The sequence below is a fragment of the Apium graveolens genome, chromosome 2, assembly GCF_009905375.1.
Source record: "Apium graveolens cultivar Ventura chromosome 2, ASM990537v1, whole genome shotgun sequence".
In the NCBI taxonomy this organism is placed as follows: domain Eukaryota; kingdom Viridiplantae; phylum Streptophyta; class Magnoliopsida; order Apiales; family Apiaceae; genus Apium; species Apium graveolens.
Window position 1 is genome coordinate 10850013 of NC_133648.1, and position 72089 is coordinate 10922101.

At 33.3% G+C, this 72089-nt stretch overlaps 4 protein-coding genes and 1 long non-coding RNA gene across 10 annotated transcripts; 1 reads left to right on the forward strand and 4 right to left on the reverse strand.

Annotated features, from left to right (window-relative positions):
* Positions 1 to 4376: 4376 nt before the first annotated feature.
* LOC141706931 (sugar transport protein 7-like) lies at positions 4377 to 7456 on the reverse strand. The gene is made up of 4 exons (XM_074509826.1): positions 6772 to 7456; positions 6170 to 6489; positions 5155 to 5781; positions 4377 to 5037 (listed from the first exon to the last, which is right to left on the reverse strand). Exons 1-4 carry the CDS (start codon positions 6914 to 6916, stop codon positions 4582 to 4584), a joined length of 1548 nt encoding a protein of 515 aa, XP_074365927.1. The 5' UTR covers positions 6917 to 7456; the 3' UTR covers positions 4377 to 4581.
* A 2059-nt stretch (positions 7457 to 9515) lies between these two features.
* Positions 9516 to 18159, reverse strand: LOC141706932 (adenylate kinase 5, chloroplastic). Of its 3 annotated transcripts, XM_074509827.1 has the most exons (19): positions 17829 to 18151; positions 17542 to 17646; positions 17283 to 17411; positions 17073 to 17207; positions 16664 to 16810; positions 14667 to 14741; positions 14495 to 14588; positions 13130 to 13173; positions 12890 to 13018; positions 12357 to 12392; positions 12204 to 12284; positions 11982 to 12120; positions 11548 to 11627; positions 11381 to 11446; positions 10915 to 10944; positions 10723 to 10832; positions 10152 to 10295; positions 10012 to 10041; positions 9516 to 9935 (listed from the first exon to the last, which is right to left on the reverse strand). In XM_074509827.1, exons 1-19 carry the CDS (start codon positions 18021 to 18023, stop codon positions 9908 to 9910), a joined length of 1797 nt encoding a protein of 598 aa, XP_074365928.1. In that variant the 5' UTR covers positions 18024 to 18151; the 3' UTR covers positions 9516 to 9907. The 3 variants fall into 3 exon arrangements, 2 of the variants coding, with proteins under 2 accessions (XP_074365928.1, XP_074365929.1); XM_074509828.1 differs by lacking the exon at positions 9516 to 9935 and having other exon boundaries at positions 10008 to 10041; positions 17829 to 18154; XR_012568933.1 differs by lacking the exons at positions 9516 to 9935; positions 10012 to 10041; positions 10152 to 10295 and having other exon boundaries at positions 10725 to 10832; positions 11381 to 11462; positions 17829 to 18159.
* Positions 18160 to 19115: 956 nt separating this feature from the next.
* Positions 19116 to 21016, forward strand: LOC141706934 (uncharacterized). The gene is made up of 2 exons (XR_012568934.1): positions 19116 to 19242; positions 20442 to 21016. It is a non-coding gene; the product is annotated as an uncharacterized LOC141706934 (long non-coding RNA).
* On the reverse strand, positions 20071 to 21150 carry LOC141706933 (protein SOB FIVE-LIKE 5-like). 3 transcript variants are annotated; one of them, XM_074509832.1, is made up of 4 exons: positions 20788 to 21150; positions 20601 to 20672; positions 20409 to 20484; positions 20071 to 20322 (listed from the first exon to the last, which is right to left on the reverse strand). In XM_074509832.1, exons 1-3 carry the CDS (start codon positions 21148 to 21150, stop codon positions 20416 to 20418), a joined length of 504 nt encoding a protein of 167 aa, XP_074365933.1. In that variant the 3' UTR covers positions 20071 to 20322; positions 20409 to 20415. The 3 variants fall into 3 exon arrangements, with proteins under 3 accessions (XP_074365933.1, XP_074365932.1, XP_074365931.1); XM_074509831.1 differs by having other exon boundaries at positions 20071 to 20311; positions 20601 to 20675; XM_074509830.1 differs by having other exon boundaries at positions 20601 to 20675.
* Positions 21151 to 21950: 800 nt separating this feature from the next.
* LOC141706935 (heptahelical transmembrane protein 4-like) lies at positions 21951 to 25771 on the reverse strand. Of its 2 annotated transcripts, none has more exons than XM_074509833.1 (4): positions 25613 to 25771; positions 24314 to 24589; positions 23609 to 23924; positions 21951 to 22836 (listed from the first exon to the last, which is right to left on the reverse strand). In XM_074509833.1, exons 2-4 carry the CDS (start codon positions 24583 to 24585, stop codon positions 22174 to 22176), a joined length of 1251 nt encoding a protein of 416 aa, XP_074365934.1. In that variant the 5' UTR covers positions 24586 to 24589; positions 25613 to 25771; the 3' UTR covers positions 21951 to 22173. The 2 variants fall into 2 exon arrangements, with proteins under 2 accessions (XP_074365934.1, XP_074365935.1); XM_074509834.1 differs by having other exon boundaries at positions 24314 to 24585; positions 25613 to 25760.
* Positions 25772 to 72089: the final 46318 nt, after the last annotated feature.

Genomic DNA, 72089 nt, shown 5'->3' on the forward strand with positions numbered 1-72089 from the left:
GTCAAGCATACCTAGACGCCTAACGTAGGGCGTTTCGGCTCTGTAGGTTCTAGTTGAAGGACTCCAGAAGTGATATCGAACTAAGGATAATCTAGTGGATAGTCGACCAGCTCAGTAGGGTTTCAACCGAAGAACCTGAGTGTTGAAGTCGAATCTAAGGTGATCTAGTGGTTAGATGATAAAGCCTGAGCGTCCATGTCGGCTCAAGGTCAATCGATAATATTTGTAAAGCTCTGCAAGGCAAGTACCCCTGACCATTCTTTTATGGTTCAGTACATATGAATAGCTAAATATTTTATTCTCGTAATGGAACAGAAACGTTTTAAGTTACGTATCCCCTGTATTTGAAAATGTTGTTTAAAATTATATTTTGGGGAAAAGTAACTTCTGAAAACACCTATTTCTAAATGTGATTAAAATGAAAAGAGGATTTGAATAGTGTGCTGTGACAGAATTGATTTTGAAAAGAGATAGGTAAAAGTGATTTTGAGAACTGGATAAAACGATCAGATATGGGATACGTTGGGGCCAGAGTAGGCCTATTGAGGTGGCGTAAGAGGCTAATTCGGTTGCACACAATATAAAACCGATTAGTCCAGTAGGTCAGAGACCTAGCTAGTCTCTGAGTTCCAGAACAGGTATATAGGATGGCAGTGGGAGCTGTCCGGTGTTGATAGCCTGATCAACTATCTTCACATATCCGTAAGTATCTGATTTGGCTTTGTGATTCTCGTAACAGAAAAAGTGAGTTTATACAGTGGATTTGGAAATGAAAATGGCATGCTAGAATTAAACTCTGGTATTTGTACACAGCACACTACTACGTTTGTTTTATTGAAAGCATGCTAGTTTTGATATCCAGTTTATACCTGTTTTACATGTTTCCGGCAAGTTATGAATTCTGTTCCTATAACTGCTTTACTTTAAAATATTTTACTTGTTATTCATATAGTGGTACTGCTGAGCAATTGATTGCTCACCCTTGCGGAATATTTTACATATGTATTGCAGATGCCTAGGAGATTCTTGCGCGGTAGTCAGGGCAGAGTTCCAGCTTTTTCGTGTCAGGCTCCTCTGAGGTAGTTGTGCTGGACCAATGATGGTCTGTTGAGTTGATGTGTTAAGTTAGCTGCGTCAGAAAGATTGTTGTAAGTTGGTTTGTATTAGTTGCAACCTAAATCATACTTAAACCTGGAAAATGTCTTGGTAAAGAGGGGTCATAAATATGTATTATTATTGATTTGGATTGAATTTTGATGGTTACTATTGTTATTGATGACGTCAACTCCTGACCCCGGGGTTGAGGCCGTCACACAGACTGTAGTATTTTTCCTAAAACAGTATCAAGTCTAAGGATTCTATCCGGAAGAAGATCAAGAAGATCATGCCTCAGAAGAATTTTGAAGAAGCTTGGAGTTGAATAAATCTGTTTGGAGAAAAATATTATAAGTCAAGATCTCTACAAGTCACAGATTTAATGTTATAGAGAAGTCATTCGAGAACTCCAGAGAGTACCCGACGGATAAGCAATATCTACTCGATGGATGAACATTATCTACTCGATGGATGAACAATATCTACTCGACGGATGAGCTATATATCTACTCGACGGATGAGCTATATATCTACTCGACGGATGAGCAATATCCACCGGGAGTGGAGAAGTCAGGAAAGTTACTCGAGAACTCAAGAAGATATCGACAAGCCAATTTAAAGAACTGAAGATTGGAGATATCGACAAGTCATTCCTTCACTAGAGAACTCTGAGTTTTCGATAAGTCATAGTGAAGATGTGAACTCTAGAGATCTCGACAAGCTGAAGACCTCTACAAGTCAAACCCTATATGGAATGCTAGTGATCTCGATAAGTCTATGTACTTAATGAGATGTCAAGTGTTCTATTAATTCAAACTGGAGATCTCAAAGTACAGTCTCAAAGTACAGAATTGCAGATCAGTTCAATATCCAAGATAAACAATCAACAAACAATCCAACAGCTGGATTGACAAGTCTACAAAAAACAGCTTGAAGAGTGTGCAAAATCAATGGCAAAGATTAACTGACAGAGGAAGATTAAAGTAATCACGGGATGCTAAAGATATGCTAAGCCAGAAATGGAAGATTTACTTTTCTATAAATAGAAATGACAAGTGACAGTTTAGAAAAGCTAATAGCATGTTTATTATCCACTGTGTAAACCAGCAGTTAACTGAGTTATAAAGTTTAACACTGATCCTCTAGTTAGATGTAACAATTTAGATCAAATCTCTTGTATCACTCTCAAGAAGAAGTTGAGCTCTTTAACATCAAAGAGCTTAGAAATTTTGTAGGAAAACAGTCTTAATTTTTAATATAAAAATTAAGTGAGTTTTGAAGATTTGTGTTCCTTATTTTATGCAAGTTTAAATTCTGCATGAACACTTTTATATACAAGATTTAATTTACTTTGTTCAACCATTAACTTTCAAGAAAAGCCTAAAATCAGAAAAACACATTCACCCCTGTGTGTGATTCATTACCTAACACATTATGCATTAATTTAATATTTTAAATCAATAATTAAAATAATAAGATACTATTAAATGATTTAAAATGCCTAAATGAAGTATTGTTGGTGTAAGAATCATTGATCTAATAGGAATATATATATATATATATATATATATATTATTTGTAAAAAATAGTACATTATATTATATAAAACTCAAAAATATATAATAATATCAAATCAAAAAATTAAAATAATACTGTATTATTAAAAATATTCTATAAGTTTGTAACCTTTTTTATTAACGTTTATTATATGTATGAAAACTCAAAATTATGATGATATCACTGAAATAAAAAGTATTTTGTGATAGTTAATTAAAAATTGAATTATATAATGATATTATTACAAATATCTATCTATCTTTTTTCACCCAGTATTTGGAAATATTTTTTCAACTTTAACAATAGCCCCAACAAAATCGGTCCATCATCAAAATTAACAAACCTCAATTACCCAAAAGACTCCATTATATTAATAGATAAACTAAAATCTAATAGATCGGAATTAAAATTGAATAAATTTTAGTATTTTAAAAATATTTAATATATCATTCTTAGATAAAAAAATGTAATTTTATAATTTTTTATTAAAAAATAATTTATGGTGATAATTCAGATTTTAAAAAGAGGTTTTGGAAAAGATATTTTTTTAAAATATTTTATTTTGCAAAAATATGATTTTTTAAGTTTTAATTTGTAAAAATACGATATTTCAATTTTTTTTACAAAAATACAATGTTGCAATGTGACATAACCTCAAAGGCAACCCGATTGCAAACTTAAATGTAAATAAAAAAAATCCTTCATTTTTCTGAAAACGTAAAAAATGTTACATATGTGTTACTTTTGGATGAAAATAGTATTTTTGTAATTATTTTCAAAAAATAATAAATTAAAAATAAATTTTAAATAATATATCTTTGATAATTTCTCTTTTAAAAATCTAACCGGTCAACTATTTTTAAAAATAAATTGGACACTATTTTCAGGACTCTAGTCGTAGCTATAAAGACTTTTTACTACAAAGATGATGCTATAAAACTTTACAAAGATGGTGTCCCAAATATGCTTTGAAAAAATAGATGATGTGCCAAAATATAAATAATTATCACGGGGAGGACAATTTTCTAGTCACCTTAATTTTTCTTTAAAAATAATATAACAAATCAACTCTTATATTTAGGAGTTAAAATTTCATTTATCTTCCAACAATTTTCTTCAACTTCACTCTCTACTCATTCTTTATTACTTTATAATGTACACATGAATAATGTAATGTTTGTTTAATACCTTGAAAGTAGAGAAATTAGTATAAAAATGAGTTGGGAGGGAGCATATCCTCCTCATTATTGAGGAAGCAAACAGGATTTTAGAGCAACTCCAAGAGGCACCCTACATATACTGTTTAATTAAAATTTGAGGAGATTGAAGCAAAAATATCTCAAACACACTACTTGTGCCTCCTCAAATGGTAAGGAGTTTAAAACCACTCCTCAATAGTGAGGAGCATCTTTGCTCTCCTCTCTAGTTTTATATTAATATAAACTTTGATGCTCATCTAGTACACATAAAAGTGAGAATAATATTTTAATTGCATGTAATAAAAAAAATAGATGAAAAAGAGAATAGAGGTAAAAATTGAGGAGTCTTGTTGGAATGAAATCACAAATTTCAATTTTAGATAACTAAGAGTATATATTAATAAATAATTTATAAGGAGCATAGAAATTAACTCTTGGGGTTACTATAAGTGTTTGAAGAGGGATCACAGTTTGTTGGAGGGCACTTCAGTTATAATTTCTTCAAAAATTGACTAAGGAGCCAGTTTGAAAATGTTGTTGGAGTTGCTCTAAAAGTTATATTTTAAAGCATATATAATCTTTACAAAAGCATGTATGATATTACAAGATTTATTGTCCTCACTCCTAACCAATCTCTGCTTAAAAATACAAATCAAGTATACATACTTCCACAATGCTTTCAAATTTTGTGCAGCTGCTAACAGAGTTGGTGTACATTGTTACTGCTGGTCTAAGCCCCTAACGAATTCTCAGGCTTCACAACACTTTCATCAGAATGTTCAGACACAATCTTTTTCCAGAACCAATGCTTCTGCCACATTAGGATCATTTCTTCGATAGGAACTCCTTTAGTCTCCGGAAGGAAAATGTACACAAAAATTGTCATGATTGTCACACAGCCAGCAAAGAATAGGAAAAATCCGAACTTTAGAGCACATAGGAGGGAAAGGAAAGACTGCGCTATGACGAATGTGAAGAAAAGGTTTACTGCCACTGTGATGCTTTGTCCTGCTGAGCGAGTTTCTAATGGAAATATTTCACTTGGCACTGTCCAACCAAGCGGACCCCATGACCATCCGAATGCTGCAACAAACAGGCAGATGACGGTCACTACCACGATTGAGTAGCCTTTTGTGAGCTCTTGGTCATTGCCAAACTTGAGCCCCAAAATTGTTGCAACAATTATCTGTTTCATGTCCAAAAAAATGACAAGAAAAATGTTAACATCCTTGGTCTGTGTCTGTTTATGCGTGGCGTATGAGCTGATGAGCATATGTACACTTTATAGCATATAAAATTTTACCTGGCAGACAATCATTTGGATACCTCCTACTATCAGTAAAGGCCTTCGACCCCATTTGTCCACCAAGGCTATTGATACACCTGTGGAGGAACAAAGAACTGCTCCGGTTAAGGCTGATGAAATGAGAGAAGCATTTCCTTTGAACCCCATACTCTGAAACAGAACTGGTGCGTAAAAGAGAATAGAATTGATTCCTGTGAGGATCTGGAACATTGGCATGAAGATTGCCATGATCAATTGTGGTCTATTTCTCCTCTTTAGGATGTTTCTAAAGGGATGTTTGATTGAGTTTGCTAGTTCACTTGCATCTACCATGTCCTCAAACTCTGCATCCACATTCTTTGTTCCTCTAATTCTTTCAAGAACTTGTCTTCCCTTTTCTCTCCTACCTTGTTCAATTAAGCTGTTTGGCGTCTCTGGAAGTAGTAATCCCCCAACGGTCATTAAGAGAGCTGGTGCTGCAGCCAGTCCAAGTGAGAGTCTCCATCCCCACGGATGAAGTTTAGATGTACCGTAGTTGACCATATTTGCTGTGAATATACCCATTGTAGTTGCTAACTGAAACATCATGTTTAAGCCTCCTCTGAGATGAGTCGGTGCCATTTCTGACAGATAGAGCGGAACAGCCTGCAGATAGCAGAGATAACTGTAATTAATTGGATTCATTACCTCCAAATGTAGTGATTCGCTGTATTTATTCATATCACACTAAGGCCAACAACACATTGACATTCAAATGCTCTTATTACTATTTTGTGCACTTTTAAGCTGGGAATCGCGGAAAACAGCCTCTCCACTCTTTTAGAATAGAAGTAAGGTATGCGTACATGTTATCTTCTCTACAAGAAGGATGCACTGAGTATGTTTGAGTTGGTTTGGTTTTGAGGCGAAAGTAACATATTTACTAAAGATCATGTGTTTTGCAGTCATTTATCGCAAAAAGCATTTAACTTGCTAAGATTTTCCATTTTCAGTTACTGAAAATTATGAACAACGATGGAGAAGGAGAGGATACCTGATTTCCAAACCCAATGCCAACACCCAGCATGATACGGCCCAGAAGAAGCATCCCTAAGTCGACTGCAGATGCATTAAGAGCAGCTCCAATGAGAAAGCTGAGTCCACCAATAATTATACTTATTCGACGTCCATACCTCCTAGTGATTGGGGATGCAATCAAAGTTGCAACCAAACCAGACAGATATAAAGATGAAGTAAATGCTGCAAGCCCTTGATTGTTGTACTTGCAGTAGTTACTTTCATGGGCATGTTGCTTCTTTTTGTATACTGTTTTAAAGAATTTCTCAAGAAATTCATCCATTGATGTAACTCCACCTGTTGAATGATCATCAAGTTGTCTGTTAGACTGATTATTTTTCTGGTTGAGCAGAACCACAACAGAAGTGACACCATTTCTTCCATAAACAAACAGTGATTAAATTCACTTTTAACTTCACAAGTAGAAATTAGAAAAATATTCAAAAATTTAAATATCTATCATTTCAAGATTTGTTTTTTAGAGACAAGTCAACACACTGTAACCTTGCGTAAGATAATGCCAAAAAAATCTATAGATATGATTGATTTGATAAAAAAGTGAGAATGAAAGGGTAGTACCTGAAATACCAATGTCATAGCCGAAAATTGAACCACCAACAGCAGCGACAATGCAAGAAATGATAACATATGCTGTGACTCTCCCTTGGTACTGATCAGCTCTTTCTTTCGCCACTCCTGCCGGACCAAATGACCCTCCTGCCATCCTCTCTCTCTCTCTCTCTCTGACTCTCTCTCTCTCTCTAAATCTCCCTCCCTCTCTCAGATACAAGAAATCTCCCTCCCTCTCTCTAACTCTCTCTCTCTCTCTCAGATACAAGAAATCTCACTCCCTCCCTCTCTCTGACTCTCTTTGTGTCTCTGTCTTAAAGTCTTATATAGGAGTTGAGTTGAGTAGCTCGTGGTTAACTTAGCTCATTATTGGATTTTGTAATTAAAAGTCAGTTGACTTTGGAGTAACAAATTCGCATGAATGAATCTTGCTGCTTCCAAATACCAAAGCTCTTATTGCAATATCAACAAGAATCTCTCATCCCACAAATAATTTCTCAAATTTTTAAGAAACCGAAACAAAGGGCAAGATGCATGCCTGCCCTTCTCATTCTTTTGTCTTCCCCCATATGTACCTTCAAACTCACTGTATACAAAATTATTGCAACATCATTACGTGTGATATATAGTTCTCCTCCAAAACTAAGCACAAAAATATGGATAATACATCCACGTGCATATCAACTATTTTAGATATCAATAACACTCATTTTTCATAAATCAAAATAAAAATCAATTTTTCTCCAACTAGGCACTCACGTTTTAGATATTCCTAACTCTCTGGACTCCGAAAATTAAAATTAAATTTTCTTGAATTAGATATTGACGTAAATGTCTAAATTTGTTGTAATCAATTTTTTTTATTGAAATTAAGTTAGGATAAGGACAAATCTTGGCTAGGAAGGAAACGTTAGAGATGAAAGTAGAGTAAGAAAGAGAATTTCTTCTTAAAGTTTGTTTTCTTTATTTGGGAGTATTTTGGGAGGGGTATTAAATTGTTGGATATCGACATTTCTATCAATTTTTTTTTTGTCTTAGAGTCGGCGGCTGTTTTGTGAAAAATGGTATAGTTTGTGATGTCCACTCTTTTTTTGTATCACAAATTATTGTTTTACGTTTCTCCAGCCACAAGATCATCAACCAATTTGCAAGTCCAACCGTTTGTTTTGTTTATATCTTTTTATGAATACATATAGCTTCGGTCTAATTACTATTTGTTTATTTCTATATTTTTTTGATATGCCGTTTAATTCTATATATTTCGAAAGTTATCAAAAATAATAAAATTTTAATAATATAAAAAATAACTATATCCACTACTTTTTTCTATACATTCACTTTATATATTAAATATTAATTGACCCTATTATGTTACTCAATTTTTATATTTTTTTCTTGATAAATTATACTTTTTATTTTTCTTTATCCCACTATCTTATCAAAAATAATATACTTTTTTAATATATTTTTTGCTTTCCGTGTTCAAATTATCTGTATATAAATGACAGGACGGAGGGGTGAGTATTAGGGGTGTACGCGGTTCGGATCAGATCGGTTTTGGGATAAAAGTCGAACCGAACCGCAAAGGACGGTTTTAGTAAATTGTCATCCGCAATCGCATTTGTGGTTGCGGTTAACCGCGTCAATTGCGGTTGTGAATTTGCGGTTATTGCGAATCAGTTTGCGGTTCAACCACTTATTTTAAAATAATTAATAATTTGCAAAAAAAAAAATTCAGAATATTAATAAATTCAAGTTTAAGTTACGTGATAAATTTACATTCAAAAATAAAATACAAACTAATGTTCCGTGTGGAGTAAGGATATTAAAAACATACAAATATATGGAGGTGAGAGAAAAAAAGATAAAAATAAATTATATATTGATTACATTTTTCATTTATTTTGGTTATATATCTTACAATGATTGTGAATCTTATATATTAAGATTAGTTAATAAATATATATATTTATTAATTTATATGATCTCAACTACATTTTTGGAAATATATTTTATTATAAATATATGTTACGAGTTACAGTTGCGATTTTACGATTTTCAAGAATTAAAAACCGTATTTGAATTGCGAATGAGTGATTTTTAAAATTTAAATCAACAATTAACCCACGTATCCAAAATATACGGTTCGATTGCGAGGGGTTGAGCCGTTCGTCCGATACACGCCGAAGATATTGATATTTTTGCTCAAAAGTAAAAGCACACAGTGTGAAGGCGTCTACAGAATCGTCAAAATGTTGACCGGTTATATACCGGCAATCAATAAGATTTAGTAAACAAATACTACTAAGAGCATATCTCGTTTTAAAAAATAATTAGAGTTGCGTGTTTTACAAACGAGTACATGTTCTGTATCATCCGACGATCTCGAAATAAGCGAGAAAATAGTACCTAAACTAAGTATTTTGATAATAAATTGCTAGATAATCACATGCGTTTGTGCAAGCCTACCTCTAATTGTGGTTGGTTGTTCTAATTTAGGTTGAGTTTGTTAGTGTTGGCATACTCTAATTATAATTTGCCTGATAATTAGTTTCACAATTTTCATAACATACTGTACTATTAGTAGCAAAAGTTCCAAATTAATGAAATTAGCTCAGGGAGGTTATCAATCATTTTCCATAACAGGATGAGTTTGTTGACCATATAATTACAGGCACATTTTACCATCACAATTACTAAAAATTTGGCTAATTCATCTTTTACTGCTCTTACACTTCTATGAACCAAAGAGATTACAAAGTAATATATTATTGTCTAAATTATTAATTTAGATTTCAGAATTTACAGAAGGGAAAAAAGTGAAGCTGATCATACTAAGATGTAGAAACTTATATACAAAGCATTTACTAAGAATTATGACAAGTGGTTGTGCCAAGTGCAACACAAGGAGTGAACATGACTCCAGTGTGCTGCTTGTGTGCTCAAGCTCAACACAGGTTGCTATGACATATGATGCATAAGGCATTCTTTCCTCTATAAATTCGGAAAAAGGAGGGGCGGAAGAATAGTGAATAATCGTATACCTAAGCTAAATTTCTTAAAAAAAAGTGCATTCTGCAAGAGGAGGATCACCTAGCATCGAGTTTCGATACTGAATGCAATGATGTTATCTTGAATCCCAGTTTCACCGAAACATGCTACTGAAGTAGCCCCTGTATGAGAATAAACGTAGATAAATCAATATTAAGCAAATAATGGCAGATCATGTGAGAGAGGAAAGATTTTTACCAAACTCCTGCCTCTTTTTCAGCTTGTTCTCTGCCAGTACAAAAAAGGAAGCTAGTATCTCAAAATAATGAACTAGTAAATGAAGTATAATATTAAGAATACCATTTTCAGTTATACCATTCAGTTAGGTTTTCTAGTACCTTGTTTTTCCTTGAAGTGCATAGTTGATATCATCTCCGTCAGGCCTCTGTGGAAACGATGACAACATGATATACTTCTCCTTCTGAGGTGAATCAGGATCATTTACTCTCTTGAATAATTCATAAGGAGAAGGATATGACATTCTGAAATCACCAAGTGACAGATTACCAAGTTTGCATTAGTAATAACTCTCATCAAGTATAAAACTTAAGAGATCTATAATACTAATATTTTATATGTTTTACAAAAAAATATTAAAATTTTCAATTTTATTTTTTTTAAACAAAATAAATATAACATGATATTACACTTCCATGCTGTTGACCTTCTGCACAATTTTTCAAGTTTAAAAATCAGAAGTATCTGCCAACTAATGTTCATTGTTATATGATAACTGAAAGGCATGTTTGGAACATAGAATACACGATATATGAAACACCAATATGTTAATCTTGAAAGGAATAACTAAAACAATGAAGGAAGAGTCAATCCAACACAAGGACTATGCCAAGAAAACTCTGAGTAATCTCAGAGAGAAATACGGTTTAGCAGGAGTGACGATAATCTCACCTTAGGACACCCACAATGGGATACTGAGTTCCTGCTTCGTAGAGAAGCCGGAAGAGGTAACAATTTTCAAATAATGCAGCATACTCCAACCTCTTATCACGGCCCATTGTCTAGTAGATAAACAAAATCATTACAAGTTGCTCAAAATATATCAACTACTTTTCCATTTATGGCGCATTGACATGTCCTTACTTGCATGATACCACTCGAAGCTGGTAAATCCTAATTAAGAAGAGAAAAAATGCCGGTCAGATTATTTTTTTCATTTCACCAATTTATGCAAGGAAAAGAAGATCATAAATTGGTCGAAATGATGATGACCAATTCCATAATGTCCCATTTTCCTAATTCATTAGTAAACATAGGTCAGCATACATACTCATGGCGCCTCATCAACCTAGTACTATAAAAGGTTTTTTTCTCAAGACGTATAATATTAGAAGATCTGTTAAGCCACTTATAAGTAAAAGGTTTCTGTTCGAGCTCTTGAATCTTGTACATGTGTAGTTCCAGGGGATGTCCTAGGAATCATGTAAATGTTAGGTATAGATACTAACTTTGTACAGGTGAGTTGACAGAAAACTGTAACCTTATGATACTGGTGTATCTTAAAGTGCATTTGAAATCTATATTCCAATAAACAGTAACAGGGTCCAACCTTGAGCTTAGGATTTACAAGAATTACGGGTCGTTTTCCTGCAGCATCAGTCATGGCCTGTAGATCCTGCAATATTCAAACCCTGGTGCTCGTGAACAGTTAGGCATAAAGCTAGAACATTTTAAATTTATAAATATGAAAAGCATTTGCTCTTTTCAGTGCCTGACCCCAATTATACAATTCCCAACAGCATTTTGAGGAGCCACTAAAATAAACAAGTCATCTTCTTCAGCAACTTCTTTTGCTCCTGCAATATATATATCTGATATGAGCACCAATGCTTACCCAAGCATTTATGCGTTCAATTAAGACGCAGCAGGCAGTGAAAAGAAAAAAAGTATTTATGTTTCTACTAAATACCAAAATCTATTATTATCTCTCATGTATATCACTCCATTATGTTCTGTACTTATAACAAATAAACAGGCTATCATATGCATTCAGATATAGACAAACCTAGATAGAACACTGAAAACAAGAAGCAAAAAACGAATGCAATGAATGTTCAAAAAAGTCTAGGATGATTGAAGGATAAGTTACAGAAAGAATGAGAGACCTACAGAATTCCAATATCAATTATACTTTCTAATTTCTCAAGTACCTATAGCACCAATACTGATAAAGGTTCCCATCGCACCATAATCACCCCAATCCATGAACTCCAAGATTTTACGAGTTCCTGCAAGCTGCAATGGCATCCCTGCAAGTGCACCTTCCCCCATAGACCCTTGAACACAAACCTACACAAAGACAAATCAGTTGATAGATCATATATGTACATAGCTTCACCACAAACAATAGCTTAGATAAAAATACTATCTACCTTTACTCGTTTTCCATCATCAGCAAATGATAGGGCTAGAACTCGAACAAGCTCCATTAATGTACCTATCCGATAGACATCCTGTGATTCATAGAATATATATAAATATATAATAGTAAACAAAGCACGGTCAAGAATAAGCGAGTCCCTCACCATTTCAGGGTTGAGCTCCGGGATATTGATCTCCACCTATTAAATTACATAGACAAATCAAGAAATATTTATGCAACATCTGAAAGCATGCTATAAATATAAATGTATATATATAAAGCTCCAGTAAAATAGTTTTTACCCTTCGCAGATTACCCCCCTCCTCGTCGTAAGGTTGTAGCAAAACCCCCCACAGTAAGTTGGTATTTCATAAAAAGTACAAAAAATTATGTTGTATTTGCTTATAAAAGGCAAAGAGAGTTTCTCTTGATTTAACAGACATTTTGTATCCTCGTTCTCTAACGATTTCTTATTAAATGATTAATCAAATAATAAATAGGATATACCCTATATTTAAAAAAATCCCACTTAAAAAGTGATCAAACTTCATGAAGTAATTTTTTTTAAAGGTCCACTCAGAGTATTAAAATTCACTGAAGAATGAAAAGCAAAGAACTTAAAAGATAAAATTGGTAGATGTATCGTCAGAAGAGATAAATTGTGCTCATAAAAAGGGAATTCTACCAATACATTACCTTCAACCGAGTCTTTCCAGCTGTAATAGATCTTTGAGTGGCTTGCAACACATCATCATAGAAATATTCTCTTATTTCTCTAGAATGAGGTATATTATTCAATCTAGTAGGTATTCCTCGCCAATTATTCTGTACAATGTAAAAAAGATGTTACAGAATTTGACTGATTCAGAAATTTTCTTGTTGCTCTTTATTTTCTAATATTTTTGTGTTATACATAAACAGTTTGCAACCAGATACCTTAGAAAGAGATGCTTTCTCTGAATAGCGATCACCTTGAACAGCTGATTTTGCAGAACCCAAACCCAAAACAAAATGAAGTTTGATGAAACATGTAGTTTTGTAACACTGGATAGGTAATTATATCACTTGCATAAAGTGGAGGTCATGTAAGAAGTCAAAGAAGTTGTAGAAGATGGACTGATATGAAAACATGACCTATAAAACTAAACTAGAAACATGAATAATTTTGGTTTATATGATTCTGAGTATCAATATATTTTCCATGTATGCATGGTTGTCTTTGTGTTTGCACTTCTGTACATCCTTACAATATTTAAAAAGTCTAAACTGAAAACATGCACTATATTACCCAAACTTCTTACTCCTTTGTTTTCACATGATAAAATAAAAAAAATATGGTTGAGCATCAAGAACTCACTATGCGGCACAACTTCAGAGTTTTCATCTAACGCTCTATATTTCTCTCCTAAAAATCCCACCGAATTTTCGTGCTGTACCACCCATCCACAAGGGCCATGCTGCAAGTCAAGACATAGATCGGTGCAGGCACTCTTGAACCAATAGCCAGTGAGCATACCGTTAATAGTATATAAGATACTTTTCTATCTTGCTTAAGGTTGTCTATTCAAGTTTATTATGCATTCCAAAATCCTTCCTCGTCATTCATCATACAAAATTCGCTATATACGTTCGTTCCTTGTCATTCCTTGAAAAAAATTGCAATATAAGTTTGTTCCTTTTTGCATGGGTTTTTTCCATTGTTCTAATACAAGTCCTTCACAAATATCATCATCGTGTTCTTCCAACACTTCATCTCATCAATTCTCTTCTTCTGTTCTATCGCATAACCTTCTTTGTACCTCTAATTGTCCTTCAGTCCATTATATTACTATCCGGTTCCAGAACTTCAAATCAAACACCGGCTTAAGTGTTTGGCCTTGTAATTGCAGATTTACAGGATCCACACCCATATCTGTGCAAAATTTGCACCCTTTAATCGCATTCTTGAGTCTTTAGCATATCTTAGACAATCCTATGTCAACTAATACCCTTACTAGTAAAAGTACCTTGATGGTGATGCTATATCACAATGTAAAGTATATAGTATGAAGATAATAGTGTTCAGAATATAGATATAAAATATTGGTTTATTTTCAGATAATCATTGTTAAAGTACAAAAGGGAATAAAAAGAACAGGTCTGGCTCACAGTCACAGACATCATCAGCCAAAAACACTCTTAAAATTATGAAGTTTCTGAAATCATACCACCTCAAGCATTGTACAAATTCCTCATAAGGAATGAAGAATCTAAAACGGAAGTTGCAAAAATACATGATATTTAGAACCTAAAATTACTGACCTAATTTTTCCTGTTTTGGTTTCTCTTTCTGCACCTGGGTCAACAAAGATTCTATTTCTTTAAAAACAATCTCTTTTGATCGGTTGCCATCAAGCTGTACAACAACAAAGTTTCAAATTGGTTATTTTGATAAGAGCCATACAGAAACTAAGATGAATGAGTGTATGAATACCTTTTTCAAAATGCTAAAATAAGTGGATAAGATAGCATCCACATTCTGCTTATAAATTTGCAGACGTGCTCTGGCCTGTCAGAATAAAAGGCTGTGTTAGCTGTCACGACAGGATTTTATAACAGGTCAGCTAAGGTGGCAACATAAAATGCAATTCAAAAAACATAGAACCTAGTTGATTACTTATTTCCGGCTTTTGGCGGTAGTGATCCTGATGGATGGATATTAAGGGCAGAGAGATACTTTGCATTCTTCAGGTTGTCGGAGGAAGAGATGTTAGAAGCTATAGTGGTGGCATTAGAAGGAGATGCACTGAAGTGGTACCAGTGGGAACAAAAGAGACAACCAATTCGACTCTGGGCTGATCTCAAGGAGTTCGTATTCAGGCAGTTTAGGCCATAAAATGGGGGGTCGTTATATGAACAATGGTTGGCGACAGTACAGAAAACTACAGTGCAGGACAGCAGTCAGCAGGAGCATTGAAGGAAGTTTATAGTGGATCGAATTTTTGGGAGTTTATTAATTGGCCATTCCATATATGGAGTGAGGGATGATGTATAAGCAGAAGTACGTTTATTGAGTCCTATGAATTTGGAGCAAGCTACAAAATTAATCGTGAAAGTTGAAGAGAGGCGACATATATTTGGGCTATGGAAGCAAGTTTTGAGGCCAGTTAAAACGGGGGCTCAACATATAGCAAGGGAGGGTTTCATAACCCAAATTCACCATTAGGGATGCCCATAAGTCCCTCTATTGTCTCAAAGAGTTAGGTTCCGGGGTCCAAAAAGTCCCAAGCTTCAGTCTACTCTCCAAAATCAGTGGCATATTCAGGAGGCGCAAGCAAACCATTGGGGAAATTTATAAAACTTACCGAAAAGGAATTCCAAAAGAAGAAAGCAAAAGGGTTGTGTTTCTGATGTGATGACAAGTGAACTATGGGTCACTATTGCTGAAAGAAAAAATTAAGTGTGCTTCTCATGGATGAAGACAACGAGGACGAAGCTGATGGAGGCAGTAGTGATCCCTGTTATCACCAATCGAAGAAATCTCCCTAGAGGTATCACTAAACTCGGTCACTGTTTGTCTTATCCAAAAACAATGGATTTAATGGGTTTGATTGGAGAAGAGGCAGTGATTGTCATGACTGATACCGGAGCTATGCATAACTTCCTATCCTTGGCAGGGGTAGTTTCGGAGTGTCACTCCGGGAACAGGAAGCTATTCGAGATAATGGGGTTTGTAAGGGGCCGTTGATACAGTTGGAAGGTGGAGTTGAAGTGTTTGAGGATTTCTTACCTTTGACATTAGGCAACTGCGACGTCATTTTCGGCATCCAATGGTTGGAAAAGCTCAGTCCGATGAGGAAATGCATTTGAGATTGGAGGTAATTCAGTTACAATCAGGGGAGATCCATCTCTCGTTAGGGCCAAAGTGTCATTATTAAAAGCCATGCTACAGAGTCTTAGAAAAAAGAAAAAGGGGATGGCTATTGGGTGGAATGTTATCAACTAGAGTCTGAAGAGAGTGGTCAAGAAATGCTAGAGGAAAAAATCAGGAAGCTCCCCAAACTAATAGCGACAACTGTACGGAATTTTAAGGCAGTTGAAGTAATAGAACAATTGTTTTGTGTGCTTGAATTGGTATGATTCTATTACTAGGTCATACTTGGTGTTGGTTGTTATCAGCATCATCCTCTAGAATCTATATCACTATGACTTTTAAGAATGCTTCCATCTTAAAATCAAGTGTACCAAGAAATTGAATCTCCAAGGCAAATTATCTCTAAAATGAATATATAAGTAGTAGATCTTTGTAATTTATAATATCTCCAATCTCTTGCCAAGACGAGAGATCCGTATTAACAAGAATTTTGTTATTCCCTACACAGTTAACATCATTGTAGTCACGCTGGATGCAGGAAATATTTTCTAGGAAGGAGAACGATAACAGATTCTCAAATTACAGAAGAGAACTGCACTGTAGTTTTAGAAACATACCTTTTCCTCAGTGTCATCTGGACGGGTTATAAGCCTTGACTTAACTTCTTCATTTTCAGGAGGAAAATTCGTTATATGATAAATCTTCCCTGTTAAAGGATCCAGTCTTCTACCAACACATCTATCTATTAGAATATCATCAGGTACCTGCAAGTGACGATGCTTACCATCTGAGTAAAAGATCAATTACATGAAAGTTCAAATTGATAAAAAATAAAGAAAAACCAACAGAAATTGTTTCCTTTATCTACTGAGTTTTGTATAGCAAAACACTAAATACTGCAAGTATATACACAAGGCTGCATGATTTTCTCTGAAGTATATACCAAACTATAATAGTAGTACCGCTATCATATTGATAAAATCAAATTAACTACCAAATTTCTGGGTACTAAAAATTTATGCATACATCTAATGCAATGTATATGTCAGGTCTAATCTGCATATTTTCAAGACTCTGTGCTTGGGCAAGACTTCTTGGATATCCGTCTAGCAACCATCCTTTCTCTTTTGCATCTTTCTGAGATAATCTTCCGGTAACCATCTACAGGAAAAGCATATATATTTAGTGCTTTTGAAGCTATATGAAAATTCCATCAAATATAAGAGTAATTCATACAGCTGTCACAATTTCATCTGGAACTAAACGGCCAGCATTCATGTATTCTTTTGCTTTTAGTCCAATTTCAGTACCAGCTGACACTTCAAATCGGAGAAGATCTCCTGTTGATATATGAACCAATCCAAACTGAATGGAAAACAATTATCTCTCAGTAAACAATTATCTTCGAATAGGTTCCGTAAACTTATAACATTCTATCAGTTCCTAGCTAGAACTTGAAGACACTTGAAAAAAAATTACAAAAATTTTGCCTCACCTTTTTGACAATCAGTTCACACTGAGTCCCTTTACCTGATGCAGGTGCACCTGATATCATAACTTTCAATGGCACACTTTGCACACACATAACCTTCAATCCTTGCTACACAATAAGTATGCCACTCAATGATCATACAATAAAGTGCAATACATAACAAATAAAAAACTATGATCCCATATCAAAAACCATGATAACATAGTTAAACAACAAACATAGAAAACAAAACACATAATATCAAACACCATAAGTACATGCAAAATGGAGTGATCATAAAAAGCAAGAACCTTGTTTTTAGGACTGATCTTGAACTGGGCATTCCCATAACCATAAGTATAGTTCTTAGAGAGTGAAAGCTTGTTGTAAGAACAAGAAGAAGAAAATGAAAGAGAGGATTTAGAAGAAGGGTTTGTAGAGAAAGTAGAAAGGGGAAGATGGGATGGAGGGGCTCTGTGGTGGCACTGAGTGGTGGTCAAGGCCATGGTTCAGGCCTGCAAAAAGGTGCACAAGGTGGATAGTTAGATATATACACAAGTGGTGACAATCTTATTACAAGAACTCTAGAGATAAATGTGACCACAAACTCCAGCTAGACTTGAGGACATGGGACATTCTCTGAACCCCACCTAGTTCTCGAATCTTGATCACTTTATGTCAGATTATTTTTACTTTTTTATGCATAATTAACAGTCTTATTACTTTTAAAAATATTCGATTTGTAAATTAAAAGTCAAAACAGCTCATTGACCAAGACAAATCATAAAATTAAATCACAAATATTTACTCAGAATATACAGCAGGGGTTTAAGAGTAACACACCCAAAATCTCACACACTCAAATACACACTTAAAACCCTAATTACAAACAAATCAAGATTCAAAATGTCTTCTTTTCAAACCCCAATTGAATCATCTTCATCAATCAACCAATCTCAAGCCATACAATCCACTCAATCCCCTATTCAAGAACCAATAAAAACTACAAGCCCAGATCAAGAAACCCAACAAAACCCAAAAATTGAGTCCAATTTAGAAGCCCAAGAAAATCAAGAACAAGAAGAAGAAGAAGAAGAAGAAGAGGAGGGTGAATGTGGGTTTTGCTTGTTTATGAAAGGGGGTGGTTGTAAAGATAGTTTTGTATCTTGGGAACAATGTATTGAAGATGCTGAGAAAAATCAAGAAGATATTGTGGAAAAGTGTTTTGAGATTACTGCTGCTTTGAAGAAGTGTATGGAGGCTCATTCTGATTACTATGAGCCTGTTTTACGTGCCGAGAAGGCGGCGGAGGGTGAAGCTGTTGAACAATTGGAGAAAGAGAAGGAGAAGGTGGAGGGAAAAAAAGTGGAAGGAGATGAAAAAGCTTGAAGCTTTATGAGGTTTGGTGACTAAATTCTTGCTAAGCAATTTGTATGGCATTGTAAAGTTACATATTTTATTGTTATTCGTAATGATTGGAATTATGATCTTATATTGAAAAAACATGATAACATAGCAAAACAAATAAACGAATGAAGATATGTAATGTCGAACACTATAAGTATATGCAAGATAGTATGGTTGTAGAAAGGAAGAATCTTGGTTTTGGGATCGATCTTGAACGGGGTTTTTCTATAGCCATTGTTATATTATTTTCGAGAGTGAAAGCTTGTGGTGGGAAGGATGAGAAGAAAATGAAAGCTAGGAAAATTCTCAAAACTCCACGTAAGTTTTTGAATACTTTAGACACGGATACTTTGTTGCAATTAATTTCGAATTTTTTTTAACAAGTAATTCAATCTGAAACCTTCTTGAATGCTTGACCAATGACATGCGAAGGCTAAGCATTTGAATTATTTCTCTTAAAAAACTTGCATTTTGTTGTTAAACATCTCTTAAGAGGTTCTCTCTTAGTCATTGAAAAAAACTACACACACGACTATCAAGTGGTTAAACTTTTCATGATGGTCGAACTATGCAGACATCTTTGATACACAACTCCATCATACACTACACACTATTGTTGTGTTCAGTTGGAGTGAATGGAATGGAATGAGTGAAATTAAAAGAAAATAATTTGAGATAGGACTTAAGAGGGATGACTTGAAAAAAATGAGGGGGTGCAAATTTTCACTGATGATATCTGGGTACAAATACGGTATGATGGAGATTGGAGCATTCGATTCACAAATGAAGGGTTTTGAGCTCTAGTTAAGGGTGGTCGGAATGGAATGGTGGAAGGAACGAAAATTTTAAACAGTTAGCTATATTACAGTTCAAATTTCATTCCATTCCCTCCATTTTCGTTCATCCCAACCAAACGCAACACAAAGTTATTTTTTTATAAGCTCGAGAGTTTGTAAATGTAGAATCCAGTCCATTAGTATTTTAAATTTTTTGGGAGACTGAAGTCTGTTGTTGTACCCTACAACTACAAGCATGATTTTGTTGCTTGTTAATGAGCTTGTATATTGGCTTGACTACTATATTTTTCTAGTATGCTACTAGCCTACTACTCTGTTTTGCTTATACTCTTGGTATATAAACAAAATATAAAAGATAATAACAGAAAGTGATCTTTTTTCTTTTTGTTTCACAAATTTCTGTGCGCTTAAGGTTGTTCCTCAGTCCCCACAGTATTGAAAGGAACCATTAAATACATAACATAGTAAAACTGAAAAGGATTCTTGTAATGTAATGCACTACTCCCTCTTCCCAGTCTCTCTTGGGATTTGAGCAGTTGCGGTAGTAGAGACCGGAGATTATAATATCATTTCAATTTGTAATTTGTTCCCTGCAAATCACCTGCAATGACCAGAATGTAAATTAGATATTCTGAGTTTTTTTCTTGTATTTGCATTCATAAAATGTAGTTGCATATTAAAATTAACCTGATGCTTATGAGGCTTCATTTCCTGAAACAGAGGATTTCAAGAATCCGGAATGTTGGTTCCATAAAGATTTTCTCTAACGGCAACAAAAAAAAAATAAACAAGGGAAGGAGATTAAAGAGAATGCGCTGCATTGTCAAATGATGAATACAACTGATTTATAGTGAGAAATATGTAATGTATTTTAATCACCTTAGAATCTGTCGTAGAAAAACCTTGTTTTTCTTGCTCTGTGGAACCTTGGTTGCTGGAAAGGGCCAAGTTCTTCTAGAATACAGTATATATAGACATATAAAAACGGTATCTGTATGGTTTTTGGTAACAGGTTATTATGTTTATGCAGGAAATATAGAAGGGGGGTATTTTTCATGGAACTTGCCTTGGAATAGCTAAGAACAGGAGAGCTAGCAGTATCATCAAGATGAGAATTCTTCATAATCTTCCCACCTTCTTGGTGTTTTATATTCTTAATCTTGTGCTTCCTCATTTTTTCTTGTTCTGGAGCAGAAACAGAATACGAATAATATTGAAAAGAATCGTCTTCCTCTACATGAGGATCATCATTCCTAGGCCCTGAAGATGCATCAGAAACCATTGACAAATCTCTATCTTCTTGCAAAACAACCTTTTTACTCTTTTCATTTTTTCGATATTCATTGTATACAGAATTTGATGATTGCTCTAGATAAGCAGTCCATCCGGACTCACATCCGCTACTGCATTCAGAAGGTGACCTGTTCATGTCTAAAATTTTATAAAACACAGAAGCATTACAGATTTTAAAACTACCGAGAGATAGATAGAACAAAAAAATTAACAAGCTGTGTGGGTCAGTGTGCACCTTGTGTGTGTTTATATATATGATTATAGGGACACAAGAAAATCATTACAAGAATCACACCAAAGTGATGAGATTATAAGTTAGTTTGTCTTTTGTATACCTATCAGTCTTTTTATCATTTCAGGTATTTTGTAAATAAAATTTAGCAAATTTCCAGTTGGCAAAGTCTATATAAACCATCAACAAATATGCAAAAGCCAGCTCAATGCCAACTTTCACACCTTAATATGGCACGCCGTAACGGTCCTACTATTATAGGTAGACCAATGCCGTTCAAAAATAAGAGTCCCGTTAATGTATCCTTCAACAATAGAATCTTACTGTTGATCCAAATCAAGTAGTGATAGTACTGGTACACTCTATTAGACCTCTATTCTTAATAATAGCAGTTTTTCAAACCAACAAAAGAAAGTTTAATGGATTTTCATGGTATGGTGCTAGACTAGTGTTAATAATTAGATGAATTAGTTCGGTTGCACAGTTTTGAACGCTAATAATTCAGCATCGAAAGCTACCGGTCTTTCTGAAACGATGAAACGATCTGTGATGCGAAATCGAGCAATCTGTTGAGCATTTAGATGTACATTTGGAATCTGCAGTCCAGCTGCAGGAGTATGATTCATCCAGTCTGTGTTTCAGTATGCACTATCCGCTCAGTTATTAAGCAGTACTCTACCAAGCAAAAAAATTTGAGCTTGAACTATAAATGGAAACAGTATACTTTAACATACAATGAGTTAGAGTTTAAATATCTATATATTTTAGCCAATTTCATCTCTTCCTTTGACATACATTTTTAAATTGAAATTTGCCTAGCTATTGTCAAGTGCATATACAATTATACATCATATTTTCCTGAATACAATACAATTTATGAAGCCTGTATGCTGTAACGTACAAGATAACTTTCTTATGTCAGCTTCATTAATTTTTAGAACAACCTTCCATGTCCCGCCACCTCAGGTAGATCAAACCAGCATGGTAGTGTGTATAAGCTCCTGCAACGACCAACACATGAAAAAACTGATGACTGTGTCCAGCTATATCATACTTTCCAGGCTTCCATCGCTCAGGTATTCTCTTGGCATAGATTAGCGCTCCAATCCCGTAGAATGCTCCCATCAGTACTTCATAAGCGGTGGTCTCAAGAGCTACTGGCTTATCCCAGTACAAAATCAACTTATGCATGATGGGCACGGCACCTGATACACCCATCCCAAAGAAGAGGGAAGCACGAAGGGTTCGAAAATGGGGTTTCTGGAATACCGGGAGAAGAGAGAAAGCAATACTAGCTATTCCCAACAATGTAATGAAGCTCAGGTAGAGGTTGCATAAAAACGGATGGCACATAAAGGAATAATAAACAGGAGGGTAAAAGGAAGTTGCAATGAGAGCTGCAATGCCAGAATAGTCGAACCTGAGCATTATGTATGAAAGGCGCTCTGAGTAACATGAGAGGAGGTGGCACGTGCTGCTGGCTAGCAAGCAGAACATGGCCCCTCCGAGGAAGGTAAAAAAAGGCCATCTCGTAACCGGATCAACTGGAAATGAATGTAAACTATTGCCCATATCGCCTTCTACGCTTTTCTGCAATAACCGGAAAGGAGAAAGAAGTCATAATACTGATTACATATTAAGTGTTTGTAGAAATAATTACAGAACTACAAAAGCTTGTTATCCATATTGTAATGACCAGCCAGAGGAAACAGTTCATTTATACAGCTTTCAGCAAAATGGATTTTCAAAAGCAGTTTATTTCACTCAGAAACACTTGAAAATATTATAAATTCGAAATCACCTTGAAACACCTGAGAATGCATTATGATGCATAACCGGTTTCAAAGTTTCAGGTCACATGTTTTAGTATATCGTAGTTGATTTTCATGTAATATATCAAGCTGAACACACATTATCAGACTTTATGACTTTGTTGTGGTGTCTGCTTGGTCGGCGAGTGGAATGCATTTTGAACTATTACGCGAAAACTTATACATATCTTCATATCTTCCTCCCATTACTCCACAGGTTATGTTTAATCTTTGTAACTTTCAGTATTATCCTTCACAGAATTTATAGTTGAAACCGATCATATTCTTTTATCTTAGTCTTACATCCTTCTCCGCCTTCAATTTTATTTAAAAATTTTAATTCCCTACTCACCTCCACATTACATATCAACCAACAAACACAACTACAGGACTACAGGAAAGATTTCTAATCTTTATCGAACACATAAAAAAATGACATCAGCACACACTTTTGACCTACTTTAAGAATAAATATTTTATTACTTAGCTCATGAATTTTCAACACTCAATAAGTTTAGGTAATTAGTAAGAACCACAAAACGAAGCATTACCAGTATACAATCTTTGACTGGATCCGCAACTGAATGTTTTGGCAGACAGTTCGTGAGAAGGTCTAATCCATTCCAAACAGAGAGTGAAGGAAGAAAATCAACTGAAGGCAAAGATGTCTTCAATTCGCTTTTAAATTTATGAAAGTCGGCCATATTGGGCAAGGAAGGTAGGTTCAGTTCCGCGTTTATCTTGCCAAAATCAGTACTCCTGAGCATGTTAGACAACTGTTGTACAACCTGGAGATCCATTACCTTGGGGATCTTCATTGCTGTGTATATTGTTAATGATAAAAACAGGAGAAATCCGATCAAATGCCTGAAACGTATATCAAAATATGTCAATAAAGATTATAGATACTAAGCCTCTGATACAAGTCACGAACTTAAACAGGCGATTCGTTGTGAACACAGATCAGACATGTAGACATCAGGTGTATTGTCGTAGCCAATTATTATAGTCCTCACTTCAATGATATCTAATCTCAATATGTTAAGCTAGAGATCAGATATGTAGAGTTTAGACATCAGGTGTATTTTTAAAGAGCCTCACTTCAAAGATATATTAATCTCAACAAGTGAAACTAAGAGTCATTTCCATCGCGGTGACATGTTTAAAAATAGATGGTGTGCATACATGGAAAATTATAGATATATAATACACATTACACACTGGGAATGTTTAAAAACAGGGTAAGGATTACTTACGTCCAAATATTAAGAGTTTCATTATGAATATAGAAGATACTCAAGAAGACCTGCTTGAGAGGCCATTCTGATCGATAATAACGCAAGATATACTCGTTATCCCTTAAATATGCCGGCAATGTGTGATACTCAACAAGCTGATACTTAACTCCTCTCCAAAATCTCTTACTCTTCCCTTCTTTTAAGAAATCTCTGCTCCCATGTTCGCAATCCGGTTGACTTTCATCTGTTTCAGATGACACGATAAATCTTTCCTTCCGATTATCCATCATCTTTCTAGCCATTAAAACCATAAAAATAGAAGCTTTCAGTAATCATTTCAAAATTATGACACCAGATGAATGAATTACACAGAAAAAAAAAGAGCTACTCTAAATCAAGATCAAGTATACCTAAAAATCTGTAGAATGATTCTAGTTGCTCCATTCCGAATGATCAGAAAGAAAATAACAAAAATATTTTCTTTGCTCTACTTGTGTTACATCTAAGTTCCTAATATTAAACTATCTCAAAACAATTTTGTAAGTTGTAACGTGGCTAATGCTTGTAAGCTTCTTTTTAAGATAACACTATAAGAAACTGAACTAGAATCAAACAAGTTGGCAGGGTGAATTCGAAGAACTAAAACGAATGGCCTTGATTACACTTCGTTAATAAGATTACAAATCAAAAAACAATTCCTACATTCTACATTAAAATGCGTAACTACTTAAAAATTCAAGCTCAAGGCTATAAAATTGACAATGATAAAAGCACATGATATACCCTAATCCATCTACAGAAGTGGATCCTACCATACAATTACATAATTCAACAATACGCAATGAACAATTCATAAACTCGGAAAAAAAAGGTAAAACCTTTGAGCTCTAGGCTTGTTTTTCGACTAAAGATTTATGCAATCATTATCTTAAATCTTCAAGAATGAAGCTTTATGAATGCCAAATCAAGACCCAATTCTTTTCTTGATTAAAAATTGTAACTTGGTATCTTAAATCTTTAACAATAAATATTTATGAATGTAAAATCAAGACTCATATTTTCATGAATAAAAATTGTAACTTTGTATAAGATCATAGCAACTATTAACATTTAATTTGTGTTGCAACTTTGAATTGTAGCTGCCATCATTTCATATTCATATCAACATACATACATATATACATGTAACAAGAAAATGATCAAAAAGCTTATAATTATCAAGAACTTGTGGAAAGTAGGGTGATCAAATATTAAGCTAGAGAATTGTGAATAATTTTAATAAATGGAAAATTAATTGAGATAAATTATGAAAAATACCTGAAAATTGCATTGGGAGGATTGTTTGTGATAAGATTAAAAAAATAAATGAGATAAATTGGATATTTGGAGCAGCAGAATGAAGAAAGGGGAAGAAAGAAGGGCAAGATTGGAAAGTAAAGAAAAAGAGAGGGGTGATCAAAACGAAGTAATGGACTGTATTAAGTTATTTTTTTGGTAAAAGGTTTATGAGGTTTCTTCAAAAAAATACGATTTTGTTTATTTATATTTAATAAATTTTTTAAAAAAATTATAAAAATATGATTTTGTAAAATATGTGACCAGATTCAATATTAAATGCAACTGGATTCAATCTTAAATGTGACATAATTTTAATTAATTTTCAGAAAATGTAATAAAAAATACATTAGTGGAATTCTTTAAAACATCGTAGAATCATTAAAAAAATGATAGAATTTGTGATAATTTCTCAAGTTTTTTTTTAAAATAAAATGATATTCAATTTCCATAAAGAACAAAAAATTGCTTTCATATAGGGAATTTTATTTACGTTATATTGCTTATATATATAGGGTGACAATTCATGAAAAACTCTTTATACTTCCGTAGAAAATTATTGTATAAAAAATATAATTATATAATTTATTTTATTTTTCATTCTATATAGTTATAAATTTTAATTACCAAATTAAAAATGAAGTTGTGTAATTTTTTTATTAAAAAAATCATTGAAATTTGATAAAATAGTTAAAACAAATCATGTAGTAGAATCACAGTAAAATCAAATTTATCCAAAATTATTTCACATTAGAATCAAATTCAATATAATTTTCTCTTTTTTAAAAAAATTTTAATTGATAATTTTTTTATTATATTTAAATATAATTATTATTCTATATCAACCAAGAATTTGATAAAAAAATTGTAATAGAATTTAGAATTCTTTACGATTTTCTATTCAATTTGATAAAATTATATATATATGTGTGGAGGGCAGTTAACCTATTATATCTAAAAAATAATTAAAATGCCTCATTTTTGGAATTGAATTCTCCAAAATATCTAAAGACGCTAAATAATTTTAACAATAGTCGATAAATATGTATAACGGATATGCGTATTCATTTTTTTCAAAATTTACGAATAATAATCATCTTCAAAATACGTATTATATTTTTAATTTAAAGGAATATCTAAACTTCTTATTAGGACAAAAATGAATACACATTTTCTTTATAATTTTTTTAAAATGTGAATACACATCATTAGAAAAATATTTTGTGAGTATTTTGAAAGAATCGCACGCGTTTAAATATTTCGAAGATTTTAAGTTCAAAAAATGGTTATTTTGATACAATGCTACTCTTATATATAATTTTATATTTTTATAAAATATGGCATAAACCAGTTAAGACTTCGTAAAATTATTAAATTGTTTTTTATCAGAATGCATATTTTATATATGTAATTCTAATATTTTTATTCATGATATGTTTTTTTTCAAAATCAACTAAAATTATTAAATATAATTGAAGTTCTTATCTTCCGTATCACATGGTTAGTATAATTTCTAAATAACAAAATATCAAAAGAAAAATTATGAAAACCAAATAAATATATAAGTTATTACATTTATCTTAAAATATCAACTTAATTATTACTGTAATTTTAAAAATATATTTAAAAGGTAGATAAAATGAAAAAATAAATAAATTAATATATTCATCAATTTATTAATTTAATATGTCAAGTATAAAATTTAATTTATCATATGATTTTTAAATAATGTACTAACTGTAATCGTATACTTTAATAATATAATATGTTTCATAATTTATGGTGACAAAATATATTTTTTCACTCACGTATATTGCTAACACAATTATTATTTTACTAGAATTTCTTTTTTAAAAAATATTGATATCACGAGATTTAGATAACACCGTCCTTTTTCTAATTTGAAGGAATATGTTAAAATTTGTATATTCTTGGGTTCGTTTGGTTCATAATATAGTAAGGATTAGAATGAAAGAATGTTCAAAATACACAATTTTTCACATTCAATAAGCCAAAATGCCCAAATGCACGCGAACCGCCCAAAATACCCACGAAATACGTATTTCAGGGATGCGTAATCAACCTTTCAAATTTTAATAAAGAGTACGCATGTTCCATATGCGTATTCACTTTTTGATTCAAAAAGAATAAACATGTGCAATATGCGTATTCTTTAATATACAAAAAGTTAATCCGCATGTAGAACATGCGTAGTCTTTTTAAAAAATTGAAATGATGAAGACGCATTCCTCACATGCGTATTCAGTAGGTATTTTGGGCGTGACAATTGGCATTTTGGGCACTTTCCCCAAATGGTGGGTATTTTATTTTTTCACCCAATTAGAATCAAGATTTGGGTTAAAATGGTGTGGATTCAGGAAATAATTTCCGATATCATGTGTTTGTTTCAAGCTGGAATGAATAAAAATTTTAATATTTAATTTAACATATTTTCGATATAAATCAGTAATCTTATTATGTATATTAAAAAAATTGTATGCATGATATCTTATTTTTTTTATCTTCATTTTTAGATATAATCATGTTTTTTTATTTTTTTTCATTTACTAAAAAAAATTACTACTCATTTTTTATAAATTAAATGAATAAAGAAAATTATTATTAATAAGAATAAATTTATATTTTTCCTTGTCAAGAAGAATGAATTTATGTTTAATTTTATTAATTTAAGAAATTAAATTCAAAGCTTAATTTTAAGGCATACAGTAAAAAAGTTAATAAAAAATAAATTAAACTTCATTCCCTTTACATGATACTGAGCCTTCTCCCTCATGGTTATCAAAACTCATTTCTCATGGATATTAAATAAGGGTTTTAAAATTCTAAATTGTTGAATAAAAACACTTGGCATGAGTTTAAATTATTTAATACTTATACATCATTCCAGAATTTGATAAATCAAACGACCTCATAATATTTTGAATATGTTAGTTAGGTATGGGCGGCAACCAAATCAAATTCTAAGATATTGATTAATGATAATTAATAAAATTATTTATCAGATGTATGTAAATATTATTTTTTTATAAAATTATTTTTATATTCAAAGTGTTATTTAAGCAAGTAAAATATGTATGTATATTCATGGTTGTAGAAATCAATGATAAATCGGCAATCGGAGAGTCGTCGATCAATTTTCGAAAAATACCCGGAAAAATTGATTTTCAATTAATCAGTCAGACTCGGGTTTAAATCAGATCAAAATCGAAAAATAAAACTGATAGAGATGGCTAAGATGGTCTGAGAGAGAGGAAGAAATTGATGTTTAGATCTCTAAACTAAAGACATAACAAAGAAGAAGATGTATATATATAGCTAGTAGCACAGGGAGGCGAAAGAAGAAGAGACATATATATATATAGTAGCACAGGGAGGCGAAAGAAGAAGAGACGTGACACAGATTCCAAAGCCCTCGTTGTATTTACACGAGAGAGTCATATGTAAAGAAAACTTAACGTATATCACACTTTTAGCTTTTAGTAAAGTTATACTATCACTTAATTAGTTGATGGTCACAACTTAAAAACGCTATGTGTTATATAACAAATTTATTTAAATGATGATGGTTGAAATATAAGATTAATATGAAATATATCTATATAAATGTAATAAAAATATTATAATGTTATGAAAATATATAGTATTATATTTTTGTATCTAAATACTAATGATGCAATGAATATATATTATAAAAAATAATATTAAATTACATTTGTTTTTATTCCGATTTAACATTCTAATAAATCCCCCATTAATCCTATTTAAATTCACTTAAATTTTTCATGATTACTGATATTTAAAAAAAGAACATTTTTCCTAATTTTTGTAAATAATAGATATTTTAGTTCCGTTAAGTACCTAGGCACCTATCTATCAATCGATGTGTAAGGAAATTTGATACGACATTTATGTAAATTATTGCTGAAATAGTGGAAAAATCGTGTGAGTGAGTATATGCTATGGAAGCTGGATATGCGCGTCTACAACGGGGGCCAACTTTTCAATTGTCGAGCAGTTATTCATGGTTGTTTCAGTATAAATATGCAAGGTTAATTGACAACTTGGGCAAAATATTTCATACTCGGTTACTTTGTGTGCCAGGAAATATCTATTGCTCAAGTTTACTACGTGTTTTTGGTAGAAAAATGAGTTGCACTTCTTAGGATTTTTATCCTATATTTATAAGAATCAAATTATATGTACTTCTTAGAGTTAGCATTTCTAAATTGAATGATCAACCAGCATTTTTAATTTGAATGATCAACCACATTTTAATAGTTATTAGATGTATTTTATCCTTCCTCTAATATTAAACTTGACGTATTTTTAATTATAGAAAAAATCATACTCCAAATAGTCGATCAAGTTATATTTCAAAACAAATTATTAAATTCAGTAGAAATCCTTTTCCACGTCCTAGTTAGTTGAGAGGTTTTTTATTAATAAAACACTGATTGTGTAGGGTTCTAACATATCCTCACGATTCACCTCTATAGTTGAACCGTTATAGTCAAGTTGTAATAGTTGCTTTTGTTAAACCCCTGTTTTTTTTATCAAGTATCTAGAAAAATCCCTTTTAAATACGTATTCTTGTACAATGATTCCCATTTGAACCTACTCGGGGTTCAACCGCTTGAACGCCTACATGAATGGATCCACATTTTTAGCAGGCTTGTCATTATTTTTCGAACTTAATAGTTAATATGATCATACCCAGCTCTTTTTGTTGTTCGAACTTGACAAAAGTATGGATCTCACAAAAGTAACTTTGACATATGTTAGTTCGAATTTTGACAACTTGTTTGGCACGAAAAATTAAATTAATCAATATAATTATATGCTAAATAATGTGCTGAAATATAACTATATTATATTTGATAACGTATCTATAAAAAATTATAAATAATGTTGTATATGATATATCACCAAAAAGTATAAAATTTTAGAGAAAAAATAAATAGAAAAATATTTTGCTTTTAAAACGAGTTAGTTAAATTTTAAGTAAGTTGTTTCAAATTTTGTATTTCGCAACTTGTGGTACAGGACATTGAAAAAGAAGAATATATTAACGGCTTTATTACTTCTATAAGTGTGGTTCTATAAATTGAATAACAAAAATATAACCTTTTACAAAACAAAATGTAAATTTTATGTTAGAAAGTTTGATAAATTATAAACTAGCTACTTTGTGGTTCAAAAACATGTTTATTGAATCACCGGCTCTTGACTTGATATATCCCTTTGTACCCGTCATCTCTTATTCAACGACCTACTACTATTCACTAGCTATTAAGGTACTTATTTTTTATTTCGGTTATAATCTTTGTTTTTGTTACAAGCTATTTTATTGTTGATATGGTTAATCTCCAAGTTGGTTTTTACAATTTTTCATGACGAAATGCGAAATTTATCATTCCACAAGTCGTCCAAAGTCGATTTATGGTTGATCCTTCTATAATGTATAAGAATAGACAAGTTAGTCTTAAATTAATTTTGGATGACTTTTTCAAACAATGGATTCGACATTTGGGTAGTAAAATTGTAAAAAGCCAACTTGGAGATCAGTCATAACAACAGTAAAAGAGATTGTAACAAGAACAAAGACGATAACTGAGATATTCATCATAATTTTACAATTAAATCAAGTAGAAATGATAAGTAATGTATAAATAGAGTTGTATGACATGAAAGGAGTTTAGTAGCTAGTGACTAGTAGTAGCCAAGAAGAATGTATAAGCTGCATGTCCTTCAACAATATCTTATTTTGATATCATAACAATTACAACCCGAGATTGCACGTCTCTTGAAGGTAGACTAGACCTGAAAATGGATCCGACTTTGATTATATTCAATGTGTGTGGTCCAGGTTGTAGTCCGACACGTCATTTTTGGACCAAAACACGTCGTTGGTGTTTAATAATCAGTTTTACAATCAGGTTTTGTTAAAAAAAGGAGTATTACAATTAGATTAATAATTTTCTTTGGATAAATCGAGTGCTCCGATACTTTTAAATTTTGCTATGAATGAGGCAACATTTGAGCTGAGTATTCAAGTTCATGTTGGGACTGATGGAGAAATTAAGAAAAATTGTGGAGTGTTTAATTAATTATAACAAAAGATGTTAGAGCCTTATTATAGAGTGTCTTAGTAAACTTCTTATTTGCATTTTTGCAGTGAAATATCTAAATTCACACATCATCAGATATGAAACCATCAACAAAAGCATAACATTTTGTATAGATCTGAGTACTCTTGTGCATTGCACGGTTAATGCACGATTTATGCACGATTTATACACGAGTAGTGCACGGGTAATACACTGATTTAATAAAAAGTTGTGTAGACTAGTACAAAGTAATGATTTTTGCATAGATGATAAGACCTAATATTATATATAACTTAATTAAGCAAATGAAAAAAAAATTAAAAATGGAAACATGTTAATTCTAAGGACTAGAAATAGGGTCGTATAATTAACAAAGCTTAGAAAATTTAATGGAAAATGTAAAATACAATACAATAAAAAAAAGGTTTGTAAAAGAATTATAACGTACCCGTACAAGGCCACTCCAAGCTGCAAGAAAAAAAAAATGTAGTTCTAGTATGGTATACATTAGTTCATATAAAAAAATGTAGGTTAAAATTCGTTTTAGAATTGTTTATACATATGTAGTCATTCACCAGTTTCGATCATTCTATTCCATTCGCTTTAACAAAACACATGATTAAATAAGTATTATTGATATTATGTAAAGACATATCCACTCCAACGATTAGTTCCCTTTAATTAAATTTATAGCGAACTCATTTATATACGCTAAATTTTTCGAATTTGTAAAAACCTACAACGATATTTCACAACATCTATTACCTTATAAAAATAAAAAAATCAAGAAAAAATAATAAATTTTATTTATAAAAATTTGAAATAATAATAATAACATACCATTTTAAAATACAATTAATCAGTATAGTCAAGTCAACCGAAGTACATCACATTACACGTTCACTAAATTTTGCATGATTATTATTTTATATTATTTTAGCCAAATATTTTAGAAAATATCATTGAAAATGCTCTAAATGAAATCATTTTTATGATTCTTAAATAATAAAGAACTTGAATTTTCAATATCTTGTTTGAACATAAATCTTAAATATTTATTAATAATTGATTAATTTATTAATAAAATGACATGCGATATTTACAAAAATAATCAAAATATAATTTATCCAAGTTCTGATTAATGAACATATCATGCAGTGTAGTACACCCCTCGCTCACATCATCAAAATATAAGATATTTTTCAGAAAGATAATTTTAACATTTCTTGTCATCATGATAAATATACATTTGATTTATTAAAAAAAATCTGAATATCTAGTTAGAGCTGTTCTTTTATATCATCCATGTCAATTAGTTAATAATTTAAAATACTCTTTCAGAAAGATGATTTAACATTTTCTATAATCATTATAATATAAATTTCATTTATTAAGAGATATTTGAATAATTAGCCACAATTGAAATTCTATATCATTCGGGCCAATTAATTAATATTATTAATGCGATAAAATCTTTCACATCCATTATACCAAAACAACCAAACTTTGATAAGCAGGGAGATGGAAAAAAGAAAATCTAATATAAGTAGAAGACCTCACCAAAAAAGTATTAAAAGTCCTCGAAAAATAAGAAAAAAAATAGTTGATGGTAGCTCAGAAACTAAAAAAATAGATGTTACATTTTAGATCTTGGATATGAAAATAATTTTATTATCAGGAAAAGTTACATAAAATTTAATATTTTTTCTCCACCTGTACCTAACATAGGTTCTCTTCTAGTTACATTACTAATCAAATCGAAAAAACCTACACAAGTATACGAGATAAAAAAATAACAAACTGTTCCGATAATGTGTTATTTTATATGTACCGCAAGTGCACAATGTTTGTTGTTAGCAGATACTAGCAAGTACAGGTCGAATCCACAAGGAGACAGTATCTATCAATTTTGACTCAATTACTATAGATTGATTTAAAAGCAAACCGATTGTGTGAATAATATTTTACTAGCTAAGAACTAAAACAAAATTAACACTAAACTAATAGATTCTAAATAAAGAATTAAAAACCTAGGGCAATCAGCTCCACCAGGCTCACACAATAATCGACTTCTAAGCTAAAGCCACTAAAGTGGCAACACAACTAGAATTTGTCAATTTCTCTCGAGTATTAACACTCTCGAAATATGCTTACACATTAACAACTTTTGGTAATTCAATTAATCGGGCAATTAAATCAATGTCAATCTCTCCCGAGCATTAACGATCTCAGAAATCCAATGATGCTCCCGCTCTCAAATTCAATTATGTTAATCGTATGTGTGCCTCTAGTGAGTAAAATCTCCCGATCTATTACTCCTATTGCATTCAAGCAATTCATGATATCAACCAATTATACAAATTAATAATAAAATGTAATCAAGTAGAATTAACCATAATAAATTGAACTACTGTGAAAATTATGCCAAGATTACAGTGCAAACATGATTTCCCCTTATGTGCCCCAGAAAATGACTACTCACTAATAATTACACAAGTAAAACAACTAAGAAAATAAAGAAACATAATTAATCTAATAAGAATAAATAATCAAATCAGATAAGAAAACATGTAATCTTTAATCCTCTCACACGACTAAAATCCATGACTTTCTTGCCTGTATATAAAACCCTAGCTCTTTCTACTCTAAATAATACGTGTCTCTAATATGTCTAAACTAATCATAAAATCTGGTCCTATAATAAAAGTATTTTTCTTATTCTAATAAAATTACAAGTCAAACTTCTAGACCGAGTCCTTAATAAAAATTTGTAGCTATCTTTTCTCTGCAGTTTCTGCGCTGCTCCAGTTGAATTCTCTTTACTGGACCATATCTGTATTAAAGACAATTTTATGAGTTTCACGTGGGCTTTAAGGTCATCAAAAACTCAAGATACGACCCAAACAATGTTGGCAACCCGTGTTGCCCAATAATACGAGTTTTCTTCTATTTTCACTCCAAAATAAGATTTTTTTCTCCAAATCTTTTCAAGTATAGAATTTCCCTTTATACTACAATTAAATATCAAAACATAATAAATAAATATTCAGATCAATGCAAAACGCAATAAATATGAGGATAAAATCATCTAAGATAAATATAAAAATATATTCTATCAAACATCCCCATACTTAGAATTTGCACGTCCTCGAGCAATTAAGTGAAATAAAAACTAAGTCCTAACTAACTAACATCACTTTCGTGGATGACACGATTACCTTGAGCATATGCAACAAGTCGTTAAACCCTAGGCAACCCTGGTTGGACGAGTTTTGTCTCGTGAGGGCTTATAGTGAATCTATCCACAAAATCCATTTTTTTCTGCCAAGTCTCAACTATGGAACATATCATAGCACTCCACATATATAAATCACAATTATACAAATTTGATAGCCTTTATAATTCGCACATCATTCATACACAACTATCCAAGTACACACAAACTTTCTAGATAGACAAAAATAACAAGAAATAGACATCAAAGTCGCCTTTAGTAAATAACATGCTATAGATAAGAAAGCTCACATAAATATCAAGTCACTCAAGTGTATAGGTTAAGTGTATTTGTTAGATATTAAGTGCAACACGGGGGGGGGGGGGGCGTGAATGTGTTTTGGATATTTTTAAGCCTTTTTGAATTTGTTTGGTTGTGTGAACAAAGCAGATAAGAAATGTAGTTATATTATGTTAGCAGAAATAAAACAACAAACACAATATTTCAAAACTCACTTAATTTTTTTATTAAAATTAAGTTAGGTCTTGCTACAAATCCTGGGTTCTTTGTAAGTAAAGAACTCAGCTTCTTTCTTGAGAGAATACAAGAATGTTGAATTTGTTTGTTACTTCTAAACTAAGGACCATTGCATGCTTTATACACTAGCAAAACGGGTTTACAAAACTTGCACTAAAATGTACTAAACCCTTTTCTAAAGCAACCTATTTGTATTTCCATTCCTGGATTAGCAAATATGTGTAGAATCTGGCAGATCTGTGACCATCCTTTGTCTAGTTAATCTTGGCTCTTGATCTTGTATTCTCCCCACCTACTTTGTAGACTTTTCAATCTAGTTGATAGATTGTTTGTAGACTGATAATCTTGAATCTTCATTTTTTTGCATTCTGTATTTGAGAGGCATATCGAGATCTCTAGTTTGTTCTATAGAGAAGTGACATCTCGAAAAGTATAATGACTTATCGAGATCTCAGAGTTCTCTGTAGGTGCATTTGACTTGTCGAGGTCTCTTGATATTTGTATGTTAAATAAATTATCGACATGTCTGAGATCTCTATATGTATAATTGACTTGTCGATATCTCAGAGATCTCTGATGTTAATCTGACTTGTCGATATCTCCAATATTCACATCTTCAATTTGACTTGTCGATATCTCTGAGTTCTCTACATGCAGAAATGACTTGTCGATATCTCCAATCTTCACATCTTCATTTGACTTGTCGATATCTCTGAGACTTCTCTATAAGCCATTTTGGACTTCTCAATAAGTCATTCTGGAGTTCTCGAATGACTTCTCTATATTGCTTTATCTGTAGCTTGTCGATATCTTGACTTAGAACATTTTTCATAAAACAAATTTATTTAACTCCAAGCTTCTATATCATTTCTCTGAGGCATGATCTATCTTGATCTTCTTCTAGAATTTATTCCTTAGGCTTGAACTGTTTACAGAAAAATACTCCCGTCTAATCTTCTTACCATTTTTACAGACTCAAGTAATACAATACAAAATACAAAGTTGATTATCAACCAACTAAATCTTAGGGCTGTCAATTTGACTTAGTCTTGTTATTGTATAGGCATGTCTTGCACAACAATCTCCTCCAATTTGTGAAAAGTTTGTTTATCACAAATTCATGTCTGATAACAAGACTAATCCCAAGTTACAAAAAAATGATTAAATAAAACTGACAGAATAAAAAATACAGCTTTTATACATTGAGTGATTACATGAGTTCAATAAGTACATACATCACATGCAATTCTCATTGTCTGATTCTTTTCTAATGAGGTCCTTTAGATTTATAAGTACTTGAAGTTCTTCTATGATTTCAGTCCCTCTTAGAGCTTCCACAAGCTTGAGCCAATCATCCAATGAATAACCATTCAAGTAACCAACTCTGAATCTTAAAAATATGCCAACTTATATGTTTAGAAAGTGTCCATCCTTAGAAATTCTACTCATCCCATTTTCCTTGAGCTCATTTGATCTTTGTTCAAACATGGAAATTTCTTCTGCATACTTCCTATCCATTTTTTCCTTTTCAGCCTTTGCTTTCCTTTTATCTCTTACTCCCAGCCATACACACATCACAACCTTTCATGCCCTTGTACTTGTGTACTTATCCTTCATTAAGCTAATCACCTTATTAAATTCTATGGTTGAAAGTGTATCCATTAATTCCCTGCCAAGTAGAGTGAATGAGCCATCCTGATAATAGATTTTGACTTCTCTCAATGATACAACCCAAACTTTGACTATTTCTCCAGCTAATTGTTGAAAGTAGTCATCATATGTGATGCACCAGTTTAATGATAGAGAATCAGTCTAATAAAAGCAATTCCAGATAACCCCCTTTCCAACTTGCAGCTTCTTTGGTTTTCTCCCAACAGTCTTGTAATGAGTTTTGATTGGTGTCTTAAGTGAAGGCGGGTTTGAGATTTTCTTTAGGGTGGTTTGGCTAGAATTGATTGGTATTTTGATTAAGGTGTTTGCATTTGGCTTGTACAAAAGTTTAGGCTTTTAGAGGTTAAGGGTAGTTGAGTGTTTGAGCTTGCATGCTTAGTGGTTTGAGTTTGTGAGATTTAAATTGGTAGGACATTTTTCTTGGTACCTTTACCATCTTCCCTCTTCTTCTTTCTCCTTTCATCTCCTCTCTTTTCATCATCTATTTTCTTCTCTTCTACTTTGCTGTCAGTTGCCTTAGAAGACTGACTTGGATTTGCCCGAAGGTTTTTGATCATCTTTCTTATGCTCATCATCATCCAAGTCATCCTTAGTATTGATTTTTGTTTTGGGCAACATGGTTTCAGCATCTCTCAAGTATCTCCCCAATATCTTGATCATCTCATCATCTTCAGCAGTCTTATACTTCTTTGTCTTCAAGTCAGTTTCTAGAGTCATCATCAGCTTCTTGTTTGCCATGACATGTTGTTTTGGAATCTGGAAATATTTGCAATGTTTGGTGGATGGACAGATGTATGCCACTCCCTTGCTTGGTTGGAGATATATTTCTGTAAAAGCAGCTATTTGAGCATTTTTCAATTCATTGAGTAAGGGAGTGTCTTCATTGATCACTCTATTAACCTTGTTGGTTAAAATATCCAATTCAGATGCCCTCCTTGTTATGAGATAATTGAGGGACACCTGCATACACATATCCACACCAGAGTCATTTATATTGACAACAATTCTTCTCTCCTGAAATCCATCATTGGTTACCAAGATCACCCTTAAGAAATTGATTATTTTGTCCAAAGCTTTCTTGTAGGTGAAGAAGTTGTTGTTTAGAGAAACTCTGAGAGCCTTAGCAATTCATCAAATTCTCTGCTCAGACTGGGACCCTCAGCTGCTTTTATTAGCCTCTCCCAATATCTTGTGTTCAATTTCCTTGGCTTTGCCTTTTTGAGTTTTTATAGATGATTTTAGTAACCTAGCCTCTATCTTCCCGTTAATCTTGGTAGCAAGCAAGAGTAGAGGTGTAGGAATTTTAGGTCTCACATCTTCATGAAGTGCAGGAAAAGGAAGATTTAGAGCACCCATGATAGCTCCCAATGAGACTGAATTTTGTATTTGAAGATGCTTATGGGAGTCTACCAAAGTCTTGATGTCATCCTGTTGACTTGTACCAAAGCTGTGAGTTGAGAGACTTGACCTGTTAATGAATCATTGGATGACTGTAGAGTAGAGACTTGTTGTTTAAGAGATTGGATTTGCAGATTGGTGGATGTTGACATTGGTGGTTGGGAGCTGGAGGAGACAGAAGCACCAAATGTGGCTTGAACAGATTCCTTGATGCCCTCCATTAAAAGAGCTGAAGGTTCATACCTAGCCTGATGTAGTTGATCCAATTTGACCCTTGTGTCATTGTTACTGGTGATGTGATTCTGTACAACTTCATGCATAGCTACAAATGATTATTTTAGATTCTTGATGTTTTGCTCCATACTGGTCAGATCAAACCTTGTCATATAATCAACAAATCTTTGGAACTTGCTTTTGATTTCTACTTGAGTTGGCACAAGTTGATCCAGTTTCTCCTTCTCCAACCTTCTAATCCTGTCTTGATGGCTGTCCAGAGTCTATTGTAGTGCTTTATTTATGAGATGAAAAGCTTTGAGTTGAGCTTTGTAGACTTCTGTTACAACATCATAAACTTCATGTGGACTGAGAACGTTGGCATTGCTTCCCAAGATAGTGACATATTCTTCTCTATATCTTGCCAAGACTTCATCCATGCTCAAGCTAAAGTCCTTGTCTAATCATGCATCCACATTGCCATCTTGTTCATCTTCATTAGCAATTTTTTGTTGTTGTTCTTCAACATCTGTTTTATAGGAAAGCAAGATGGCCTGCTAATCCTGATTGGACATATCAGTTGTGAGCAGTTGTTGCGTGATGTTTGCAAGGCTAGAAAGCTGATCCACCAAAAGGTCATTCATTGTCCGTGGTTGAGCTTGAGCATCCTGTAGCCTCTGGGAGATTAGGTGAGAGGGTTGTTGAGAAGGGTTTGATTTAGATGGTAGGTATGTTTGTGTTGAGATAGATGGTTGAGATTCAGGAACATCACCTGTGATAAATGCCACAGTTTGACTCATAGTTGGAACTATGGTTGTGACAGTGTGTTGTTCACCAACAATGGGAACCTCCAATTGAATTGGAGGGGATTTGACCAGGTTACTTTCATGCATCATGGCCTCAAACCCTTGCTCTTCTTGCAGAGAGCTGACACTTGAATGTGCTAAGCTTGCCTCCCCTATGATTGGATCGTGGGCAATTGGACTCCTAGCTTCAATTTTTAAGGCAATCTCAGCCAGGGTTTTGAGGGGAGTTATTCCTTCATGAGGAACCTCCAATTGAATTGGAGAGGATTTAGATAGTGCCCCCTCAGGAGTACTACCCTCAAACCTATCGATCTGTGAAGATTGTTTGGCACATGAAGGTGTTTGAGTAACATCTACCGGGTCTTCAGTTAAAACTGAAGAAAGCCCTGTGGTTTTGGTGGTGTCGTCAAGGTCTACCCCAGCTAGTAGTCTCTCACCATCTAATTATGGTTCCTGGGTGGTGAGCACAGTTTTATGAACCATGTCACTTGATTTTGGTGACACTTGAGAAGTAGATTCAAGTGTCTTATTATATAAAGAAGAAATTTTAGAAATAAGATTTGTAATTTCAGAATTAAGTGTTGGCAGCTCCCCCTGAATAGATGAGGAAGCTTCAACATGTGCTCTCACTGTGTGTGTCATCCTTATTCCTTCTTTCATACACTTGAATGTGTTCAAGTGATTGTGCAGACTCTTTACAGGATGTACTAGGGAGAGTCCTATTTTTAATAGAGACACCATGTTGAGAGGATTCCCCTAGAGTCTGTTTGATTCCCTCATTTTTAACTACATCATTTTGGGAGGATGCAAAGATAGCCAAATGAGTGGTCAACTCAGTTTACTTTAACTTGTTTGGCTTCTTGACCAAGGTAGACTCTGGTTGAGTTTGATCCTCACCACTCTCATTAATAATTTTTAAGGGTGCCCTCTTTCTCTTCTTTTTACTCACTTCACCCTTTTGAGAGGATGAAGTGGTTGGTAGGGATGGCAAAATAATCTGATCCAACGGATACCCGATCCGAAATCCGAAATTTTGAATTTACCGAACCTGATATTTTGGATTTGGATTTAGATATGAATTTAATTTTTAAATCCAAAAATTTTTGGATTTGGATTTGGATATTAGGTATACCGATCCGAAACCCGATTCGAAATCCAAAACTCTCTCTGAATCCGAAATCCAAAAAAACCCGAATTATTTTATATATATTAATTATATATATAATATTAGAATTTTATATATTACAAATTATAATATTACATATAATATGTGTATATATATATTCTATAATATACATTATACATATTATTATATAATTTTTAGAACATATTTTTGTATATATATTTATGTTAAAAATTAACTAACTATAAAGTTTAATGAAATATAGTTATTCAATCATTTAAACAAACGGGTGAAAAGGTTTATAAGGTTAACAAAACATCTTTTAGTAATAAATCTAAAAAACTGGGTATCAATTGAGTTGATTTTTTAAATATTAGCTATACATATAATAACACAATTAATTATGTGGTGGAGTGGTTGAAGATGACACGTTAAAACTCTTTCCTACAAGTCGCGTGTTCGATCCCAAGCACTTGCAATATCAATAATTATACAATTTTCAGATTTCTGGTTAGGGTTCGGGTTTCGGGTTCAGGTATGAATATCCAATTCAAAAAAAATTCGGATTTCGGGTATACCCAAATCCGATAGATCGGGTTCAGGTATTTTTTAGGTTCGGGTCGGGTTCGGGTATGGATAAAATATTCGGGTTTGGATATGGATTCTGTAATACCCGATCCGATCCGACCCGACCCGATTGTCATCCCTAGTGGTTAGTTTCCTAGCTGCTATTGGTAAAGAAGGAAGGGTATCAGTTTGGGAAAGTCCATGTTGGCGTTCCTGTGTTTGTTCTTCCACAGGTACAAGAGCCATAATTGTACTAATTGTTACTGTAGACCTCATGTCAGGTATAGGGTAAGGGTAAGTCCTGAATCTCTCCAACATAAATGGAGTGATTCTAAGACTTACAGGTACCTTATTTTTAGTAATAAGTGAGCCAAATAGAACTTTGGACACTTGTTTACAGTTGCCTGTTTGTGTCCTACCTATACCATTAAGTAGGTGAATGTCTTGCACTTTATAGTTTAAAGCATACATTATAAATCTAGGAAAAAATATTTCCTTACCTCTTGATGCCAAATGCATTGCGAGCCTGGTGTTGAGCTCCTCCATTATCAAATGTCATACATTCAGGTGTCTGTTGTGAGCCATGGAGAACACTAGCTTCTGAATAATACTTGAAATTTTGTCATACCCTGTCTTCTTGCAGGTGAAGGCCCTCACAATCGAGTCAAAAAGGAAAGGTCATTCCTGTTAGTGTATACTGAAAATATTTATTTGAAGTATATACATTTATTTCTGGCCAGTTTAATTGAGAATCATTTGAATGTTTACATGTTGTCTAATATTATATATTGTGAACAATCTAGTATCAAATGGGATACAAAATATTAGATTGTTAAATACGGTTATATAATATAATAAGGTTCACAACACAGGTGGTGTTGGACAATCCACTGGTATGGCTGTAGTATTATTTAGATTAGTTTATATTGACTAATAAATAATACTAGTATACTTTGTGTATATTGAATATGATCAAATTTAGAATTGTTCCCTTAATACTGATTAAGAAGGAGAACTAAGATTTTTTGTTATTATTAATGCTTAGGTTCTTAATCCGGAAATAATAATTGACACGTGTATATTATTTACATGCTTTGATTTATATATGAAGTAATTCTTTTGAATTATATCATAATATTTTGGGTGATGGAATTATATACATGGTGGATATTATTGATTGAAGGAATCCATGTCCTGATAATATTCGGGTTAATGATGTCCCCTTGAAAGCTCAAAAAGATTTAATTATGTGAAACCCTGCAGGTGGAATTTATTCTGGCATAATTAAATAAAGGTTGAGTGGATGATCAAGGATAAAAGATATTAATTAAATAAATTATCAGTAATTTATTTAATTAATGGACATGCGATATTTTAAACATGGGGAATTTAATAAGTAAATAATATTGGAACCGAATTAATTATTTAAATTGCGGTATTAGGAAAGGTAGTGCAAATATTAATTCTTTAATGGATTGAATTAATATTTAATTACATTGGGCTAGGCTCAAGATGTAATTATAAGGCCTAACCTAATTATCCATGGTCCCTATTGTAGCCTATATATATTCTTATTCTCTTCTTGCTTGGTAGAGGGTGAAAAACATATTGTAGCCACCAAGAAGCAAGAAGAGAGGATAACATGAGAAGACGGAGGCCACACTTCGCTCAAGAGAATTTGGGAATACAATAGAAGAGCGTGGAATCAACCGTTAACAAGGTGATTTTCTTTTCGTAATCTTTATCGTAAAACGTAGTAGCACCCCAAGTCCGTGGTTCCCAACAATTGGTATCAAGAGCCTGGTAATGGGTTCTACGTTTTATGATATGATGTCCATGTCGTAATTATATATGCGTGCATATAGTGTTTTGCTTGTATTGGTTTTGATGCAGGTTGTTAATCCACTATTATGGCCATGTATATTTTAATTATGTGTTTGGATCCCACGTGGTTTAATCGTGGTTAATTTTTGTTTTGGTTTCCACGTGGTTTAATCGTGGTTGTAATTTACACGAGGGTTGATCGTGTTAGAATAGATTTTACAAAATTAGTTTTGTATTAGATCTATTTTTTTGTAATTATTCCGGGTATTTTGTAACAATTATGTGCGATCGGAAATCAATTACGATATTTTTTTGTTCCGCTGTGCAACACAAGGGGCTGCTGTTGGTGTTTGATTCGAACAATAACCAAAACAAAAACACAACAGACAAGGCGACTGGCGGCTGGCGCGTGGAATTCAGCAGAAACAGGGGGTAACGCAGGCCGAACCTGCGCAACATGCCCAGTTTGGATGTAACGCAGGCCGAACCTGCGCAACACGCCCAGATTGGCTGTAACGCAGGTCTGGCATGCGCAACAGGTGTTGGCGGCAGAAATTTTTTTCTCAACAGCTGGAATTTTTTTCAGAGGGCCATAATAGTGGAAAATTTATTTTAATTCTTTCCATTAATTTTTTAATTATTGCTTTAATTTATTGATTATGTGTGTAATTCCTTTGAAATTGCATGTTTAACATAATTAGGACGACATGGACATAAATTTTATTTATTGCTTTAATTAAATGTTATATGTTGTTAAAATTATGTGTGTATTTTGAATGCATGATTAGACATAATTGTAACGACATAGGGCCCCATTTAATTTTAAAGTTCCTCAATTTTAATAAAATTCTAAGTGGGAGAGGGAATTAATATGAAATTAAATCCCATGGTCTCCATTATTGTTTGTATGTAATTTAACATAAAGACGAATATAAATTATATATACGTCACCCATCGTGACATGTAATTTATGGTGTCTAGAATGTTATAGAAATTACTAGAACAAACTTCTTAAATTAATAAGTTTTAAAAAGGAATAAATACGAATTTTCTTTATTTCTGATATGGGGCGATTTTGTCAAAAACGGGTTCATCGAACTTGTAAGGCTGTGGGTATTAAGTGAGACCGATGTGACTCCTCCACTACCTGGAAATCAAACCATTGATGAATGTTGAATTGAAGTATTCTATTCAAGGAAAAATTACGAATATTGGAAGGTATACACGCCACCCATCGTGGCGTACCAAGTGTTAGGAGGAAACAAACACACACATTCGAGATTCAATTCTACCAATACAGAGTACGCACACAAATACACAACAATATATTTGACGTGAAAAACCCACGTCCCAACTTATATTATTAATCAAAACAATTATCAATAATACATCAATATATAACACCTCAATGGTGTCCCAAACTAATACTTAAGCCAACCAGTGTTCAAGCATCTCTCACGCGATACCTAAGACGACTGCATCTCTTAAGCATACATCAAAATAATAACATGACTATGTATATATAGTCATCACAAACTTAGCCAACAAGACATACTAAATCTGATTATAATAATAATTGTCTAACCATACAATTATTACCCATTCCCATTATGATAATAATTGTCAACACATACAATTATTACTCAATCCCATTATGATAATAATTGTCAACAACTACAATTATTACCCAATCCAATTATGTCTTGTATCACCAAACCCATATCACATATTGGGTTTAACCCCAACAATCCTCCCCTTCAACCCAATACTCCAGATCAGGTTGAATGGTACTTATCAAAACATCAACGTCCGTTCGTCGATGCCTCCCCTCGAACAAGAATCCATTCATCTCGTTCTTCCAACTTTTGAGAATCACTAAGACCCGTATAGTGACCTCCAATAACTCCAAACTACCGTTCATCATCCTAACAGCATATGCATCCACAAAATCACGTGCATCAACCACGAGTGCCTCCTTTCAGCATTGAGTCACCCGATCCTTACTTTCACAATCCTTCGGCTTCTTTTGAAGAACATCATGAGTATCATCCAAAAATTTTCACATGGTCGATCAACCATCAAACTATTGAAACTATTGCAATGATCCTGTCCATCTTCCACCTCGAGTCCGAACGAATTGATCCACAGTGCAAGTCAACCGCCATACCGTACGTAACTTTGTCAGCAAATCCATCAACGTACTCCACCATACCAATTGAACCTCGAACGTTCTTCCAGCCCAATTCATCACGAACCTGAACCTTGGCTCTGATACCACTTGTTAGGAGGAAACAAACACACACATTCGAGATTCAATTCTACCAATACAGAGTACGCACACAAACACACAACAATATATTTGATGTGAAAAACCCACGTCCCAACTTGTATTATTAATCAAAATAATTATCAATAATACATAAATACATAACACCTCAATGGTGTCCCAAACTAATACTTAAGCCAACCAGTGCTCAAGCATCTCTCACACGATACCTAAGACGACTACATCTCTTAAGCATACATCAAAATAATAACATGACTATATATATATAGTCATCACAAACTTAGCCAACAAGACATACTAAATCTGATTATAATACTAATTGTCTAACCATACAATTATTACCCATTCCCATTATGATAATAATTGTCAACACATGCAATTATTACTCAATCCCATTATGATAATAATTGTCAACAACTACAATTAATACCCAATCCAATTATGTCTTGTATCACCAAGCCCATATCACATATTGGGTTTAACCCCAACACCAAGTTCCATAGATTTCGAATAATTTAAGATTTGATGATGGTATACACTTAGCTATGAAAAATAATATAGACCACCCCAACGTGGCATATTGTTTAGTAATAGGACTGAAGTAACATTTAAACAAAATTAGGTGGTATACATGTCACACATCGTGGCGTACCAGAAACTTATGGTGTTTAGATATTAGTGCATTTAATTTTAATAATTGTTAGAGGAATCAATAGCTCTTAATAATTAATGCACCCTTATTTATGTGTAATGTAATGTTTTTTTATGCATGATTCTCAGGATAAAATGGGCTTTAATCCACTATTCACCATACTTAAGGATAACAAACTTACCGGACCTAACTGTATTGAATGGAAACAAAATTTGGACATTGTGTTGACTGCTGAGGAGTACAAGTTTTGGACTTATGAACCCAAGCCTGATCAGCCTGCTGCTGATACTCCTGAAGATGAGAAAGAGTATTATAAGCGGTGGATTAAGGCTGATGAGATGTCGCGATGTTACATTCTGGCAGCAATGTCGGGTGTTTTGCAGCATCAGCATCAGTCTATGGCCACTGCTTCGGATATGTTCTTTAATCTCAAGGAACTTTTTGGAGATCAGAATAGGGCTGCTAGGCAAGTAGCCATGAAGGCTTTAATGAACACTCAGATGACTGAAGGAACACCTGTAAGGGATCATGTTCTCAAGATGATATCACATCTAAATGAGATAGAGATCCTTGGTGCTGAACTTGACGGGGAAACCCAGATTGACATTATCCTTATGAGCTTGTCCAAGAGTTTTGAGCAGTTCCGCTTGAATTACAACATGAACAAGAGGCAATATAGTCTCGCGGAACTGCTGACAGAACTTCAGGCAGCTGAAGGATTATTTTGGCAGAGTGTTCAAGTGAATGTGGTTGAGAAAGGTTCTTCCTCTAAGCCGAAAGGTATTAAGAAGAAAAAAAAGGCTCAGACACAGAAAGCAGTGAAGGCAGTGGGAGTTCAGGGTGGTCTGAAAAAGCCTAAGGGAAAGTGCTTCAGATGCAAACAGTCAGGTCACTGGAAACAGGATTGTCCTCTTCCTAAGAAGACAAACAATACTGGTATGTCTCTTTCTCTAGTTACAGAAACATTTATAGCGGCTATATCTACGAGCACTTGGTGTGTAGATACAGGAGCCACTGATCATGTTTGTAATTCTATGCAGGGGTTTCAACTATCCAGAATGCTTAGATGGTGAGATATACGTGTTCATGGGAGATGCTACGAAAGTAGCAGTAGTTGCAGTAGGAGTTATTCATTTATTTTTTGGTTCTGATAGGATTTTGGTTTTGAACAATTGTCTTTATGTACCTTCTTTTAGATGGAATTTAATTTCGGTTTCTAAACTTGCTTTGGATGGTTATAATGTTTGTTTGGATCGTAATGTTTCTATTATGATGAATAAACGAATTATATGTTCTGGTACATTGCAAGACAATTTGTATATAATTAATCCTTGTCAACCTGCACTGTAACTGCAATTTAGGGAATTGAACAACACATCTACTAACTCTACTAAAAGAAAGGAACCTTCTAGTATGAACCAAACATATCTTTGGCACTTGAGATTAGGTCATATTAACTTGAGGAGGATTCAAAGACTGGTAGTAGATGGGCCTTTAAACTCATTGGCAGTGGAGCCATTTCCAGTTTGTGAATCCTGCTTGGAAGGTAAAATGACTAATAGACCTTTCAAGGCAAAGGGGAATAGAGCCAAACAACTGTTAGAATTGGTTCACTCTAATTTATGTGGACCCATGAATATCCAAGCAAGAGGTGGTTATGAATATTTCATCACTTTCATTGATGATTATTCTAGATATTGGTACGTTTATTTGTTGCGCCGTAAGTCTGAATGCTTTGATAAGTTCAAAGAGTACAAAGCTAAAACGGAGAAGCGACTTAATAAAAGTATCAAGTCACTATGATCAGATCGTGGTGGCGAATACTTGCTTGGAGGATTTAGGGAATATTTATCAGAAAATGGGATAGAATCCCAGTTAACTGCACCAGGCACACCCCAGCAGAACGGTGTAGCAGAGAGAAGGAACCAGACTCTTTTAGAGAGTGTTAGATCGATGATGAGTTATTCGGATTTACCCAAGTCATTTTGGGGACATGCCTTAGAGACAACAACTTATCTTCTGAACTTAGTACCTTCTAAGTCGGTTCCTAAAACCCCCTTAGAATTGTGGACCGGGGATAAACCGAGTCTAAGACATATTCGAATATGGGGCTGTCCAGCACATATGCTGAACAAGAACGCGACTAAGTTAGAATCTCGTACAGAAGTAAAGTTGTTTGTAGGCTACCCCATGGGAACGAAAGGATATTTATTTTATAGTCCGAAGAATCGGGATGTCATTGTTAGCACCAATGCAAGATTCTTAGAGGAAGACTATATAATGAATCACAAACCCATGAGTAGTGTCGTTTTAGAGGAACTAGTGGGAGGGACAGATAATACCCATGAAGCTGTAGTACAAGTAGAACAACCACAACAAAATGTACAACCTGTCACTAATACCACACCAGTGCCTCGTCGTAGTGGGAGGGTTGTTCAACAGCCTGATAGATTCATGTTTTTGGGAGAGTCTTCAGACTTGAACTCTGGTGAACATGATGATGATCCCCGTACATACGAAGAGGCAGTACAAGACAAAGATGTAGATCTTTGGCGAAAGGCGATGAAATCTGAGATAAAATCAATGTATTCTAATCAGGTCTGGGAGCTCGTGGAACCACCCAAAGGTATAAAACCTATTGGATGTAAGTGGATCTATAAGAAAAAGAGGGGATTAGATAAAAAGGTGAAATCCTGGAAAGCAAGACTTGTTGCGAAAGGGTATACTCAGAAAGAAGGTATCGATTATGAGGAAACCTTTTCACCGGTAGTCATGCTTAAGTCAATCCGTATTCTTTTATCTATAGAAGCTCATCTCGATTATGAGATTTGGAAAATGAATGTCAAGACAGCTTTTCTTAATGGAAGTCTTGAAGAAACCATCTATATGCAGCAACCAAAAAGATTCATTAAGGAAGGCCAAGAGCATCTAGTATGTAAGCTTAAGAGGTCTATTTATGGACTTAAACAAGCTTCTAGAGACCAGAATATTCATTTTGATCAGGCAGTGCAGTCATATGGATTTGATCAAAGTCCAAGCGAATCGTGCGTGTATAAGAGAAGTGAAGGTAATGCAGTGGTTTTTCTAGTACTATACGTAGATGACATTTTACTCATTGGAAACAATGTTGAGATGTTGTTATCAGTAAATGCATGGTTGTTCAAACAATTTGACATGAAGGACTTAGGTGAAGCGGCATACATCCTTGGGATCAAAGTTATAAGGGATCGCAAGAAAAGGACGTTGGCTTTATCTCAAGAGCCCTACATTGATGAAGTATTAGCTCGTTTTAACATGCAGAACTCCAAGAAAGGTTTTCTACCTTTTAAGCATGGAGTTGCTCTATCTAAGAAGCAGTGTCCTTCGACACCTAAGGATATAGAGAGCATGAAAGCAGTTCCTTATGCTTCAGCATGTGGAAGCTTAATGTATGCTATGTTATGTACGAGGCCTGACATCTGCTTTGCTGTAGGCATGGTTAGTAGATATCAGTCGAACCCAGGTCAGGAACATTGGAGTGCAGTAAAAACTATACTCAAGTACCTGAGAAGGACTAAGGAGTATATGTTAATTTACAAGGCGTCAGATCTATTTCCTTTGGGATATACTGATTCAGATTTCCAATCAGATAGGGATAAGAGGAAATCAACCTCGGGATATGTTTTTACTTGGGAGGTGGATTCGTTATATGGAGGAGTGTAAAGCAGAAATGCATTGCAGACTCCACCATGGAGGCCGAGTACGTGGCGGCCTATGAGGCTGCCAAGGAGGCTGTATGGTTCAGGAACTTCCTTTTGGACTTAGATGTGGTACCTAATTTGCCTAGGAGCTTGACAGTGTATTGTGATAACACTGGTGCTGTGGCAAATTCAAAGGAACCGCGAGACCACAAAGCAGCTAAACATATTGAACGTAAGTATCATCTCATACGAGGAATCGTAAAGCGAGGAGATATAGTTGTGGCTCACATATCATCAGAAGACAACCGGGCAGATCATTTCACAAAGAGCTTGCCAGCCAAGGTTTTTGACAACCATGTGGAAGCGATAGGAGTCAGATGGATGAACACATAGATTTTTGTGTAATAGTGGATTAAATAAACACTGATGTACTCATAGAATATTTTGAGTATAAGTGGGAGATTGTTAGTGTATACTGAAAATATTTATTTGAAGTATATACATTTATTTCTGGCCAGTTTAATTGAGAATCATTTGAATGTTTACATGTTGTCTAATATTATATATTGTGAACAATCTAGTATCAAATGGGATACAGAATATTAGATTGTTAAATACGGTTATATAATATAAAAGGTTCACAGCACAGGTGGTGTTGTACAATCCACTGGTATGGTTGTAGTATTATTTAGATTAGTTTATATTGACTAATAAATAATACTAGTATACTTTGTGTATATTGAACATGATCAAATTTAGAATTATTCCCTTAATACTGATTAAGAAGGAGAACTAAGATTTTTTGTTATTATTAATGCTTAGGTTCTTAATCCGGAAATAGTAATTGACACGTGTATATTATTTACATGCTTTGATTTATATATGAAGTAATTCTTTTGAATTATATCATTATATTTTGGGTGATGGAATTATATACATGGTGGATATTATTTATTGAAGGAATCCATGTCCTGATAATATACGGGTTAATGATGTCCCCTTGAAAGCTCAAAAAGATTTAATTATGTGAAACCCTGCAGGTGGAATTTATTCTGGCATAATTAAATAAAGGTTGAGTGGATGATCAAGGATAAAAGATATTAATTAAATAAATTATCAGTAATTTATTTAATTAATGGACATGCGATATTTTAAACATGGGGAATTTAATAAGCAAATAATATTGGAACCGAATTAATTATTTAAATTACGGTATTAGGAAAGGTAGTGCAAATATTAATTCTTTAGTGGATTGAATTAATATTTAATTACATTGGGCTAGGCTCAAGATGTAATTATAAGGCCTAACCTAATTATCCATGGTCCCTATTGTTGCATATATATATTCTTATTCTCTTCTTGCTTGGTAGAGGGTGAAAAACATATTGTAGCCACCAAGAAGCAAGAAGAGAGGATAACTTGAGAAGACGGAGGCCACACTTCGCTCAAGGGAATTTGGGAATACAATGGAAGAGCGTGGAATCAACCGTTAACAAGGTGATTTTCTTTTCGTAATCTTTATCGTAAAACGTAGTAGCACCCAAAGTCCGTGGTTGCCAACAATTCCCTCCTCAAATACTTCTTTTTCAGGCTTGCCAAGTTGATCCGCTCCATGTAGTTGATGAAGTCCAAGAACTCAGCTAGCTCATCTTGAGTTGGAACCTCCACCAGGTTTTCAGTAAGGATGCCCAAAGCCAGATTAACATCATTCTCAGAAAACTCCACATGTTGGCCTTGAATGGAGCATTTAACCACCATGGAGTTAGCTTGGTTCTCATGCACTACTGTCCTCATCACAGCAGAGTTCCAAAAATCACCGAGAACATCCAAATACATAATTGGATTTGCAGTCAGAGCACCTGTAAAGTATATTTCAGAAATGAACTTCACAAAGCTCTTGAAGCTATCAGGAGCTTGGTTTGAATCTTTAAATGCAAGATAGTTGGTGCCCTCTTTTGGGATAAAAGCTATAACTGTGTTTGATGCCATTTTAAGTGTTTAAATTTGAGTGGGTAAAAAATTAGAGAGAAAGAGTTTTAAATGAGAGAAAATGGTTTGGATCTGCAGAAGTTAGGTCACTTAGAGATTTCGAAGGCGTAAAGAGGTGTATGTCGAGATGTATGGGTATTTATAGTAAAAGGTAAATGACTTATCGAGAAGTGGAATTAAACGGTTGTGATTTGCTTATCGAGAAGTCACATGTGAGAATAGATACATATCGATATGTCACTTTCCTGACTCTTATCGAGAACTAGATAGTGACTTATCGAGATGTCAAATAAATACCCAGTTTATCCTGAATAAACTAAATTTTCCAATTTTTATTTGAATAAATCAAAATAAAATTAGAATGATTTCATATCAAAAGTATTTTAATGAAATAATTTATTGATATAAATTATTTCTGTTCTGAGTTATTGAGAAGTCTAAGAATTATACTTGTAGAGAAATCTATCGAGAAGTCTCAAAGTGACTTATCGAGATCTCTACAATGACCTATCAATAAGTTAAAATGAAGCTTGTCGAGAAGTCATTTTAGAAGTGTAGAAAAAACTTATCGAGAATTCCATCGAGAAGTCTCAAAATGACTTATCGATAAGTCAGTTAGACTTATTGAGAACTCAGTTTTCTAATACTTTTGTTTTCCTTTGATTATGTCTTATGCTAATTTCACATACTGAAAATGTAAATTAACAGTTAAGCAGTTCCCTTAGAATTTGAAAAATTCCAAGCTAAATTTTGAATATTGACAAAATAAATATACAGAGTATTCTGAAATATTTATAATTCATATTCCAGTTAATTTTCAATTAAATCAAATTAATTTTGATTTACAAAAAATTAATCTGCTGCAACATGATGTGCTAAAAATAAATAATTTTAAATTGCAAGCGCACAATTCATCGTTTTAATATTTTTGATTCGAACCACAAGGACTTAAATTATTTTCGCAATCTTAATTTCTAATTTATGCCAACGAGACCGATTAATTTTTGAGAATGTTCTATTATCTAAAGTAATAACTAAGAAAAGTTTAACTAAAATCTAAAAGTAAAAGAAAACATAAATGTACGAATTAAATTTTAATTCTTAAAAATATAACTATCGAGCAAAATTATACTTATTAACTCAGGGCAATAATAGTTAAGTAAAGATGAAGAGCCTTAATTAAAATAACTACTAGTTAATGATTAATGCATGAATGGTCATAATGATTTAAATTAATACACAACAAAACAATGTGGCAATGATACAAGGCAAACATACGGACTTAGAATTAGAAAATGGGTATGTATACTAATCATAGGCCAGAAGTTGTGGTGGGCTGAAAACAAAGATGGGCTATTTCTATTAACCTGATACTAAAAAAAAGATATGCGTAAAGAATTGATATTAAATGTACAAAATTAAATACATTAATGGAGGCAAATTAAATGAAACTACATACTAAAAGCTAAATTAAATAAGCATATGAACCACAATTCTAAAACAACACAATTAAACATACGAGTATTGGGCTAGAATTGATGTGGGCCTTTCTAAATTAACCAGAATATGAAGTTTTGCAGTTGGGCCGATTTGATAAAAATGTAAAAGAACAAGAATAACAAATCTTCGTGAAATCAAAAACAGGTACTTAATCTAATTATTTCGCCGGACAGAACGAATGTTGCTGCCGAAATGTTAAGAGAACGCAAAACCCCGAACACACAATCAGTTCATGCCGAAGTAGAGATGCACAAAAGGCCCACCGAGCCGGACTTTGAATGATATTAATAAAAAGACTTGAATGATATTAATTAAAGAGAATGTGTTTACAAGAATTTGAAAGCTATTACAATGGAAATGAAAACTAGATCTAAAAATTGAAAACAGAGGCTAATACTAAATTTAGGGTAAACTTAAGTAAAACTAGATATTCAATACAAGAAGAAAGGGGGTATTTATAGCTAAAAAGTAGGGTTTTAGGGTAGAATTGGGTGAATCTTGGCCATTCAAGTGTGAGAAGTGTCGTGTTGATCTTGACCATTGATTTCCACCAACTATCTCTTTTGGCTTTTTCTCCAAGTTGCTTGGTGATATTATGATTCTTCCATTTTTGCCCTTTTCTTCCATTTTCTTCATATTTCTCATTTTTCCAAATATCTACAAAATAATGAATATACAACAAATTAATTTATTAAAAATACAAAATCAAGTAAGAAATAGTATAAAATTATGCAAAAATATGTGATTATCACAACACATTAGCTGAGTTCTTGCATTTAGGATGAAGAAGTTAACATTCCAATTTCACTAACAAGTCTAGTGAAGGTTGCTTCATCCAAAGGTTTAGTGAAAATGCCAGCTAGTTGTTTTTCTGTTGGAACAAAAATAAGCTCAGTAGTACCATTTGCAACATGTTCTCTAATAAAATGGTACATTACATCAATATGCTTTGTTCTAGAATGATTAACTGGATTAACCATAATAAAAATAGCACTAGTATTGTCACACATAATTGGAATTTTGTATAACACTAGGCCATAGTCCATTAGCTGAATTGTAATCCAAAGCACTTGAGCACAACAACTTCCAGCAGCTATGTATCCAGCCTCTACTGTGGAAGTTGACACAAACTGTTATTTCTTGCTATACCAGGATACAAGTCTTTGTCCAATAAATTGACTGCTTCCACTAGCACTCTTCCTGTCAAACCTGCATCCAGAAAAATCTACATATATGTATCCAGCAGCTTCAAATCCCGTTCCCTTAGGATACCATAATCCCAAGTTTGGTATCCCCTTCAAGTATCTGAAAATTCTTTTCACAGCCATCAAATTTGACTCCTTTGGATTGGCTTGAAATCTTGTACACAGATATGTTGCAAATATAATGTCTGGTCTACTAACAGTCAAATAGAATAAAGATCCAATCATTCTTCTATAACCTGAAATGTCTACACTTTCTTCTTTCTTATCTTCATCCAACTTTGTAGCTGTAGACATAGTGTAAATGCAGGTGAACAATCAACCATTCCAAACTTTTTCAAATCTTAACATACTTGGTTTGGCTGATAAAGATACCATCACTTTTTTGACTGACTTGAAGTCCAAGAAAGTAACTTAATTCTACCATCATACTCATTTCATATTCACTCTGCATGAGTTTTGAAAATCTTTGACTTTACCAAACTCTAGGTGCTTGCTTTTATCCATATAGATCCTTGAGTAATTTGTATACAAAGTTTGGATCTTCAAAGCCAGGTGGCTGTTACACTTAAACTTCTTCTTCCAACTCACCATTAAGGAATGCACTTTTTACATCCATTTGATACACTTTAAAGTTTGAGTGTGCAACAAATGCAAGAAAGATCCTTATTGCTTCAAGTCTTGCAACTGGAGCAAAAGTTTCATCATTATCAATTCCTTGTTAATGTGAGTTGCCTTTTACAACCAACCTTTCTTTATTTATTGTCATAATTCAATTTTCATCCATCTTGTTCCTATACACCCACTTGGTTCTCAATTATACTTCTGTTCTTTGGTGCAGGAACCAACTTTTAAACTTTATTTCTTTCAAACTGATTTAACTCTTCTTGCATAACAGATATCCAGTCAGGATCAAGTAGAGCTTCCTCAGTTTTCTTAGGCTCAATTTGTGAAAGAAAACATGCATGTAGACACTCATTAGCAGTTGCACTCCTAGTCCTTACACCAGCATTTAGATCACCACTAATTGCATCTCTAGTGTGATTTCTATCAAACTTTCTGGTATGATTTTGTTGACTTGAAGTTTCTACATTTTCTTTAACATTGGCATGACTTGCAGAACTTTCTTCTCTTTCTCCCCCTTGAGTTTGTGCTATTAAATTCAGATGTTTGAGATGAGTTTCCATACTCATGGTTCACTTGCTTAGTTGACTCTTCATTCATTCTGTTGCTTGTGTTGATTTCAGCTTCATCTTCAGAATCACTATCAATATTCAAATTTTCAAACTTAAGGACTTCAACTTCACTTTCATCAAGGCACTCCAAGCCTGGACACTTGTCATTATCAAAAGTCACATATGTGCTTTCCATAATCTTCTTTTGTTCAAGCACATAAACTCTATAGGCAGTTCTTACCAATGAATATCCCATAAAAATTGCTTCAAAAACTTTAGAGTCAAATTTTCCCACATATTCAGAGTTGTCTTTTAAAAATAAACACTTGCTTTCAAACAAATGCAGATGCCTTACAGTAGGCTTCTTTTTTGATAAAATTGAGTAGGGTGACTTGCCAAGATTTTTGTTGATGAGATATCTTTTTTGGGTGTAGCATGCAATATTGACAGCTTCTTCCCAAAAACTTGTTGGCAATTTGGCATCTTGCAGTATTGTTCTAGCAGCTTTTACTAGTGTTCTATTCTTTTTTTCAACTACCCCATTTTGCTGAGGTGTTCTTGCAGCTGAGAACTCTTGAACAATGCCCGTATTATTACAGAATTCATGCAGGGTTGCATTTATGAATTTTGTGCCATTGTCACTCCTCAATCTTTTTACACAATTCTGATCTTCATCCTACTTCTCAATTTCTTGATGTGTTCAATTATAATGTGTGGAGTTTCATCCTTAAAATGCATAAACTCTACCTATGTGTACCTTGAGTAGTCATCCATCATCACAAGTGCATATTTCTTTCTAGAAATAGATAAGACATTAACTGGTCAAACAGGTCCATGTGAATGAGTTGCAAAGGTGCACTTATAGATTCACAATTTTGCTTTTGTGATTTAATCTCTTCATTTTGCCTTTTTGACAAGTCTCACAAACTTTATTTTGAGCTAACTCCAAGTTTGGCATGTCTCTCACTAACTCCTTTTTCACCAGGGTATTGATTGCTTTGTAATTCAGGTGAGAGAGCTTTTTGTGTCATAGCTTGCTTTGTTCAACAGATGCCTTGGTGTAGAAGCATCATATTCCATCCTTATTTGCTGAGTCTAAATCTGTAACAAACAAGCTTCCTTTTCTTACTCCTTTCAAAGAAACTTCACCAGTCTTTTTGCTGATTATTGAACAATCTCCTTTGTCAAATGAAACACTGAATCCTCTATTTTTGAATCGACTGACACTCAGAAGATTCACTTCTAAACCAGCCACCAGTGCTACATCTTCAATGACAATATTTCCAGAAACTAAATTGCCATATCCCATTGTGAATCCTTTGTTGTTTTCACCAAAAGTCACTAATGGGCCAGCCATCTTCTCAAATTGTGATAGCAGGGCCTTATTACCTGTCATATGTCTTGAGCATCCACAGTCTATGATCCATATGAATCTCTTCATTTTGCCTTGCACATAATGAGGATTAAGTGTGTTTAGCTACCCAAGCAGTATTGGGTACTTTCTTCTTGCTAACATAATTTATAGAATTAGAATGAGTTGATTCAGAAGGAACAATGTGAACATATTGTTTTGCATTTTTCTTTTTATCTGTAGATCCAAAATTAACATATTTCAAATCTACTCTCAATTTATGGCAACTTGTCATCACTTTCATGTTGCAAAGTATGCAGTCAACTGTGTCACAAAAGGAGTAAGGGTCTTCTGCATTTGTTTCATTGTACTTGCAGGCTCCTACTTTTGTCTTGCTAACATCCTTTTTATAAAGGTGATTTAGATGATTTGTTAAGCCATATTTCTAACATTGCTTTCCGGGGGAATCTGCAACAAATGTAAAGTTGTTGCTCTTGTTTACTCTTATCTTGCCATTACTGTTCTTTTTCTTCATTTCTGTATTCTCAGTCTTAACTTCCTTGACAGGTGTCTTAGGGACTTGGTCAACCATGGGCTTTTTCTTTCTTTCAGTAGCAGGAGTAGTTTCTTCATTTTTCATTTCTTTATCTTCATCTGCAATTTCTTGCTTGATGACCAACTCCTCTTTACTGAAATTGACTTCACATGCCTTGAACACATGTGACTCAACTTTTCTTAGCACAACTGGGACATCTTTATTTGCAATTGTTTTGCCTCTATCACTTTTAATTTTCTTGTTGTTGTTCAAGGCATCATAGTCAATGCCAATTGCTATGTTAGCACATGGCTTGTTCTTCTTATGGTACTGACCAACCAACTGAGAAGCATTCCTGAAAGACGTCAACTTCACTTCATTCTTCTCTATCTTTTCCCTCAACACAACTTCTATTTTACTAGCACACTTCAGCTTGTTCTTCAAATATTTATTTTTATGCTTGACAGTTTCAAGCTCAACAAGCTGCAGTTCCAAATCTTGCTTCTCAATATCAAGCTTCTCATTAGCTTTTGACAGCCTTCTAACCTCCTTAGTAGCTGCCACCATGCTAGTATGGATGTGGAACATTTCTATGCTCATCTTTTCAACAGTCTCTTTATATTGACTTGTATTTAAATCAATAGTAGTAAGAATTGGTACCTCAGATTTTGATGAGGATGATTCCCCTTGCTCAAGAGCCATTAGTGCATAGTTTTCAAACTACTCATTGTCATCATCATCATTAGTGTCATCTCAACTATTTCCTTCTGCAATGTAAGCTTTTCCTTGTTGTTTCTTCAAGAGAGTTTCATACTTTGCCTCCAACTCCAGATTGACTTTATCCTTCTTCACTTTCTTAGGCATCCTGCACTCAGTAGCAAAAAGGCCCAATTTATCATAAATGTAGCATCTTATTTTTGATCTGTCAACAAATCCAGTCTTGTAGCCACCCTTGCTAGCTGAGTTATACCGAGTCTTTGGTTTCTAGTTGTTGTTGTTTGAAGACTGTCCCTTGTTCTTGAAAAACCTATGCTTCTTGACTCTAATGTTATAGAATTTCCTAGCCAGGTAAGCCATGGATTGGTCCAAGTCATCTAGCTCATCCAAGGTATAAAACTCATCTTCCTCCAGCTCCAAAACAACTTGCTTCTTAGGTCCTTTGTTCTTTTTCTCCACAACTTGAATGTGTGGAACTTCAGCATCTTGTTTATCTTTACTTGCTTCACTTTCATTAACAACCAAGGCACTGAAATCATCAACAACATGTCAATGGTTTGCCTTTAATGACTTTCTTTGTAACATTTCAAGTTCATAGGTTTTCAAGATCCCATATAAAACTTTTAGAGTTATTATGCTCAAATCTCTTCCTTCTCTAATAGCTGATATTTTCTATTCAAAATGGTCAGGAAGAGCTAACAAGAACTTTAGATTAACCTCCTCAGCTTCATAATATTTATCATGAAACTACAAGTCATTTATCAATTTGTTAAACCTCTCAAAAACTTCAGTAATTCCTTCTTTGGGCTTTTCCATAAATCCCTCATACTGAGACACCAGTATCCTCCTCTGGTTTGATCTAACTTCCTCTGTACCTTCACACAGAATCTCAATCTTCGCCCAAATCTGTTTGGATGTGTCACAGTTGAAAATATTGTTGTACATTACATTGTCAAGTGACTCTTTCAGAATTAGTCGCAGGCCAATATCCAGGAGACTTTTTCCTTTTCAGTTTCAGTGTACTTTGAAGGGTCTTTAGGAGCATAATGAGCTGGGATAACCATATCTCCATCAGTGGATTCATCGACCCTTTCCATGAGTGTGAAAAGGCCATTCTTGAGAATCTGGATATATAATGGATTGGCCATCCTGATGAACAACATCGTTTTCTTTTTCTAAAGTGTATAGTTGATTTTATCATAGGCTGGTATCTTGATACTGCTTATCTTTTGTGCACTCATACTTCCAAGATCTTGATCTGTTTACTTTCAGATTTTGCTCTGATACCACTTGTTAGATATTAAGTGCAACACAGGGGGGTGAATGTGTTTTGGATATTTTTAAGCCTTTTTGAATTTGTTTGGTTGTGTGAACAAAGCAGATAAGAAATGCAGTTATATTATGTTAGCAGAAATAAAACAGAAAAATTCCAAAATTCACTTAATTTTATATTAAAATTAAGTTAGGTCTTTCTATAAATCCTGGGTTTTTTGTAAGTAAAGAACTCAGCTTCTTTCTTGAGAGAAACAAAAGTGTTGAATCTGTTTGTTACTTCTAAACTAAGGACTGTGCATTCTTTATACAGTAGCAGCACAGGTTCACAAAACTTGCATTAAAATGTACTAAACCCTTTTCTAAAGCAACCTATTTGTATTTCCATTCCGGGCTTAGCAAATTTGTGCAGAATTTTGCAGGTCTGTGACCATCCTTTGTCTAGTTAATCTTGACCCTTGATCTTGTATTCTCCCCATCTACTTTGTAGACTTTTCAATCTAGTTGATAGATTGTTTGTTGACTGATAATCTTGAATATTCATTTGTTTGCATTATGTATTTGAGAGGCATATCGGGATCTCCAGTTTGTTCTATAGAGAAGTGACATGTCGATAAGTATAAGACTTATCGAGATCTCAAAGTTCTCTGTAGGTGTATTTGACTTTTTGAGGTCTCTTGATATTTGCATGCTAAATGACTTGTCGATATTTCTGAGATCTCTACATGTAGAATTGACTTGTCGATATCTCAGAGATCTCTAATAATAATCTGACTTGTCGATATCTCCAATCTCCACATCTTCAATTTGACTTGTCGATATATTTGAGTTCTCTACATGCAGAAATGACTTGTTGATATCTCAAATATTCACATCTTCATTTGACTTGTCGATATCTCTGAGACTTCTCCACAAGCCATTTTGGACTTCTCGATAAGTCATTCTGGAGTTCTCGAATGACTTCTCTATATTGCTTGATCTGTGACTTTTCGATATCTTGACTTAGAATATTTTTCATAAAATAGATTTATTCAACTCCAAGCTTTTATATCATTTCTCCAAGGCATGATCTATCTTGATCTTCTTCCAAAGTTTATTCCTTAGGCTTGAACTATTTACAGAAAAATTCTCCAGTCTAATCTTCTTCCATTTTTACAGACTCTAGTAATACAATACAAAATACAAAATTGATTATCAACCAATAAATCTTAGGATTTTCAATTTTACTTAGTCTTATTATTATATAAGCATGTCTTGCACAACAGTATTCGCTTAAGTTCAATCAATGAAGTCATGCGCTACCATAAGCTTGGCTGTCTACCAAATCTCTACTACTTTGAATACATGCATGCACAAATCAAAAGGTCTTTGTTAAAATTTATAGCAAGAGGCTTAAGATGAAGGTAGGATATCAACAAAAAGGCTCACAAGTGGTTAACTTGACCAACTAATAGAGCATAATCTTTATTTTTAATTAAAACACTCGACATGAAATTTTGATCATGTAAAAGCTGAGCGAACTCTCATAAGTATTAAGCCCAAACACATATAATACTGTACTTTTGCACAAACCAATAAAGACAAACTCTTTTTGATCTTCTCTTTTTCATATTTTTTTCACGTTCAAGTAATTCTCCAGTAACCAAAGGCAGTGAAAAATCACCACGAAAAATAAGGGTTACTAGGTTGATCCCCCTTAATTTCTAGTATAATGCACTTAATACCATCACATGAACATGGATCTTTCCCTTCATATGATATTACACTTTCCACTCAATGATCTCAAATGAGTACTTGTCTTTTTTTTTCTTTTTTTTCCTATTTTGATACCCACCAAATTTTCACACCTCAACAAAAAATCCCTACACTACGTATTCTCCAACCCTCAAATGAATCAAAATGCTCTATTAATAAATCAAAATAAGAATAAACAAGCAGGTTCAAGCATTTAGAGTGGTGACATATCAAAAGAATGGATTAAATGCTCATAGGAGTTCATTAAGGATATATTTCACGGGCACTGTGTAGCTAAATAAGGTTAATCCTAGTGCCTTTATCAATTTCGTGCATACACATATCTATAGTCTCAATAAGGTTTAAAACAAGTTCTAGAGCAACATATTCCATAATGAACAACACACAACAATACAAATTTGATTGATATAAGATTTATCAATCACAAATTACGCTCAATTTCTCACAGGATGAAAGCATGCTTCAGTACTTACTAAAATTGACAAAGATGCATCTCAAGCTTTATAATTTTCACAAGCACATACAAGGAATTATCGTGCAACAAATAATTTTGTAGGGATATGACATATCAACTAATCATGCAAAAGAAGCTCACAAAATGTTTACTTATCCTTTTTAACACACTATGAGACTGGACAATATTTTTTTAATTTTTTATCTATTTTCTAATTTTTATTATTTTTTGAATTTTATAATATATATTTTTTGGATTTTTTTTATCATTGAGAACTCATCCCCACACTTAAGTGGTTCATTGTCCCCAATGAACTAACTAACTAACAAAATACACAAAGAAAACAAATAAAATTATACACTAAAAAGAATGAAAACTCCTCTTGGATCAAGGCGTATGATGCGAACGCAACAAGTCGAAACAAAAATTCTCGTGGTTGTTGTGATGGAGCTGGAAAGATGCAAAAAATAGTCTGGAAAGGCGGGTCATTAGGAAACTCGAGAGCCACACCCCAATGACACCCCAATTGTTAATATATACAATACATTATATAAATAATATAACATAAATATTATAACGAGTTTTTTTTTGGTACGCTAAAATAAAATACAAACTTACATATATAATATAAATTACATATCTCACATAAAGATTAATATAAAATAAAGACAGAGTATTAGATATTTACATAAATAAATAATTTGAAAAAAATAAAAAGAGAAAAATAAAAAAATTGAAAATTAGAACAAAATAATAATAACAATAATAGTAATAATAGTAATAGTAATAATAATAATAATAATAATAATAATAATATGTTCACAAGTTTTAAAATATATACATTTTAAAGTCAGCTAAAAGTAATAATAGGAATAAATAATATATATATATAATATTACAAAAGTTTACGTATCTTAAATAAATAAAAGAAATACAATAATGTATAGGGGGTGTAGGGGTGTGGAGTTTGTACGCGCGTCGGGGGAGTGTAAACATGTTTTTAACATCTTCTAAAGGAAAGGGTCACGGCTGGTAGCTGTACATGCACCGCGAGTGCCCCAATTTTTTTCGTGCGATCGCGCCAGCAGGAAGGAAAGATTGCACCGCAGTTATGATTTAATATTTTTTTTCCAAATTCAACTACAGACAGCTTGTACACCAATGGGAGCAAAATATGCACCGCGGAGTTCAAAATATTCCCCCGAATTTAACACCTTGAGTCAGGGATTGCTCACTTGAGAAAATATTCATCCTTGAAAAAAAAATCACAGCCACAATCAAATTGAACAAAAAATTATTTACTTCCCGAAACACTTTACATAAAAATCATCAATGCACCTTGAGGGAGTAAAAATAAAATAAAATATAAAAAACAAATCTACCTAAAAAATCAAATAAAGAAAAATCTAATTAATTAACTATATCTATAAGAATCTTGGGTTGCCTCCCAAGAAGCAGTTTTTTAGAGTCATTAGCTTGAGCTCCTCAAAACCACTATGGTAAAAGTTGAATATTCACCTTCTCGGTCATAAACTCGTCACCATAAAAACTATCAAGAATATCAATAGAAGTTGTTTTAATCCTGCAAAAAGTCTCCAAATAATCATAAAAAATAAAATATGACATCAATAGGCAATATTTGAGTGAATCCTTGTGCAGATTTGGAAAAATTTGTTATAAAATAATGATAAAATTCAGCACAACATAAAGAGCAAGCTCTCTCAACATTCAAACAAGGTGGAGGCTCAGGCGGTGGCTCCTCTACACTGCTCACTTTCTGTGGAGGCAGTTGAACATCTTGACTTATTACATCAATGATAAAAGATACCTTCATCATCTCCCTCTTCTTGAGCTTAAAACTTAAAATCCATTTAAGCGGATTATCAACAAGAGTTTGAGAAATATTTTGAACAATCAGTGTCATCATGTCAACCTTGTAGCACGTGTCTTCAAGTGTAGGAGCCTTGTAAATAGAGGCTAAAGTGAAAGCAAATTTACCAATAACCAATCGTTGATTAACATAAGTCATGTCTAGATTTTGGAATGGTAGCTTAAGTATAAGTTGCGGATGAGAAACAACCACCTCTCACTATTACTTTCTTTGATTTTTTCATCCTCACTCATACTATCCTCAGCAACAAGATCATTGATCTCATAATCTGTGACATGCTCATGTTCAGAAATAATAGTCATATCAGCACCGAACATCGATAAATAATCTCTTCAAGATCATCATTAAGAGTGATGACACTCTCGTGCTCTTCAATTTGGATAGGTTGTGATGGTAAAAAGTTGAGTTATCTTGTATTGGAAGAGTTTTCCAACTCTACAATTTGAGCCTCCATCGATAAATTTTGATTTTTTAGCTCCTTGATCTCCTGCATCAATTCTTTCATCATCTCATTAGTTTTTCAGCTACCACAACGACATCAATTAGAGAACATTGTGGCTCTTCCAGTAGAGAATATTGATATTTTTGCAGCAGTCCATATTGCTCTTCATAATATTGTTGCTGATATTATTGTTGATCATGATATAAAAAACTTGAACACCATTATTCATATAAGAGAAATCTGGTTGATCCACCCATTATTGATCAAATGTATTAGAGTGCTAGTTGTACCCATATCCATCTTCAAAAGAATTCATCTGTTCTAAGTGAGCATTCTGAGAATTGTAGATATTGTACAAGCATTTATGGCCATAGTGACCCTATACACCAAAATCAAATAAAAGTTACAAGTTTTAGGGGCCATTTGTCACATCTCATTGATACTCGTTGGAGGCATAGTGGGCTCTGAAGTCTTTAGTGAGGCAATTTCTTGAGTATGTGCCTCAATCAAGGAAAAGAGGTATGCAAACCTATCATCTTTATCCATTGTAAATCTGTAAACACTCAACAAAGCCAAGCAAACACAGTAACACTTGCCTAAATCGAAATCAAAATTCCAATAAGACAATAAAAAATAATCTAAATAACAAAATTAAAACCAATAGAAACTAGTTGTCTCCCCGGCAGCGGCGCCAAAAACTTGATGTGTTATTATATATATACCGCAAGTACACGGTGTTTGTTGTTAGTAGATACTAGCAAGTAGTGGTCGAATCCACAAGAAGACATGTTCTATCAATTTTGACTCAATTACTATATATTGTTTGAAGAGCAAAATGATTGTGTAAAATGATTGTGTGAATAATATTTTTCTAGCTAAGAACTAAAACTAAATTAATACTAAACTAATAGATTCTAAACAAAGAATTAAAAACCTAGGGCAATCAGGTCCACCATGCTCACACAATAATTGGTTTCTAAGATAAAGCCATTAAAGTGATCACACAACTAGAGTTTGTTAATCTCTCTCGAGTATTAACACTCTCAAAACATGCTTGCATATTAACAACTTTTGGTAATTCAATTAATCAAGAAATTAAAGCAATATTAATCTCTTCCGAGCATTAACGCTCTCAGAAATCCAATGATGCTCTCGCTCTCAAATTCAATTATGTTAATCGTATGTGTGCCCCTAGTGAGTGAAATCTCCCGATCTATTACTCATATTGCATTCAATTAATTCATGATAATGACGATGAAAAAAATTAATAATAAAATATAATCAATTAGAATTAATCATAATAAATCGAACTACTGTGAAAATTATGCCAAGATTATAGTGCAAACACAACTTCTATTACTAATATAGTTTTCATACATGTCAACAAAACTGTGAAATTTAGAGATTGATAAATTCAAATTAAACATGTAATTAATTGACATTTTCAAATAATTTTGATAAATTGAAAGTATTACAAAATTTAATATTTGAATATCACGCGGTAAATTTAATCTGATTGCTTGAATATTGACAAGGATATCATATAATTCAACGTTTGGATATTACAAGATAACTTGATTGACGCATTTCGACGACATTGTGATATTGACGAGAATATTATATATAGTATTCAATATTCTGATATTACATGATAACTTATTCAATATTCGGGTAACACGATAAGGTTATTTACAGTTATTTTTTTATCGCATTCTTTCGGTATATTAATAAAATAAAAAATTACAAAAAGTGATCAAAAAAATTAATTCTCGCTAAGAATATTCATTTCCTAAAAACCCTTAATTACTAGAATAACATCGGATATTTTTTGAATATTGCCTATGTAATATATTTAACTACAATGTTTTGAAATAAAGAAATAATTTAAAATGTCAAAAATTGGAAATTAATTTCAATATCAAAAGATAAAAAAAAAATTAATTTCAAACAATATAATCTAGAAATTATTACTTTTCAATTTCCTTAATATGGAAGATAACGTACACAAAAAACGGCAACCTTCATTGAAGATCGCCAAATTCAGGTCTTTCCGATGTTACAATATATTCAAGGGTCTTGCTCTATACGGTATCAAACTCAGAGAAAGTTTCTACAAAAAATTGTGGTATGCAGGTATGCAAATCATAATAGAGTTTACTGTTAGATATTGAATGCAACACAGAGGGAGGGGGTGAATGTGTTTCTTGGATTTTTAGTCTTTTTAAACTTATTTGGATTATAGGTGAACATAGTAGTTAAGATATTATAGAGATATTGTGTTTACAGAATTAATCAATAAACACGATATTTTAAAAACTCACTTAATTTATATTAATTAATTAGTCTTGCTACAAATTATGTGTTCTTAAAAAAATAAGAACTCAACTTCTATCTTGAGAGAATATAAGAAAATTTAGACATGTTTGTTACTTGTGAACTAAGGACCCTGATAAGTAGATTTTATATCTACTTGGAACGCTTCATATCGGCTTAAGTTGATATTTTTGACTAACGTATTTGGTGTTTTTGATGTGTTTTGTGTTGGGTCGTTGCAGGACACTAGTCAGAGGTGGAAATGAGCTTTTAAATGATTATATATTGATAAGAGATCAGGGAAGGAGTCGCGGAAGTCTGTACGAAGGACGGAGCGCAAAAAAAAGAAAGCTGTAGAATATCTACAGAAAGCAGGCGCGCCCGCGCCCTATTTGTCAGACATAGAGCGCGCCCGTGCCTGTTCAAGCGCGCCCGTGCCAGCCAAATTCTGCAGAATCCTGATTTGATTATAATTTGGTTATTGTGAGAGTCCAGGTCAACCAGGGCTATATATATATATATATAAAGAAAAGAAGGCGTTTTTAAGAACAAGAAAGTCAGGGAGAACATAGAGAAGACCTAAAATACAGAAGATGGCTAAGGAGAAGAAGATTTAGTTTTCACTTTTGTATTCTTCGATTTAGACAATACTTTTGGATGCTTGTTTTTTATTTGTTCTAAACCCTAGTACTTTTGGATACTTTAGGATGCTTGTTTTTGGAAGTCTCAAAATGACTTGTTAAGAAGTCATTTAGACTTATCGAGAACTCAGTTCTCTATATACTTTTGTTCTTTTCAACTCTGTCTTATATTAATTTCACATATTAAAAATGTAAATTAACAGTTAGAAAGTTTTCCTTAGAATTTGGAAAATTCCAAGTTAAATTTTGAATTTAGAAAAATATATATACAAACAAATTATGAAATATTTATAAATCATATTTCAGTTAATTTCCAATTAAATCAAATTAATTTTGATTTATCACGAATTAATCTGCTGCAACATATTAGTCGAGTTCCTGCCTTTAGGATAAAGAATTTAACATACCAATTTCACTAACAAGTCTAGTGAAGGTTGCTTTATCCAAAGATTTAGTAAAAATGTCAGCTAATTGTTTCTCTGTTAGAACAAAAATGAGCTCAATAGTACCATTTGCAGCATATTCTCTAATAAAATGGTACCTTACATCAATGTCTTTGTCCTAGAATGATTAACTTGATTAGCAACAATAGATATAGCACTAGTATTGTTACACATAATTGGAATTTTGTATAACACTAGGTCATAGTCCATTAACTGATTTTTAATCCTAATCACTTGAGCACAGCAACTTCCAGTAGCTGTGTATTCAGCCTCAGCCGTGGAAGTTGACACATATAGCTGTTTCTTACTATACCATGATACAAGTCTTTGACCAAGGAATTGACAGCTTCCACTTGTGCTTTTCCTGTCTACCCTGCATTCAGCAAAATCTGCATCTTTGTATCCAATAGCTTCAAATCCAGTTCCCTTAGGATACCACAATCCCAAGTTTGGTGTTCCCTTTAAGTATCTGAAAATCCTCTTCATAGCCATCAAATGTGATTTCTTAGGATTTGCTTGAAATCTAGCACACAGACATATTGCAAACATGATGTATGGTCTATTAGCAGTTAAGTACAACAAAGATCCAATCATTCCTCTATAACCTGAAATGTCTACACTTTTTCCTTTGTTATCTTCATCCAACTTTGTAGCTATAGACATATGTGTTGATGCAGTTGAAGAATCAACCATTCCAAATTTCTTCAATAAATCTTTAACATACTTATTTTGGCTGATGAAGATTCCATCACTTCTTTGACTGACTTGAAGTCCAAGAAAGTAATTTAATTCTCCTATCATGCTCATCTCATATTTACTTTGCATGATTCTAGAAAATCTTTGACATAATTTTTCATTAGTAGAACCAAAAATGATATCATTCATATAGATTTGAACTAGGATCATATCACCACCATGTTGCTTGTAGAATAAAATCTTGTCAATTGTTCCTCTAGTGAATCCATGTTTGAACTAGGATCATACCAAGCTCTAGGTGCTTACTTCAATCCATAGAGAGCCTTTAGTAGTTGATAAACAAAATATGGAAATTCTGGATCTTCAAAGCCAGGTGGTTGTTGTACATAAACCTCTTCTTCCAACTCACCATTAAGGAATGTACTCTTTACATCCATTTGATACACTTTAAAATTCGAGTGTGCGATAAATGATAGAAATATCCTTATTGCTTAAGTCTTGCAACAGGAGCAAAAGTATCATCATAATCAATTTCTTCTTCTTGTGAGTATCCTTTTGCAACCAACCTTGCTTTGTTCCTTGTTACAATTCCATTTCCATCCATTTTGTTCCTGTACACCCACTTTGTTCCAATTATGCTTCTGTTCTTGGGGGAAGGAACCAACTTATAAACTTTGTTTCTCTTAAATTGATTCAGCTCTTCTTGCATGTAGATATTCATTTGTAGTTGCACTTCTATTCCTCACTCCAGTATTTGGATCACCAATAATTGCATATCTTGTGTGACTCCTATCTCATTTTATGTTGTGATTTTGTTGACTTAAATTTTCTGCATTTTCTTCACCATTGGCATGACTTTCAGAACTTTCTTCTCTTTCTCCCCCTGTGTTTGTGCCATCAAATTCAGGTGTATGAGATAAGTTTTCATCCTCATGATTCACTTGCTCAGTTGACTCTTCATTCATTCTGTTGCTTGTGTTGATTTCAGCTTCATCTTCAGAATCACTATCAGTATTCAAATTTTCAAACTTAAGGACTTAAGCTTCACTTTCATCAAGGCACTCCAAGCCTGTACACTTGTCATTATCAAAAGTCACATATGTGTTTTCCATAATTTTATTTTGTTCAAACACATAACCCTATAGGCGGTTATCTCTGATGAATATCCCAGAAAAATTGCTTCAAAAACTTTAAAGTCAAATTTTCCCGTATATTCCGAGTTGTCTTTTAGCACAAAACACTTGCTTCCAAACACATTCAGATGCTTCACAGTAGGCTTTCATTTTAATAAAATTGAGTAAGGTGATTTGCCAATGTTTTTGTTGATCAAATATCTGTTTTTAGTATAACATGTACTATTCACAGCTTCTTTCCAAAAACTTGTTGGCAGATTTGCATCTTCCATCATTGTTCTAGCAGCCTCAACTAGAGTTCTATTCTACTTTTCAACTACCCCATTTTATTGTGGTGTCGTTGCAGCTGAGAACTCTTGAACAATACCCTTTTCTTTGCATAATTTATTTGAAATTTCATTCCTGAATTATGTGTCATTGTCACTCCTCAATCTTTTCACACAATTTTGGATCTTCAGCTTGCTTCTCAATCTTCTTGATGTGTTCACTAATTGTAATATATAAGTGATGATGTCAAAGATTACTGAAGATGACAACATCATTAGTGTTCCTGATCAAAGTGTGAAGCAAAGCTAAATGGACATATGATCTAAGGAGAATAATGAATTGTTACATTTCATAATCTGTTAAGCTTGGGGTTAGTCTTGTTAATAGGCATGAATGTGTGTTAAGAAATCTTCTCATAAATTGGGGGAGATTGTTGTGCAAGACATGCCTGTATCTCAACAAGACTAAGTCTTATTGACAACCCTAAGTAAGTTGTATTATTATCTTAATTTATATTTTGTACTTGTAACACTTAAAGTCTGTAAAAATGTCAAAGGAGCAGACTGAAGTCTTTTTCTATAAACACTGTCAAGCCTAAGAATTCTATCTGGAAGAAGATCAAGAAGATCATGCCTCAGAAGAATTATGAAGAAGTTTGGAGTTGAATAAATCTGTTTTAGGAAAAATATTCTAAGTCGAGATCTCTACAAGTCACAGATTTAGTGTTATAGAGAAGTCATTCGAGAACTCCAAATGACTTATCGAGAAGTCAGGAAAGCTACTAGAGAACTCAGAGAGATATCGACAAGTCATCTCTTCACAAGAGAACTCAGAGTTATCGACAAGTCTACATTTATTAGAGAACTCTGAGTTATCGATAAGTCAAAGTTCACTAAAGAACTCAGAGATATCGATAAGTCAAAATTCACTAGAGAACTCTAAGTTGTTGACAAGTCAAAGTGAAGACATGATGCTGAGAGATCTCGATAAGCCAAAGTTTCATTCGAGAACTCAGAGACCTCTATAAGTCAAATTCACTAGAGCATTAGAGATCTCGATAAGTCATTATACTTATCGAGATATCAAGATCTCTATATGTCTAATTGGAGATCTCGAGTGAAATTCTCAAAGTACAAAATCACAGACCAGTTCAATATTCAAGATAAACGATCAACAAACAATCCAACCAGCTGGATTGACAAGTATACAAAAAGCAGCTTGAAGAATGTGCAAGATCAATGGTGAAGATTAACTGACAGAGGAAGATCAAGATAATCACAGGATGCTAAAGATATTCTAAGCCGGAAATGGAAGAGTTACTTTTCTATAAATAGAAATGGCAAGTGACAGTTTAGAAAAGCTAATAGCATGTTTTATTGTACATTGTGTAAACCAGCAGTTAACTGAATTATAAAGTTAACACTGGTCCTTCAGTCAGTAGTAACAATTTAGATAGAAATCTTGTAACTCTCTCAATAAGAAGCTAAGCTTTTTAAACAAAGAGCCTAGAAATTTTGTAGCAAAACATTCTTGATTTTTAATATAAAAATTAAGTGAGTTTTGAAAAGATTGTGTTCTTGTTTATTGCATGATTATTTACTGCATTAACACATCGTCTCTACAAGATTAAATTTACTTTGTTCAACCAAAAATATTTAAGAAAAGCTCAAAAATAGAAAAACACATTCACCCCCCTGTGTATTATTCATTTCCTAACAAGTGGTATCAGAGCAAAATCTGAAAGTAAACAGATTCAAGATCTTGAAAGAATGAATACACAGAAAATCATTAGCATCAAAATTCCAACCTTTGAAAAATCTAACTACACTCTTTGGAAAAAGAAATGATTCTGTTTATCAGGATGGCCAATCCACTCTACAGTCAGATCCTCAAGAATGGGCCCTTCGCTCCTATGGTTAGAGTTGAGGAATCTACAGATGGAGATATGGTTATTCCAGCTCATTATGATCCCAAGGACCCTGCAGAATAATCTGAGCCTGAGAAAGAGAAAGTCTCCCTGGATAGTGGCTTGCAGTTAGTCTTAATTGAGTCACTTGACAATGTAATGTATAACAACATTGTCAACTGTGACACTGTAAAATAGATTTGGGAAAAGATATAGATATTGTGTGAGGGACCTGAAGAAGTTAGGTCAAACCAAAGAAGAATACTGATTTCATAGTATGAGGGTTTTATGGCAAAGCCAAAGGAAAGCATTACTGATGTGTTTGAAAGATTCAATAAGCTGATAAATGACTTGCAACTTCATGACAACTACTATAAAGTAGAAGAAGTGAACCTAAAGTTCTTGCTTACTCTCCCTGATCATTTGGAACAGAAAATCTCAGCAATCAGGGAAGGGAGAGACTTGAGCAGAATAACACTGGAAGTTCTATATGGAATTCTTAAAACATATGAACAAGAAATGATTCAAAGGAAATCATTGAGATCTGGTCAAGGACATGTTGTAGATTGCTCAAGTGCTTTAATTGTAAATGAAAGCCAAACATCTAATGATGAACCAAGATCTCAAACTCCAGTTGCCTCAACAAGTGAGCAAAGAGCAAATGATTCACAGGAACA

Coding starts and splice junctions, on each gene's coding strand:
- LOC141706933 (XM_074509831.1), bottom strand. CDS start 21,150: ATGAACAGGTCACCTTCTGAATGCAGTAGCGGATGTGAGTCCGGATGG. Junction 20,676..20,787: donor CTGTTCTTAGCTATTCCAAG/GCAAGTTCCATG, acceptor ACTGTATTCTAG/AAGAACTTGGCCCTTTCCAG. Junction 20,485..20,600: donor TTTCTACGACAGATTCTAAG/GTGATTAAAATA, acceptor TGTTGCCGTTAG/AGAAAATCTTTATGGAACCA.
- LOC141706932 (XM_074509827.1), bottom strand. CDS start 18,023: ATGGCCTTGACCACCACTCAGTGCCACCACAGAGCCCCTCCATCCCAT. Junction 12,393..12,889: donor CTGGAAAGACTCGGTTGAAG/GTAATGTATTGG, acceptor GTAATTTAATAG/GTGGAGATCAATATCCCGGA. Junction 10,296..10,722: donor CCCATTGTGGGTGTCCTAAG/GTGAGATTATCG, acceptor TGGTGATTTCAG/AATGTCATATCCTTCTCCTT.
- LOC141706931 (XM_074509826.1), bottom strand. CDS start 6,916: ATGGCAGGAGGGTCATTTGGTCCGGCAGGAGTGGCGAAAGAAAGAGCT. Junction 6,490..6,771: donor CTATGACATTGGTATTTCAG/GTACTACCCTTT, acceptor ATCATTCAACAG/GTGGAGTTACATCAATGGAT. Junction 5,038..5,154: donor TCCAAATGATTGTCTGCCAG/GTAAAATTTTAT, acceptor GACATGAAACAG/ATAATTGTTGCAACAATTTT.
- LOC141706935 (XM_074509833.1), bottom strand. CDS start 24,585: ATGATGGATAATCGGAAGGAAAGATTTATCGTGTCATCTGAAACAGAT. Junction 23,925..24,313: donor GAAACTCTTAATATTTGGAC/GTAAGTAATCCT, acceptor TATACGTTTCAG/GCATTTGATCGGATTTCTCC. Junction 22,837..23,608: donor CAGTCAAAGATTGTATACTG/GTAATGCTTCGT, acceptor CGGTTATTGCAG/AAAAGCGTAGAAGGCGATAT.